Source organism: Cydia pomonella, chromosome 18, assembly GCF_033807575.1.
Source record: "Cydia pomonella isolate Wapato2018A chromosome 18, ilCydPomo1, whole genome shotgun sequence".
NCBI lineage: Eukaryota > Metazoa > Arthropoda > Insecta > Lepidoptera > Tortricidae > Cydia > Cydia pomonella.
This window is the reverse complement of record NC_084720.1, coordinates 17053-86244: the sequence shown is the minus strand read 5'-3', so window position 1 is coordinate 86244 and position 69192 is coordinate 17053. Positions and strand designations below refer to the sequence as shown.

Sequence of the window (69192 nt, the reverse complement as noted above, 5' to 3'; positions counted from 1 at the left end):
CAAGGTACGCACACACACTCACACATACCGTCGCTGCCGCCCAAGCGGCACAAGACGCCGCCGCCGCGCCCCGCGCCGCCCAGACCCAACCCGCCCGGCAAGGTACGCACACACACTCACACATACCGTCGCTGCCGCCCAAGCGGCACAAGACGCCGCCGCCGCGCCCCGCGCCGCCCAGACCCAACCCGCCCGGCAAGGTACGCACACACACTCACACATACCGTCGCTGCCGCCCAAGCGGCACAAGACGCCGCCGCCGCGCCCCGCGCCGCCCAGACCCAACCCGCCCGGCAAGGTACGCACACACACTCACACATACCGTCGCTGCCGCCCAAGCGGCACAAGACGCCGCCGCCGCGCCCCGCGCCGCCCAGACCCAACCCGCCCGGCAAGGTACGCACACACACTCACACATACCGTCGCTGCCGCCCAAGCGGCACAAGACGCCGCCGCCGCGCCCCGCGCCGCCCAGACCCAACCCGCCCGGCAAGGTACGCACACACACTCACACATACCGTCGCTGCCGCCCAAGCGGCACAAGACGCCGCCGCCGCGCCCCGCGCCGCCCAGACCCAACCCGCCCGGCAAGGTACGCACACACACTCACACATACCGTCGCTGCCGCCCAAGCGGCACAAGACGCCGCCGCCGCGCCCCGCGCCGCCCAGACCCAACCCGCCCGGCAAGGTACGCACACACACTCACACATACCGTCGCTGCCGCCCAAGCGGCACAAGACGCCGCCGCCGCGCCCCGCGCCGCCCAGACCCAACCCGCCCGGCAAGGTACGCACACACACTCACACATACCGTCGCTGCCGCCCAAGCGGCACAAGACGCCGCCGCCGCGCCCCGCGCCGCCCAGACCCAACCCGCCCGGCAAGGTACGCACACACACTCACACATACCGTCGCTGCCGCCCAAGCGGCACAAGACGCCGCCGCCGCGCCCCGCGCCGCCCAGACCCAACCCGCCCGGCAAGGTACGCACACACACTCACACATACCGTCGCTGCCGCCCAAGCGGCACAAGACGCCGCCGCCGCGCCCCGCGCCGCCCAGACCCAACCCGCCCGGCAAGGTACGCACACACACTCACACATACCGTCGCTGCCGCCCAAGCGGCACAAGACGCCGCCGCCGCGCCCCGCGCCGCCCAGACCCAACCCGCCCGGCAAGGTACGCACACACACTCACACATACCGTCGCTGCCGCCCAAGCGGCACAAGACGCCGCCGCCGCGCCCCGCGCCGCCCAGACCCAACCCGCCCGGCAAGGTACGCACACACACTCACACATACCGTCGCTGCCGCCCAAGCGGCACAAGACGCCGCCGGCCGCGCCCCGCGCCGCCCAGACCCAACCCGCCCGGCAAGGTACGCACACACACACACATACCGTCGCTGCCGCCCAAGCGGCACAAGACGCCGCCGCCGCGCCCCGCGCCGCCCAGACCCAACCCGCCCGGCAAGGTACGCACAACACACTCACACATACCGTCGCTGCCGCCCAAGCGGCACAAGACGCCGCCGCCGCGCCCCGCGCCGCCCAGACCCAACCCGCCCGGCAAGGTACGCACACACACTCACACATACCGTCGCTGCCGCCCAAGCGGCACAAGACGCCGCCGCCGCGCCCCGCGCCGCCCAGACCCAACCCGCCCGGCAAGGTACGCACACACACTCACACATACCGTCGCTGCCGCCCAAGCGGCACAAGACGCCGCCGCCGCGCCCCGCGCCGCCCAGACCCAACCCGCCCGGCAAGGTACGCACACACACTCACACATACCGTCGCTGCCGCCCAAGCGGCACAAGACGCCGCCGCCGCGCCCCGCGCCGCCCAGACCCAACCCGCCCGGCAAGGTACGCACACACACTCACACATACCGTCGCTGCCGCCCAAGCGGCACAAGACGCCGCCGCCGCGCCCCGCGCCGCCCAGACCCAACCCGCCCGGCAAGGTACGCACACACACTCACACATACCGTCGCTGCCGCCCAAGCGGCACAAGACGCCGCCGCCGCGCCCCGCGCCGCCCAGACCCAACCCGCCCGGCAAGGTACGCACACACACTCACACATACCGTCGCTGCCGCCCAAGCGGCACAAGACGCCGCCGCCGCGCCCCGCGCCGCCCAGACCCAACCCGCCCGGCAAGGTACGCACACACACTCACACATACCGTCGCTGCCGCCCAAGCGGCACAAGACGCCGCCGCCGCGCCCCGCGCCGCCCAGACCCAACCCGCCCGGCAAGGTACGCACACACACTCACACATACCGTCGCTGCCGCCCAAGCGGCACAAGACGCCGCCGCCGCGCCCCGCGCCGCCCAGACCCAACCCGCCCGGCAAGGTACGCACACACACTCACACATACCGTCGCTGCCGCCCAAGCGGCACAAGACGCCGCCGCCGCGCCCCGCGCCGCCCAGACCCAACCCGCCCGGCAAGGTACGCACACACACTCACACATACCGTCGCTGCCGCCCAAGCGGCACAAGACGCCGCCGCCGCGCCCCGCGCCGCCCAGACCCAACCCGCCCGGCAAGGTACGCACACACACTCACACATACCGTCGCTGCCGCCCAAGCGGCACAAGACGCCGCCGCCGCGCCCCGCGCCGCCCAGACCCAACCCGCCCGGCAAGGTACGCACACACACTCACACATACCGTCGCTGCCGCCCAAGCGGCACAAGACGCCGCCGCCGCGCCCCGCGCCGCCCAGACCCAACCCGCCCGGCAAGGTACGCACACACACTCACACATACCGTCGCTGCCGCCCAAGCGGCACAAGACGCCGCCGCCGCGCCCCGCGCCGCCCAGACCCAACCCGCCCGGCAAGGTACGCACACACACTCACACATACCGTCGCTGCCGCCCAAGCGGCACAAGACGCCGCCGCCGCGCCCCCGCGCCGCCCAGACCCAACCCGCCCGGCAAGGTACGCACACACACACACTAACCAGCACACACACACACACACCAGCACACAACCTCACACGACTACAGTCAGCATCACGAGTGGCAAATGACACTACGCGGCATGATTGTTCTCCTTCCTACTATTCTCTAATCATTTTATTCAGACCGCTGACGTTCGCACGGAGTTTAGTATATTGTGCGAAGGTTTGCAGTTTGCACGCATGTGAATAGCGGTCGGACATTCAGTAACAATGTTGAACAAAATGTATGCAGCTGTACAGGGCCATGTCGTCTACCTGTCAAATTCAAAGCACGAAATTGTCACAGACTCCACACATCCTACTCAGTCAGTGTGTAACACAGCTGTGTTTACCAACTTTTTGAGAGTTACAACGTGGACAAGTCGTTTTAAACACCGCGCACTTGTCGCTTGTGTTGCTGACTGTACACAGACCGATCTCACACCAATTCAGGTACTCATACTCATAGCTATTTACGTTTCAAATCATTATTTAACTTGTTTTTATAATCTTTCAACAATATACACTCGTATTTTATTTTCTAAAGAAAACATTAACTTTGATTATTAATGCAAATTGTATTTTTTGATAAATTACTGTAATGTGTGTAATGTTCGAAATCGGATAAACCCAGTTTCTGTTTCCTTATTTAGAAAATAAGCCCCGAAGTCAATATATGACTTAAAGTATTATCATTTCGAATGATCCTATTTCGAATATTGTTTATAATTTGATGCTAATGGTTGTTTCCAGAGTTTATTTTGTTATGTTTCCCCCCCCCCCCCCCCTCCTGTCTAGAGTAGCGGTAGCGGCACGCGGGCGGCGGCTCATTTTGTTATTATTTCATCATTATGGTTTTCTATTGTTTGTGCGGCAGAGAAAGTAAAATGTACGTAACTATACTTACAAGTATGCGCACTGACATTAACACAGATCATTAGTAAGCCTTGATTAAATGCAATAAGGTGTACAAATGTTTTCGATGATAGCATTGCGTTATGTTCACGTGCAAACTTTATGTAGTTAAAGCTGCTGAGTTTTCGAAAGTTATACAGCACGGCACGAATATCTTAGTTATCATCGTAATTATGATGTTTCGTTTTTCTTTGTGTCCCATACATTTAACGGCGTACTTAATTAAACAAATCAATAATATTTAACAAGGTATCTACAATAGTAAGGTTTAATGCACAACACGGTAATGAACCACGCAGTGGACAGTCGTTACAATCATCTTGAAGGTCCAACGGATTATCAACTTTATCTGTATCAATAATAGATTAAAAGTCCATGATAAATAAAAGACCTTTACTATAAATGACCATTCTCACGTAGTCAGGTATCTACCTGCACCACCTATCTATCTATGTAGGCGGTCAGATTCACACCAGTGGTCCGGTATCTATTATTGAACTAGTAATCTATTGTTTATAGAGATAGAGTCGATAATCCGTTGGACCCTCAAGTTAGTTCTAACATTGTACGACCCCGTTTTGCGGTAAACAGTTACCGGTAAACAATTGATTTGTTTCCTTAGAGAGATCCCCCAGAGCGTCTAGCGTTTCCCGAGCGTCGGCGTCTAGTCAACTCTATGGCTGCTGCTCGACACACGTTGGCGCAACTGCGCAGCGACGCCATTTTCCATAGCGCTGACTGGACGCGGACGCTCAAAAGACGCTAGTGTGGGGTGGCCGTTAAGAACACCGTTACATAAGTGGATGGGATAGAAAGAAAAACGAAACACTATAACTATAATAATATAATAATAGCTGACTGTACTGTTAGTGCTTTAAATGTGTTTGTGGCTCTCGATCGTGCCAGTCTGATGCACTTGGCTATTGTACATTTTACTTTCTCTGTTTGGATGCATTTTGAGCTTAATTAGCACACGGGGCAGTGGGTTAAGGTGCGAGCTAACAAATATACAAAAAAAATATTATAATCCGTTTTTACAATATAATAATTATTATACTGTTAGTTGAAGCAGTCGTCGCCGGGCTCCAAAACACTCATTGTCGTAAAACAAGACACAGGCCAATTCGGATGTGAACTGAAATCAAACCGATATTAGAATGCACTAGTACTCGCTCGCACTAGTACTTGTGCGGACAAGTCTGAGCGAAAAGAACGCGCGTATGACAGCTAACTGATATGATTCCCATATGTTTTTAATATTGGTTAGATCTCAGTGCACAATCGAAATGGCCTGACAGTCTAAAATAGCTCCATCAACTCGCTTTGAGTTATTTTTTACGAGTTGAGAATGTAATTTACCGTTGTTAAGAGGCTGTCAATACCTAAAGCGCGCACACTGTCTATTTGTATCGGAGTAAATGAGATAGCACTGTCGCATGTTACTGGGCCTGGGCAAGGGAATAATAAGAAAAATATCTAAATAAAAAAAAGTGGATTATTAGTGTAATATTTAACTCGACCACGGTTTAGATATAAATGTTTTGAAATTGTGATTTTAATTGCAGACCCATAAGTCAAAACAATAAAGACATAAAACCGTTTAATTGTGATTTTAAGACCAATCTTTGCAATTATTTTCTAGCGAGCCGATTTCGTTCAATCGTGTATCGAGTACAACCACGGTCTTTGAAATATAATTAATATGAACATATCTTTTTCTTGCTTGACTAAAACAAATAGTCTTTCTTAAAAAACTGTTTAAGTAACATCAATTTCAAGGACATTGGGTGTTGACAGCCTCTTAAGCTAAGATGTGTTAATGCATGTAATGATCAACGTCGAAATGACCGCTGTCGTTGATTATTTCGTTATTTGCCTCAGTGTCTTTAAATCGCTGGATGTGGAGATGACAGGAAAAGGCAACATAAAAACCACCCACTTATAATTTATTCTCTTCGACGGAAACCGCGGTTATCTTTTTCCAGTGACTTTCTTTCTCATTGAACATTAAACATCCGCCTTTGTGTTCAGCCTCTTTGATCAGTTGCTCGCTTGTTGTTTGTCTAAAGCACTAATGTGTATGTTCATTGTTATTTCGAGTATCATTTTAAACTTATTTGCCGGCCCTCATTTGCAATATAAGTACTTATGTTTGTTTGCCCTCTCTTGAGTATGTAATTAATTGTATTTCACTTCATGATCATTTTATAACCAGCATAGTAGCAGTGCCCATTAAAAAAAAATATTTTGCTATAATTCAACTTACACCAATAATTTTACAATTAAATCTAACGTTTGATGACACGAACTTTTTTTAAAAATTTATTTAGGTAAACAAACAGTCACTACAAGAAAGGCTTAAATCTAAAGTATTTTAAACACTGTTTACAGTATGTGTGACCAACACCGTTCACCACTTATTAATTAGGTACAATTAGTTAGATTATTCGGAGCACTTTTTTTTACAAGTTTTGCAACACTGGAGCTTAAGGGAGGGAGGCATTGACATTGATAAATTCATGAAGAAGATAAAATAATCTTTAACGCTTAACAGTTAACAGTGCATGCAGTGTTACGTTAATATTGAATAGTTACTATTTTTTTTCGCTTCATATCAGTAGATGTTATATTTAGTTATTGTCTCTAAGTACATCTATTACAATTTTTTTATATACACCTTATATCCATATAGAACTTGTGGAACACTTTCGATTAGCGTGTCAAAAACAGTACGCATGTAAATTCTGCGCTAACACCATAATAGCCGTAACACCCACTTAGGGATTGCAAACCGGATTGATTTTCAATCCGGCCGGATTCGGCCGGATTTTGGCGATGATCCGGCCGGATCCGGCCGGACCGGATCCGGATTGGTATAGGGATATTAAAGTTAATTAAATGACATGGTTTTCTAGTTTTTTGCGTAATACGTATTCCTAACTCTATAATTTGAAGTTATTATTAACTTCTTAACAATAACATAGAACTTAGTAGTAAAAAGTGTTACAATGTCAATGTTCGGTGCATTGCACCTTCAACACGTTTATAGCCTCGTGCGGCGCGTGCATGCGCTGTCAGCAAAACACGCGTAAAGCAACAATTTACTTTAACCCATTTTTAGTTTACCTTTAGGTTCCATCGCGGCCGGGGGCATTCATTTAACATTCATAACATTAACATTCATATAATAACAATTAATAAACATTTTCGCTACTTTCTTTCTGACTTTTAACACTCAACGCGAACCCGAACCCGCATAAGGTCCTTCGAACCGGATCTCGCGCGTTTTGATACTGTGGTTGATAGTCGTGTGAGGTGAACGAACTTTTTAAAACAACGAGTGAGGGTTGCAGCGTTTGAAGGAGAGGAGTAGCAGAGTCTCAACAGCAACAGTGGTGGTATTGGCAGTAACAGAGCAGCGCTAAGAGATATTCAAGTAAGATCTTTCCTTATTTTACTTAACCTTCGTCGATCAAGATGGCTTACATTCAACGTCAAGGAGAGATTCAGCGGCTTATTGAGGCGTCTTTCTCTAACTTTAAAAAAGATAGTTCGGATAGGAAGACGAAGCTTGAATATTTTAAAACGCGTTTAGATACGTTAAACGAATTATGGAACGAGTTCCAGTTTAACCATGAACAGATAAGTATGGTAGAGAGTCGGTCTAATTCGTACTTTACTAACAGGATTTATGAGAGCGCTAAGGAAACATATTCTACTTTCCACAAGAAGCTAACAGCAGGGTATCAAGCATTGTTGGAAAAGAGCATTGAATCTAAGATCGACCTCAACCCATCAGAAGCAAACACGTCTACAACTCTCAACAAGGACCGGCCTGAAACATCAGCAAAGGATGATCAACCAGCATCCGTCACCGAAGTTGGAGGTAACAAACAGCAGAGGGGGACAGAAAGTAAGATGGACGAATTGATGCGAAAGCAACAAGCTAACTTAAAAGCCTTTGCGCGGACCGTGAATAACATTCAGATTGACCAATTAACAGAGAAGTGGGAGCTCGAGGACGCTCTCAAAACATTGGAGGCTCGTTGGTCAGTTATCGATACATTGCATTGGGAAATGGAAAGCGAGGACTCCCAAAGTGATACAGCGTATGAAGATACGTTCAACAAGCATGAAAAAACCTACAACATGATGAAGAAAAACATTAATAAAAAAGTGTGGTCTGTAAAACATAAAGTTAAATCTACACCAGTTTTAGACATCCCTACGTTTTACGGAAATTATAATTCATGGGTGTCTTTCAAAGATTTATTCAGTGAAGCAATTCACAATAATTCGGCCTTATCGAACGCTCAAAAAATGCAATTTTTGAAGTCAAAAGTGAAGGGAGAAGCAGAGCGTCTAATTCAACATCTTCAGATAAGTTCGGATAATTATGTAGTTTGCTGGGAGATTCTTAACAATCGATACAATAACACTAAATTAATATTTAACTCTCACATGAACATACTATTTGGGCTCCCTAGCATGCAACAGCAAACATTAGCCCAAATAAAGAAACTGCATGACACGGCGACAGAGTGCCTGCATGCAGTTAAAAATTTAGGGGTAAACATTAGTACGTGGGATCCATTGATAGTTTATATTTTAACTCAAAAGCTCGACTCTGAAACACATAAAGACTACATAGAGTCATTGAAAAACTCAAGGGAATTACCGGTACTGAAAGACTTCTTTGATTTCTTAGAAGGAAAGTTTACAAGTCTCGAAACATCTCGGCGAAAGCAAGAACCCCCAATCAACAGAGTGAACTCTCAACAGTCATCGACTTCTAACAACATGAAGAAACCTATTCAATCATACAATAATCGTCCGTATTACAACAGCAATAGTGGAGCCAGCAAAAGCAATGTAACTATTGCCAAAACGATGCACGTTTCAAGTATCAAATGTCCGTTGTGCAAGTTTCCACACGGAATATACAGTTGTCGACAATTTTTGCAAATGCCAATGGAAAAAACGATTCCAAACGGTCAATAAACTCGCGTTATGCATAAATTGCTTATTTAGTCATAATGGAAATGCTTGCAATTCCAATAAAACATGTCAGAAATGCTCAGGTCAACATAACACATTATTACACGAGGCGTGTGTAAAAAGTGCAACTACAGCGACTCAGTCATCGACCTCAACATATGCAACGAATGCAATTACTTCGAATAAACAGATGGAATACGTAACAAACATTTCACAGACTTCATTCTGTGAAACTTTACTAGCTACCGCCATACTGAAAGTGCAGGCAGCGGATGGCACATATCACACATTTCGGGCCCTGGTAGACCCAGGAAGCCAAATTTCACTTATAACAGAACGGGCCGCTCAGATACTTAACTTAAAACGAGATAAGTGTTCTGGCGTCATCTATGGATTAGGAGAGAAAGAAAACGACTGTAAGGGCAAACTGAAAATACAATGTAAGTCGATGTACAATGATTTCACATTTAATGCGAAAGTTTTTATCATGAACAAAGTTGTGAAATGCCTACCGGGCGAAACATTCTCAAAGCCTTCGTGGTCCATGATACGGAATCTTAACTTGGCCGACCCAGACTTCAACGTTAGTCGTCCAGTAGATCTGCTTCTAGGATCAGTTATAAACGCTCAGATAATCTTAGATGGTAAAATAAGGGGTGAAAATGAGTTGCAGCCTCTCGCGCAAGAGAGCCAACTCGGATGGCTTTTAAGCGGAAACGACGAAGAAGAACTAGAAACCTACCATTGTAACATAATCATAAACAACTTAGAAGAGATACAACAGTTTTGGGAAGTGGAAGACATAACAGAAGAAGGCAATCTGTCACAGGAAGATTTGGAATGCATAAAACACTTTGAAGAAAACACAAAGAGAACAGTGGACGGCAGATACGAAGTGCGCATTCCCATGAAACCAAACTTTCAAGAAAAGTTAGGCGACTCTAAAACAAAAGCGATAGCTCAATTCAAGCACATGGAAAAGAAGCTCCAGAACCAAAGCAAGCTAGCTGAAGCATACAAAGCCTTCATGAAGGAATACAGCGACTTAGGGCATATGAAACCTGCCGTAAGCAACAACAAGGTGGAGTGTTACTATCCTCATCACATTGTGGAACGCGCAGAATCACTTTCTACCAAGTATAGAGTCGTGTATAATGCTTCCAGCAAAACATCAACAGGATACTCACTAAACGACTTAATGTACAGGGGCCCAAATTTACAAAAAGATTTACAAACACTATTATTAAAATGGAGGCAATACGAGTTTGTGTTTTGCGCTGACCTAGAAAAAATGTTCCGTCAGATCCTAGTGCATGAAGACGACCAACCCCTTCAAAAAATCATTTGGAGAGACGAAGATGGGACACTACGATCATTTCAACTTACAACAGTTACATACGGAACAAAAAGTGCAAGCTTTTTGGCCATGATGACGCTAAAGAGCCTAGCACGTGACGAGCGGGAAAACTACCCAGAAGCGTCGAAAGTCTTGGAAGAATCATTCTACATGGATGACCTGGTACATGGTGCGCACTCCATAGAACAATCTATAAAAATAATTAACAACATAACAGATCTATTAAAAACAGCAGGATTTAATTTGCGAAAATGGTCTTCAAACAAACAAGAAGTATTGCAACATATACAAAACAACCAAGAAAACCAAAACCTGCTAATAAATTTTAAACAAGATGACATATCGAAAACACTCGGTTTATGTTGGAATCCAGCAGAAGACATTTTTACATTTCAATGTAAAATTGAGAAACAGAAAAACAAACCAACAAAAAGAATTCTCCTATCAGACATTTCCAAGCTATTTGACCCACTAGGCTGGCTTGCACCGCTTAGCACCAAACTCAAAATTTTATTCCAAAAAGTGTGGAAACAAAACGTTCAATGGGATCAAACTATACCAGAAGAGATATACATGGAATGGTCCAAAATACAGGAAGACATTCACCTAATTAATGAATGTAAAATACCCAGATGGCTATTATGTAAACAGAATGACATAATTCAACTGCACGGGTACTGTGACGCATCACTGGAAGCCTACGCCTGTGTAGTATATGCACGGATTAAAGATCAAACAAAACCAATTCTCGTCGCAGCGAAAACAAAAATCGTTTCACACAAGAAACAATTAACACTTCCAAAGCTCGAATTAAGTGGAGCACATCTTCTTTCGAAGCTAATGGCAAAAATAAAAACATCTTTACAACAACATACAGTGGAGACATTTGGCTGGTGTGATTATAAAATCGTCCTTGGATGGTTGCAAGGTCAACCAAGCCGTTGGAAGCCATTTGTCGCAAATCGCGTACAACAAATAAAGCAGGTGATGCCCGAAGAACAATGGCGCTATGTAAAATCACAAGAGAATCCCGCGGATGCTGCAAGCAGAGGACAAACAGCATCTCAATTAAAAGACAACTCTCTATGGTGGTCAGGGCCGACTTGGTTAGCTGATTTCCAGCCAGAACTTGAACGTTCTCAAAAACCAACATATACTACAACAGAAGAGGAGAAAAAATCATATGCGTCGAATATAGCTCAAAACAATAACAAACATGATATCATATACAATTTATTAGAAAAATATAATTCTTTTACAAAAGTAACACGAATCGTAGCCTACATATTGAGGGCATTTACTTTAAAGCGACAACGCTTACCAAGCTATCTCACATTACAGGAGTTGAGAAAAGCTAAATTGGCTATAATAAAATGTGTACAAAACAACGAATTAGGAGAGGACATTGAACACTTACGTACGCACAATAAAGTTGAAACAAGAAGCAAACTTTTCACATTGTACCCTTTCATAGACAGCAACGATATCCTTCGAGTTGGAGGTCGCCTCGAAGAAGCGCATTTACCTTACGAGATGAAACATCCAAAAATCATTCCCAAGGAATCACGTCTTGCTACATTACTCATAGAACACGCCCACCTGATGACACTTCACGGAGGTGCCAAGCTCACTTCAAGCAAGCTGCGAGAAGAGTACTGGGTGATGGGCGGAAACAATAGAGTCAAACAACAAGTTCGAAAATGCGTCAAGTGCCAAAAAATTGATGGGAAAAAACAATATCAACTGATGGGCGATCTTCCTGCCGCCCGTGTTAACGAAGCAAAACCATTTTTTCACACCGGAGTCGATTACACAGGATTTGTTGACATAAAAACAAGCAAGGCGCGTGGAAGCAGAACGTTGAAAGGTTACGTTGCCGTTTTCATCTGCATGGTCACAAAAGCAGTACACTTAGAGCTTGTAACAGAACTAACAAGCTCAGCATTCCTGGCAGCTCTAAGGAGGATGGCCGCCAGAAAAGGAGCCCCAAAGCATCTATACTCTGATCAAGGAACCAACTTCGTAGGCGCGAACAACATTTTGAAACAACAGTGGAATGAAATTCAAAACACATTCGACGATAACTTCTTAGCAAAAATCGCCGAAATGGAAATCGAGTGGCATTTTAATGCCCCGTCCTGGCCCAGCGCTGGCGGGCTCTGGGAAAGAGCAGTCAGAAGCCTCAAACACCATTTAAAACGGGTAGTGGGTGAACAAAAACTTACTTACGAACAGTACGCAACAGTTTTGGCCCAACTGGAAGCTTGTCTAAATTCCCGCCCACTATGCCCCCTAACCGAAAACATTGATGACCTAAATACACTGACCCCAGCTCACTTCTTACAAGGTAGAGCAGGAGTCACTATAATGGAAACATACGAGGACGCACGCACGAAATGGAATTTGACACAAAAAATATTCAGTGATATTTGGAAAAGGTGGAGGTCTGAGTACTTAAGCCTACTTACAGCAAGACAGAAATGGTGCGATCCTCAGAAAAACCTAGAAATAGGAGATATAGTGGTCATACACGAAGATAATTTGCCGGCAGGAAAATGGGCGCTAGGGCGAGTAATCGACGTGCACGTGGGTCAAGACGGATATGTGAGAGTCGTAACATTAAAAACAGAAAAGGGAATACTCAAAAGACCCATAGTAAAACTATCTCTCTTGCCCCTGGAAAAGTCTAAACCAGAGAATCAACCAGCCGAACAAAATTCCCTGAAGCGATCAAAAACAAAAAAAACAGCCAAACGGGGGTACATGGCAACCATGTTGATGATGCTATTTTATTTCCTCACATTTTTGACAGCTGGAAATTGTGTCAGAATGACACCTATTAACGAGGGTCAAGGGTTGTACTTCGATAAACTAGGAACAATGCAGCTAATTAGAGACGACTGGAAGCTAATTGCGTACTACGACATGAGCCCTTTCTGGGAAGGAGTATCCGCATACAAAAAGTACAACGAACAATTGGAAACTATTTGTAAACAAGTAAGAAGCCTTTCACACTGTGACGTCATCCTTCTACAACTACGGCATTCATACAATGAGCTGCAACATTACAATAAAGTATTATCCAGACATCAGCTGAAACAGCAGACACGCAAGAGACGGGGATTTGTCAACGGTGTCGGGAACCTGGCGAATACTTTATTCGGAGTCTTAGATGACAGATTCGCTCAACAATACCATAAAGATATAAGTCTTATCAGAACAAACGAAAAACACCTCGTCACAATGTGGAAAAATCAAACATCAATCGTAGAAGCCGAATATAACATGCTACTGAGAACGAAAGATACAATACAAAAGCAACACAAATTAATACACCAACATTTACTTTCTTTAGAAAACCACACCACTGCAATAGAGAAAGAAATTACAGCCGCAGAGAGCATATCTCAATTTACAGTCGTGGCCATGGCTGCAAATAATTTATTAAACCACCTTAAAACAATTCAAGACATGTTATTAGAGACCATAACTAACATTTACAATGATAAAATGAACATACATATTATTAGCCCCGAGCAACTACAAAAAGAATTAAACATTATATCCGGTCAGCTTCTAAGCGACCTTACCCTACCAATCGACAATACACAAACAAACCTTCAAAAAATCTACCAAGTATTAAAAGTTAAAGCAAGAATGACTGACCAATATATGATATTTGAGATTCGCATTCCATTAATAACTCGTGATCGTTACGATCTTTATGACATTATTCCGGTCCCGCATAGCTCAGACAGAAATATGATATCCATTATCCCCATAGAAAAATACGTAGCAATGAACCTTCAAAAAGACACATACATGCCATTACAGGAAAAAGATCTCGAAGTTTGTAACATACGAGACACGTTTACCTATATGTGCCCGCTAAAGGTCCCTATATACAAAATGAACACCGACCAGGATTTGTGTATAAAGGACGAAAAGGAGAATTTAAAATGCAAAACAAGCATAGCCGCGTGCCAGAACAAGTGGATTAGTTTAACCAAGCCAAATTATTACTTATATTTTTGTTGCGATCGGTGTCATTTTCGAACAATATGCACAGATCGAGTTACGGCACAAACATTGACACGCGCTAACATTATTTATATCGAAGAGAATTGCATTGTAAAAACAGATAACTTTGCAATTCACACGCATATGAATATGCAAAGTAAAGCAGATTTAAAATACAACATACCTACACCAGAAATCGACCCAATAAACCACATATTAAACATTACAGTCGAAAAATTCGAAAACAACAGCTTGAACTTTATGGAAAGAAACGAAGATAAAAACATACAAGAAAAAATAAAAGCGCTAAAAGAAAGTCAACTACCTGACGAAAACAACTATTCTATACATGATGTACACCACTACACTGCCATATACTGCCTTTGGATCACAATGGTCATCATGGCAATTATACTAATTTGGCGGAAAAAACGGTGCCAACGGAGGCTTCTAAGAGCTCCGCCAAACCCAACAAATCCAGAGGAAGCAGCAGCATCGGATAACATTTTCGAGAGACGCCGACCGAATCAGCCGCCGCCGCCGCCGCCCCGAGCGAGCGCGAGCGCGAGTGCAGCCTCCACGCCGTGCAGTGCACGTCGCACCAGCACCGGTGACACAACCTTTAGGGATGATAAGTGTAGTGTGAGTGCGCGAAATCGCGCGAAAAGTGTCAGTGAAGGAGAAATAAATAGTGCGCGAGTGCTAACATGTTATACACGCGAGATGAGTGGAACGAAACATATGGACAGGGGAAGCTCCCCAATTTTAAGGAACATATCATTTAATGAATAACATTCTAGTTTTAAGTCGATTGTACAATCACCTTGTATCATTATTTTAACATTCTCATCTCATCTTATCGTTTGCCCCCCGCAAGATGTTCGGTGCATTGCACCTTCAACACGTTTATAGCCTCGTGCGGCGCGTGCATGCGCTGTCAGCAAAACACGCGTAAAGCAACAATTTACTTTAACCCATTTTTAGTGTACCTTTAGGTTCCATCGCGGCCGGGGGCATTCATTTAACATTCATAACATTAACATTCATATAATAACAATTAATAAACATTTTCGCTACTTTCTTTCTGACTTTTAACACTCAACGCGAACCCGAACCCGCACAGTCAATATCACTTTAAAAACAAAATATGAAATCGGTTTTTTATTATATTTAACCATTCACAAGTGCTCAAATTATCGATTATAATTATGAATTTGATTAGTTTCCAAAGCCTGATGATGGGATGTGGGGTGAGAAATGGATCTCCTTGAAAGGACAAGTTTTCGTAACTGTTCTTTGATTGAATTCTTTGTAACGTAACAAACAAGTACACGTAAACGTAATTCTAGTAACAAAAGAAGATATTTTACTTTTACCAAAATTATATTAAATGCGCTCCAATATTATCTTGCTCTCATTTTTTTGTACGAGAAAGTAGTAGACTGTATGATTTAAAAAAATATTTTTAGGGATAGAAGGGCAAATTATAGGGAACGAAACGCGACACGGCGATCTCGTGCAAAAATAACAGAGTGTAGGATTAAAAGTATTAAAATAAAACCATCGCGGAAAGGGACTCTCTAAGAAAAGTTACATGCATGAAATAAAGTATTGGCTAGACGTAGAGTAGAATGGTTTTCACAGATCAAAAATACATTTTTATAAAAATTGTCTGATTCATAACATTGATATATTTTGACCTATTCAATACATACCAGAAGATGAAGGAAATTGCATAAAATTGGATGAAATTGTGAAGACAAACGATACTCTCTTAAATTTGAATAGAAAAGAATCTATATTTTATCACATATATGTAATCGGAGTAAACTAAAGATTATCAATATTATCATATATTTATTCACACATATTGATGAGCTCAACTCAAGTCGGTTGAGTACAGCCGACTTAATCCTGTTCATTTCTTTAGTTTTAATGTCCCTACACAACATTAACCTTCTCTCTAGCATAAATTACAAATGCCTTCCATGGCATCTCCAGCCTTTAATTTTTCCTTCTATTACAATATTTATGTAATCGTCATATCATGCCACAAACATGAAAGAAAAAGAAATTCTCTCCTGTTCCCAGTTATCATCATAATAAATATATTTTTATCTCACTAAATTTAAACTTGTTCATTCGTTTTTTGTTTTATTAAACTTCATACTCATCCGTCGCTTTTTCCTCATCTAAAACGCACAGCGCGTGCTGTATTTAGGCGTTTTTTTTATTTTACCGGATCCGGCCCGGATCCGGTGATTTTTACCGGATCCGGTAGCTCCTGAAAAGTGCCGGATCCGGCCGGATTACCGGATCCGCCGGACCGGATTGCAATCCCTACACCCACTGAATTGAGCGCTCCGATGGCTTGTATAGTCGTTATGTGTGGTGGGAGAGAATTTATACAAGTTTAATCATCATGCCACCTAGGTGTCAGTATCACTGCTAGTTAAAATCTAGTTCCACGGTATGTTTACGTATAAATATTGTAATAAAACGTTGTTGAATGTATATATTTAATCCTCATCCCATTTTATTTATTTAAATATTTTCTCTAATTTTCATTTGTGCGTCGACCTCTTGTATGTAAATATCTGAGCGTACCGACAAAACCCTCGACCACTGTGGACCTTCCTCCGATGAGATAAGGTCGACGAGTGGTCGCTGTGTTTGTTTGTACTGCGCACGCGCCTTCGCTCCTGGAGACTAACCCACTAAACTTTTAATATAACTAATAATTTGATCGGTCACCTCGATACCCCATAGAAAAACGACCAAGATTGAAATAGTTCAACTAAGTTCTTTTTTTAATATTTTTTTTTAATCGAAAGGGTCTCGATCCAATAGGGAGTATTACTGCAATGTTATTGTTTCACGGTGGACCCTCAGATTGTGATGGATACGCAGAGTTTCGTGTAATATTCCCTATTTGATATAAGTTACTGAATTATTTTCTTGCTAGGTTTAATTTTGTTGCCATCACCCTTTGTCGAGGGTATATAGGTGGCTATCATTATATTCGGCGGGTATCGAGGCCGCCGGTCCCTCTGAACCAGGAGCGGCGTGATCATTAACACTGTGCACTAACATGCTAACTCGGCTCGTGCTTGTCCCCACTTGCAGCGCTAAGCGGACGCAGCCCGGAGCGGACACGTGCGTACACTTCCCCTCCCCACCCTCACCCTTCCCTCACCCCCCCTCCCGACATCACCACAACACTCGCTCACCCGCTTGTTTCGTCCAGACTGTGGACTTCGCCGAGGACCCCTTCAAGGACTACCGCTACGAGGACCCCTTCAACATCGAGGACCCCTTCAAGGACACCGCCGACAGCAACGACCCGTTTGCGCGCAGCAGCTCCGCCGCCATCTTCCAGCCCGACGACTTGTTCGGCGGCGACCTCAACGGCTTCCCCGGGCCCGAGCGGGGCGGCCGCGTGTCCGCGCCGCCCGCCCCCGGCGTGTCCGCGCCGCCCGCCCCCGGCGACCCCTTCTCCCGGGCGGAGCCCCGGCCCGACGACGGCTGGGGCTGGAAGGACGACTGGGCCACCGACGACGCCTGGGCCAAACCCGCCACCTCCGACGACGCGTGGAACGACAACACGAGAACCGATTCCAGCCGGAAAACGGACAACTGGGCCGGCAAGACCGACACCTGGGCCAATGAAACGGACAACTGGGCCAACAAAACGGACAACTGGGCCAAAAACGACTGGGCGGCCGATTTCGGCGACCAGAATAAAAACCTCAACGAGACGTGGCCGAACACGCTACCCAAGAAGGAAAAGTCGCCCAAGCCGGTCAAGTACGCCAAGAGTCTCGTTCACACTATAGGCGGGATCGGGCGCAGCAAGCAGAAGAAACGAGGTAAGGAGGAGACGGCGCAGCAGCAGCAGCAGCAGCAGCAGCAGCAGCAGCAGGGCGGGACGCCGAGCGAGGAGCAGCAGTGGGCGTGGGCGGCGGCCGAGTCGGCGCGCCTGGCCGAGGAGGCGGAGCGGCGCCGCCGCCGCGAGGACGCCGAGCTGCAGCGCGTGCTGGCCATCTCGCGCCGGGACAAGTGACGCCGCCACCGGCATCCGTGGCTCCCGCTCCCGCCGGGGAACCACTGCGCGCGACACTTGGCTAACGAGAATATCATCCACGCGATTAAATTCAGCCCTGTCGAAAACCATCCTTCGTACTTATTAACCAACAATATGTAAATCTTATTGCAGTGGTATAAAGAGACGGATCGCGGTCTTTCGTCGAACTGCCAAACGATATACTAGCCGTATCTTATCCAACCTCGACATTGGCATCGTCGAGGCTTTGATGGAGACGGAACAAAGTATAAAGATCGATTCTAAATACGACCTTCAGTTTTAAGTTCAGAATCGAATTTTGATTGTCATTGAAACCGCGGCCGCGGGACTGCTGGGGCTAAGTGTTGGATGACATTGTTTGATTTAATCGCATGAATGATATTCCTGGAACATGTTAACGGTCGCCGTACCAGTTCCGTGCATTTGAAATATTCGTCCTATCGTCATTCATCCACTGTACAACCATCACGCGGCTTGAAAAGCTTGCCGGTAACCAAATTGCCGTCAACCTCGATTCGAAAGTAATGTTTATAATATCGAGGACAATGAATTACGAAGGAGCAATAACAATTGATATATGAGGACTTTACATGTCCTACAATTATGCTCTTTTTTTACCTACTTAGACTCGTATTATAACCGCTCATGATACGCTCGAATAGGATTTTAAGTAAAAACATCAAAAGTACATTTGGGAGAAGTATCGAACGTACTAAACTGTGGTCGCCACTTGTCCTCTGCTGCAAAATGCCAACTGAACGAGGAATTCCGCGCGCTAGTCATGTATCATTTAGTTATATTAGGGGTCCCACGCGAAGCTGTTTGGACAAATTGGCCAGAGCGAAAGCAACCTTAATGCTGGCGTATTAGAGTTGATTTCGCCTCGGCTCTCGAGCACTTATTTATCGTAAGTTTCCTTGCACTTGAAACCAGTTATTCGTATTTACTTGTTTAGGACTATGGTGTTTTGTTTCTATGAACGTAACTGTCATTTAGAAAGTACATTGATCAAAGGTATTCCATTTTATGAATATTTTGCTTGTAAAGACTAACAAAACAATCATAAAATGGATTTTAATGAACATAGAAATAAAAGCGCATAGTCTGTTCCAAATGTATCTGAAATGTCTGTACGTGGAACAAAGCTAGATACAGTCTGCACTGGCAATACTAGCGAGCGAGATTCTAAATGATTTACACATGCTTTTTTTGTTAACAATAAAATCATGCCAAGATCATTTAGAACATCTCGTCACATCTGGCTATAGCTAGTTTCAAAATTCTGCCAAACAGGTATTGTTCTGAAGTACAGTCTGTTCAGATAATATGTTGTATGTTTGTGTATAGTTAAGGCCTAAACTTCTCCACTTGTATCATTGTGTATAACAATGTTTTACCCGCAGCATATATCTAAGCTTTGTTCAAGTGTCATGTTGACACCATAAATATGTGTACAATATTATATGAAGAGTGTGTACATATTTATGAGAATGATGCCTGTGTATGATGTGCTCGCGGGCGTCGCCGGATTTGGTTTTTGTATAAAAGAGCAAGCTTAACTAATTTATAAATAAACTTATTGTAAATGTGTCTCGTTGTAAAAATATATTGTTTTATATGCGTTTTCTTGTATGCCGTTTACATAGTACTATATCATGTATTGTTACGATTTATTCGCTTGTATGTTTGTTGGCATGTTCCGACGGATGTGGCCATGAGGGCATGTTGTCTTGTTTTATGACTGCGTCATATTTCCTCTTGAGACTTCTTATCTCGAGTGGAAATGTTGCGAAAGTACCAGTGTAATACACATTCAAGAGCAATAAAAATAGGACACTTTGCATAGAATGAAAATATGAAGTGACCTATTTTCATTGTTTTTGAGAGTAATTAATTTTAACCTTGTAACATTATACTCTGTAAGTATTTAGGTAGTTGTACATTATTATATTTTATTTAATTATGAGAATATTACTTGTGAAATAATTTGGATTTTGTTAAAAGTACAGACTTGGTTGCATTTGAAGTTATGAAGCGAGTAATTGTTTTCCCTGTAAAGTGGAGAGGCGCCTGGTTTAATTATTAGTTCCTCGTACTGTTCGCAGTACTCGTATCGTACTCGGCATCCAAAGATCGCTGGACTCGGGTCTCGCACCGAATGCTCAATAAATTGTTAACGGTGGATTTCTCGTTTTTCTCGGTTAGGACGCTAGCACAGTACTGCAGTGCCTTTCCGACTTGGTCAGGGAGGAGTCATTCAACAAAGTGTTACAATCTTCATACTGTTCATATCGTAAACCTTATTGCACAGGCATAAGGTCCGTTCAGCAGCTCTGTAGCTGGCGCTGCTTAAGCTCGGTTTTCCAATTCGGAAACTGATAAAACGATTGACGTTGTGTTTGTAATTTTTAGGTTTGAAGGCGTCATCTACAATGAAATCGAAGCTTATAACACTGCATTGAATCCTCCCTGCTGTTGTATTCATCTCCGTGGTGCGCTTGAGTGAGCGAGAGGGTGTTGCAATAATTGAGGTTGTCCCGCTTCTGATCACATATCGGCTGAGTTCACCGGCGCGCCGCCGACCGCCACACATACACGCCCCGCCGCGTTTGAGCAGAGGTTTTTGACAAATCGGGGACCCTATTCAAGGAGTTTTAACGAGATGTTCTAGCCTTCTAGCTACTGTCAAAAGGCAGCTACTGCAGACAGATATCGTTAGAACGTGTTGATTAGGGCCTCCGGGGGCCTAACCATGTGACAATTTGCGCCACCCCTAACATAAATAATATAAGTGCCCCTGTGGCCTATTTGCTGAATAAATGTTTGATATTTGATATAAGGAAATGATCACGTTACTTCGTCGCATCTGTCATCCGGATACATGTTTTATTTTAGATTATCGCTTGTTCAATGTTATCTTGGTTAGGCGGGGGCTTAGTCAAGATGACAGTCGTTCATCGACAAACGCATAAGAAAATAAAAAATGTATTGGGATGACAGATGATGATGCCTATTTCCATACATAATTTGCGATATCAACGATTGTCATATTGGCTGGCCCCCTTCTCGTCGCGCGATCAGCATGACAAGGGGCGTGTGTGTGTGGCAGCGGGCGGCGGCGCCCTCTAGTTTAATCGTTACGCTTACTGTAGCTTTAACGCTTGCGCACGGCCGCTCCGCAGCGGGCCGTGTCCCTCGACACCGCGTACGAGGTGTATCCTACCGTTGTTATCTCTTCTTTAGGCGCTGTTGTTCGGTCGCGGCCGCGTGGACGCCGGCTCCTTCATATTCTTGATATTCCAAAGTTTATTTATAAATAGTTGTAGAGCGATATTTTCAAAACGTTTATTGTATGTTGTGAAGTTAGAGCGTATATTTTGTGACGCCTTCATAGTCAATTGCTTCTCTAGTATTAACTACGTACACGCGCCGCCGACCCGTCTGTTATCTAGTATACAATGTACCTTTCATTTATAGCGAACAGAACTTTAATTCTTGACGTTGACGTGTATATGTGTATTTAAAGCTAAAAGGATATAGTAAATTTGATAAATACAGGTAAATGTAAGCTTGAGTCGGTCGGGCGTAGTCCAAGGTTCAGTATTACCGTATCACTGCGCTCGGTGGCTAGCGGCGCGAGCGCGACGGCCGGGCGGAGGATAGTTGTTGACACTAGATGGGTTATTAGAGTAGAAGGAATGTAAAGTAAGCACCTATATCGACCCCAATACCGACATGTTCACGTGGACACATAGGGCTGGCACTTGCATGTGCGTGTTTTCACGTGAACTCTCACTCTGTAAAGTACACAGTTGATTCCCTCGTTGTTGTAATGTTATCGTCCTAGGTTAAATGCAGAACGCACCGAGGAACTGAGGCGGTCTCGAACTAGGCAGCGCTTATATAACGTATTCTATCCCTCTTTTTAACTCTCTTCAACTGAAACAGTTAGGCATCATTAAAATAGAATTGGTGTACAAATCTAATGAAACTGCTACGTATTTCCAGTAGCAATTATATTGAATAGTAAATGAAAAAAAATCACAATCGTATCGTATCAGGATTGTCTTGTTAATACTGTAGCATCGAGTAGATGACAACCCTGTCCCTTGGTCTCGTTGTCCTTGAGCCCGCTCATTGTCAGATTGGTCGTCAGTGACGCTGCTATGACTCCTGCCGTCTCAGTTCCAGGGGCGCCGAACCTTCTTTTGCAATGTCGATGTTTATTATACTTACTACATTATAAATATGTCGTTTCTTATTCGCAGCTTTTTATATATGCAACGAAATATATATCGTAAGTTCGTGCTTCTGTGAAGCGAAGTTTCTTGCAATACGTTTACTGATTATTGTGAAAGGCCCACAGCCGAGTACCTACTATATTGTCCGCAGCCATTTCTAAACTTTATTGTAAAAACATACGGTTTACCGATGGGCAGTTAGAAGTTTGCACTTATTTCATTGATTCTGTAGACTTCTTTAATAAGATAAAGTCTACTTGAACTCGAGGTTTATTTATATATCCTCCGATTAAATAACTTTAATAACTCTATCTACTTCTACTTAAACAGTATAGTATTTTTTTTTAATCTTTCATTATTTTTGTTTATATATGAAAGAATCCTAAAGGGACCCAAAGGAAGGAAAGCTCTTGTGAAGAAGGCGGTAATTTGTTTTAAGCCTTAAGCAACGCCGATAAGGCTAATAATAATTGAATGTTAGGAAAAGCGCTTCTGCCGCCGCGCCGTGTCGGTTTATCTTTCTTACTTTATTCTACTGTAGGTCTCTAGCAATTAAATCCACAAAGAGGCGTAATACTCTGTGAAGTTACAAAAAGGAATAACGTTATTATTTCGATAACTAACCAAAAACGGCAGAATCTCGTGGATTGAAGCTAAATAGGAGAGGTGTAGCTTTATTTGAAGTTCATAAGCGCATTGTAATATGCCTACTTGGAAAATAACTATCTTTATCTTATCTTCAATAGTATAGGTACGGGTTAGAGGCAGTTATTATTAACACCGAACACAAACTATGGATATACATAACACCGGACCGGCGCGTTAGCGTCGCTATCAACACAGCATCCGTTCTATTGAAAACGTTTCATTGTTAGTAAACGAGAGCTAATGTGTAGGAACTGCTCCATGATGTGGCTATTCAACTGTCATTCTGGTCCTACGTCAATTCAGTAGGTATATACCCTGGACAGTACATAAAGCGCTTCGCTAATAGAATACAAGGCTAGTTGAATTACCAAAAACAAATGGCATGTGACCTTAAACTTGATTGAGGCCCGGCGTACACGTGCGTGTTGCCACTTATGCAAGCTAGTGGAGGCCACCGACAGGCGCGGGCGGCGGCAGAAGCCAGCGTGTAAAGCTCGAGGCTAAATTATAGTACAATATATCTCATATCAACTCGGTTTGGGAGGTTCTGATGATACAATAACTATCGTATAATCTTGTGATTTAGCGTTGTATGTAGTGTAATGTTAATGTACGATATAGCGGTTCGTCGGTTATCTAGTGTCCGACTCCTGATTTGACGCGATGGCCGAAGCTGACTGATAAACTAATCGTACTCTAAAATTAGAACATCACAAGTTAATGGTTTGACTAGCATTGTTCTCATTTCATCACAATTTGTCGGCGTTAGTTCAAGTAGGAATAGAGTAGATTTCATGATAATTAAGATGGATTATGTGATTGTCGTCGGACACTAGAGGACCGCTGTCGACAGAGCTCCTGCCTTCGGCATATCGCCTAGTCTTGTTTGCGTATTGGTACTTTGTTGGTTGTATAACGACTGTCTTTAACATTGCATCATACATGCTGCATGGGTTCTGTCGGGCCGTTCCCAGCACGGACTAAAGAAACCGAACCAGGCTAATGGTAATGAAAAGTATGTCCTTTCTGACTAGTGACGGTAGTCTCAGCATTTGAATAATGTTTAGTTTTCAGTTCAAACTGGGAACGGCTTGCATATATTATATATCTTCAGATGACAAATCGTTTCTTTTCGCTACAAAAGGATCGATATGCATCGATGCCAATAATACGCTGTTTATAATTGAACCTGCTCTACCTGCATCCTCGTCGCCGGCCGTACTAGACGCCGCGACAAACTATCAATACTTTATAACGGTTCATTGTTTATGCACTGTCGTTCTAGAGGCAACTTAGAGGAGATGTACTACATACCTATTTATGATATTGACTATGATAAATTAATGTTTATATATGTATACATAATGTGTACGTTAGTGTGTGCGACCAATTGTTGGATGCGGGTGTATGGCCGCGGGCCGGACGATCTGTGCACGAGGCCTGTAGAACAAGTTACGGAGCGTGGTGTAGGATGTAGTTGCACCAATGACGACCTAATTACAATAATGTTACGTATCAATTTTGTTTGAAGGCTGTGTTTTTGTTAAAATTGTCATTGCATCGCATTGTATTCATGCTCTGTTGGCGCTGGCCGGTCGATGGTAGGAGGGCCGCTGAGGTCAGACGCTTTTCCTCTGATTGTTGCGGTCGGAATGTAATGTTTTCATTTTGACTATGTAAATTGTATTGATTATTTATTACGTGTTATTTATTGTTTTTATTTTACTCTTTTTTTGATGATAATTATTTTAATGAATTGTGATTTAACTGACATACTTATTATTCATCCCCCAAGGGTGTGCAATGGGGGTCTCATTTTAGTACGAGAATATTAAGGAGGAGGGGATGGGATCCACGGGGTCAGTGTAACGACTTTTACTCGGATGAAATCTACGAAGTGGCATTCGCAGACTAGAGATGGGTACCGGTTTGGCTGTATTGTCAGATTGTCTGTGTTTGGATAAATACCTATTAATTACCCAGTTAATACAAGTATACGTTGTCTCCTTAAAGTATTTAATCTCATTAATTTTTTTAAACATATTGGTATTTCTTCTTCTTTCCCTGTTCCCTTTATTTGGGGTCGGGTCTCCTCACTCTTCTGCGCCAAGTTACTCTGTTTTGGGTTGTCTCTTTTGACATCTGGGATCGATTGAGGTCTCTTTCTATGTTTGACCACCAGGTCAATGGACGGCGGCCTGGGCCTCTCTTACGTTCCGGAATTTTTAATGCGACCCTGACGACATGATTATCACTACGCCTGTTCACGTGGCCGTACTACCTAAGACGTTTTTCGGTGATTGGTGCGACTTTATCCATTCGAGTCACACCCCCCGCCCATCTCAACATTTTCATCTCGTTTACATGGCACTTTTGCTCGTGTGACTTTTTGACTGTCCAACACTCGGAGCCGTACATTAGTGCTGGACGGACAGCCGTCTTATAAACTTTGCCCTTAGTTTTTATGGGCATGCGTGGATCACAAAGAACTCCCGTCAACGATCTCCATTTTTGCCAAGCGACGTTCACTCTGTGATTGACGTCTAAGTCTATATTGGCATCTGTTGACAATACGGAGCCCAAGTATTTAAATTTTTGCACTTCTGTTATTGGCGTCGATCCCATGTAAATAGGTTCAGGTGTTGATTGCCCGCTAAATGGGCATTTTAAATACTCGGTTTTACTTCGGCTAACTCTAAGACCTTGTGTTTCCAATGAACATGTCCACGTTTTCAGCATTTCCTGCAGGTGTTGTGCGGTATCGGCTACTAGTACTATATCGTCGGCGTACAATATAGCCCAGGGCAGAGGTGACTGTATATCCTTTGTCAAATAGTCCATCACTAGATTGAATAAAAACGGGCTTAGTGCGGAACCCTGATGCACCCCTACTTTAACTTCAAACGATTTGCTTAACCCAGCCAGACTTCTGACCTTCGTGGAAACATTGTGGTACATGTCCTGCACCAGGTTGACATAGTGTTCGGGTATATTCTGGGCTCGAAGGGCCTGCCAAACAAGTTCGCGAGGCACCCGATCAAAAGCCTTTTCTAAGTCTAAAAAAAATAGGTGCAGGTCTTTTTTATTCAGTTTATACTTCTCCATCAGGATTCTTACGCCCTGTATTGCATCAGTGGTTGATTTGGATGCTCTGAAGCCAAACTGATTTTCGGATATATTAGATAGAGCGGAGAGTCTTCTATTAAGAATGCGTTCCCAAACTTTCAGTGTATGTGATGTTAATTTTATTCCCCTGTAGTTTTCACATTGTGCCACATCCCCCTTATTTTTATAGAAGGGAACTAGATAACTCTGGCGCCATGACTCGGGTATGCGTTTCGTCGCTGGGACAATATTGAATAACTTAGTGAGCCAGATGATAGCCGTGTTCCCTAGTCTCTTCCACAGGTCTGCTGGCACCTCGTCTGGACCAATGGCTTTGTGGTTTTTCATTTTTGATACTGCGAGATTTGTTTCATCGAAGCTTATTTCGGGTATTGGTCCTACCACTAGTTCTAGAGGGGTGATATCCTCACTTGGGAACTCCTCATTTAGAAGTTGTTGGTAGTAATCAAACCATCTTTTATTAATTTCTTCATTGTTCGTTAGTAAATTAAGATCCTTATCTTTGATGTATTTATTAGTTTTTATATCCATAGTGTTTCTGTTTTTATATCTTGCTAGTTTAAATATCTCGTGTACAGTTTTCGCATTTTCTAAATTCTCGTAAAATGTTTGGTTTGATTTACTTCTTTCCTGCGCTACGCTTATTCTTGCACTTTTCTTTGCCTCTCTGTAGGTTTCTTTATCTGCATCTAGTTGAGAACACTGCCATATCTTAAAGTGAGTTTTCTTGCTTGCCAACGCTTCTTTGACAGTATCATTCCACCATGTTGGGTCTTTCCCAGTGCTGACTGCACCTTTGGAAGAACCGAGAATGTTGGTTGCTTTCAGACGGCAGATCTCCTCAAACTTAGACCACATTCCTTCGGCTGATAGATGTTCTGCCGATAAATCAACTTGGAGATGTTCGTCAATGGCTTTCAGTAACTGTTCTCCTTTGGGTCCATCCAGGTATTTCCACTTTGTTCGTGGTGTTCTATTGACAGTGCTTTTTATAGGTTTGGGCAAATCGTACACGGCCACTATTATGCGATGCTGAGATGTTAGTGCTTCTCCCGGTCTTACTTTCCGGTCTTGCAGTCCTTAATTTCCGTTTCAAAGCCACATCCGATAGTATAAAATCGATTTGTGAGGTTCTACCTGCAAATTTATAGGTGATAATGTGCTCAGGCTTTTTTTGAAAGTTAGTGTTTACAATAGTTAAGGAGTGTCTCTCTGCGAAGTCCAATATTTGTTCACCCTCTTTGTTTACCTGGCCATATCCAAAACCACCATGCGTTTGTAGAACCAACGTGGCCATTGAGATCTCCACATAGGATCTTACACTCGTTTATTGGTATTTCATGTATCAACTAATGCACCTTTTATGTAAGATTTTACTTAATTCCTGGCTCCTTCCAGTAAGAGACCCCAGATTCCACGATGCAAGTCTTATCCTACTTAAAATAGCCGAATGCTTTTGCGAACTTTTGTTCTTGTTCAAATTTTCGTCGCTTGTCAATGTCGCATTCCTTGCACTCGCGTCGCTTCCGGGGTACGCCCTAGTAGTATTGCCCTTTCTCATTTTACTTTGCGTTTTCATGTGAGGAGAAGATATTTGGCTTTAGGTTTTACGACCGGCTGCCGCCTGACGTCAAGACTGTCACCTGCCTGGCAGGTGTGGGCGCCACCGTTGACCCGCAAGGGGCTCCTCCGCTGCCGTCCCTTCTGTGATTCCTGGCCTAGAACCACAGCACTGTCGTCGACCTCTACTCTGTACATGTTCGAGAAGCTCGACTAAGGGGTTTGATAACGGAGTTTACCTTTTCCGGCCTGTTTGGTCCGCGAGGGTTATTTTATTTCGCCCTTACCCTCAGGATGTCTCTTGCGTGACATCCCTCGAGCATGCCCCTATCCGCCACCTTGGGGACGCGTTCTCTAGGGTACAGGCTCCCCCGAGAAAAACATACTGGTATTTATTAAAAAAAAAAAATGTTTTTATCAATTCACCTTACCCTTTACATATGTTCCTAATTGCAGATGAAAAAGATTTGACTTAGATTGATCAATGACAATACTTCTGGTGTTCTGTTGTAAAAAGGTCAACTATTCAAATTTAACATGATAAGTAAAAAAACTTGAAACAATTAAATTAAATTGGGGTTATAGTTGATAAGTCAGATTAAGCGAGTACATATAATTAATATTATTTACAGATAAGCACATTATTTATAATTGGGTGAAACAAACAATGTCTTTCTTGCTCGCCAAGTGTCTTCGCTTGACAATCAGAGGAAAACTTCCGTTGCTCTTACGGGCCGGGCGTTGCGTAACTTTACGAGTAAAAGCGTCTACGTGTTTGGCAGCGAATGGTACAAATTAATGAGTTGTCCGGCCCCTTCACACTGGAGTTTGCTGGCCAATGATTTGTCAGCGTAAAAACGGTGTGCAGAGGCCCTTACAATTCATCGAGAAAGGATATACCTCTGTAACCTCCCGTGTCGACAGGTCATGGCTGGACTAGTACAGTATGTATAGTAACCTGGACTGTATAATGTGTGTGTCTGTTGTACAACGCGCAGCCGCGGCGAGCCCGAACCCGCCGACACTGTACTCACTGTAACTTATGATATTATTATATGAAAACAAAACAATTCCTGAGATAATAAAAGGGACAAAATATTACCAATACTGTGTTTTACTTACAAAAAGTTGTCTATTTATACGACACGCACTAAACACCTATAAAAATAGGCACAGGGAATAGAATACCTACAACCAGCGACGTAGCGTGAACTAATAGCCGTGGGCGAAACCACATCTGCGAGACCCTTTTCAATAGCCTCAAACCAAACCCCAAGGTAATAAAAGGGTTGGTTTTGCGAGGCCCTCCTAAGTGCGAGACCGTGCGGAGGGCCCCATTCGCCCACGCCTAGCTACGCCACTGCCTACAACCTACGAAATGGATCTTTGTGCTCCTGTGGAAGATTCAAACTTAAAATTATATATACTTTACTGTTTGTCAGTGGGCATGGTTTCATGGTAGGCCAGAATTATATTTGGCAGAATATCTAATAACGCCACCTCAGTCATGAGCACTCGTATTTTGAGGCACCCAATAGCTAACTAGGTATCGGCTTTACGTAAGTAGGACAAGTATATCTTGTACTAGTATGAATTGATTACACAGACCTAATGACAAGGGCAGACATCGGGACAGGTAGGAGCAACTAAATAAAGCTTATAAAACGTAATAATGTAAACCATAATGTAATAACTTAAATTAATCTCTGAACATCACATTAATTAATACCCATACAATTGGACCCATATTTTGTGCACGTTGTTTAACGGGCGATGGCTTCAACGCTCTGGGTGCTTAGCCAACGTGACAATCGACGCTCCGCGTAGCGTAGTCGTCTCTCCATCGCTCGTCCATATTAGTGCGACAGTGACAGTTGCGTTTCGTTCACTACGGATCGTTAACGATTGGCACGTTGGCTACGCACCCTGTGCCAGGAGCGAATATCGCAAAACTAGTGTAGCTAGGTATACCTGGTAGAAGGCTTAAGTTAAAACCCCTCTCGCATGTAATTGTGTACAGTGTAGAAAAACTCTTTAAATAAATTACATTCACAACTATTCCTGTTGAATATTCATGAAAAATAAATATGGCTTTCCATCAGAGAAGGGTCTCTAAGCTTTTTGTGCAATAAGGACTATTATATCAGATTTTCTGTTGGAATTTCAGATGGCAAAGTCCTTATTGCACATGAAGCTTAAGGCCCCTTCTGTGATTAAAAGCCACAAATTATAAAAGGGCAGAGGATTAGAATTTAGTCTGCAGATCTAGTCATCACAAATTTCAAATATGTAATGTCTGATCCGAACTCCGACCACTTCACTATAGGTAAAGTAGTGGTACTACACACAACACGGGTTTTGTAAAGTTATTTACCTATACTACTCTACTTGTATAGCGGTGTCAACATGTGTGAACCGCCTTAGATCACAGTATCGTGACTTGGGCTCCGACGCCGCCGTCGAGTGGCCGCTAGCGCACGCCCCAGGCTACGTAGCCGTCCACCATGGCGTTGAGGCCGTCGCTGAACAGCGAGCTGGTCTTGCCCCGCCACGCGTCGAGGCCCATGTCGTCCAGGCGCGGCAGGCTGTCGGCCTCCACCGACCGGTAGTCCGCGAGTGGCCGCTAGAGCACGCCCCAAGCCACGTAGTCATCCACGATGCCGTTGAGGCGGTCGCTAAACAGCGAGCTGGTCTTGACCTGCCACATGTCCAGGCCCATGTCGTCCAGGCGCGGCGCGTTGGCCGCCTCTACCGTCACCAGCGGCAGCACGAACACCGCCATCAGCAGCCCGTACGGCAGGCTCTGAAATCAAACGTAACAATCAGTAACCGACTTCAAAACGGTTTTCAATTGTATCGGTATTTTTTTTTGTAGCCAAGTACAAGCACAAGCTCTAGACACACATAGGTATAATTGAACCGTGCTACCTCTGCAAGAAGAAGACAGAAAAAGGAGACATTTGACATTGATGCTGACACTTTCACAAGTTCCATACTTTGCATCGCTAAAATCTGTTCAGAGCTAACTAGGCCCGACTCTACAATACGATACGAGGGCCTAGACATTGGTCCTTTGATTGATTTACTATTTCGTCCTATTATCATCAGTTTAGTCTCATGACTTGGCTAAATGATGTGGGCACCTATGTAAGATTTTATAATCCATTACAAAATCATACATTGTTGACATTTATTTATCTTAAACTTATTCATTTTTAATTATTATTTAAAAAAAATATTTTGCTTTTATTTTAATGTATATACATAGATTGCCATTATGTCGTTATGTGTTTGTCTGATTGTGGTATGGGCTAGAAGCCTGCAATAAATGATATTTAGGCTCTACATAATGAACGGATCGAAATGGACGGAGAAGGAAACTCTATGCTGTATTACGAGTACAGATGTGCAAGTTGCGGAAAAGTATCGAAAAACTTTGAAAAGTTTTCGAAAATTTCAGAAAAAATCAAGAAAACAGGATTTTTTATTTTGGAAATTGAAGATTTCGATTCTGATGCAAACATAATCATGAGAAGTTTCCGAAATATTTCAATGCGGGAAAGGTCCCACTTTGAAATATTTCGGAAACAAAATTGCAAAGGTGCAATTTTGGAAATTTAGCGACGGCACATCAGTTCAGTAGCTATAATGGTACTTACCTACATACTCAACACAGCAGTGCGCGTAGACAACATGCCAATCGTTAATGGTCCGTAGCGAACGAAACGCGACTGTCTCTGACGTCTCTGTCGCACTAATATGGAAGACTGATAGAGCGTGAACGATTGGCACCTTGTCTACGCACCCAGAACAGTTTTGTTTTAGATTACAGACACGAGTATCATCACAAGCAAGTTATTTAAGCAGTCATCGCGTTTAAACGTCACTCGTGGCCATGACCATGTCACGTGAGGTCACACCGGCTGGGAGGTTGTCCTCGTAGACATTCATACTTTACCCGAATCAGATATCCGGCTCTAGGCAATTTAAAAACTGTTTCATGTACCTAGAAGAAAACGATCCGTAGAAACCAATTGTGTTACAGGTTATATGTATTGTTTAGGTGCGGGTCAATTAGCACCATCAGTTGGAATCTAGTCTGGTAATAAAGTCTAAAGTAAACAAAGCTTTGCTTTAGATAGATAAAGCGTTAATTAGTCAACTTAATATTGAGTGGGAAGGTAATAGCTAATTAATACTCTTCAGGTGTTAAACCGACAACTTTCAAGAACACGTGTATCAGTGTGATATTCCAACCAGTCCAATTTCTTGGTCCAATGTGCATTGCGTCTCACTCTCTCATTAATCAAAATGTGAGACTCAAATACACATTGGACCAAGAAATTGGACTGGTGGAATACCACCCTCATGTATAAATCTGTCCTACTTCATTAAATAGATTGGGAGTGCTCTATTGTTGAAAATGTCTGTAGCGCTGACAAAAAATATTACCTTGCTAGTCCATGTTGCAAGCAAATGTTTCCTCAAAGCACCTATAGGTATTCTTACCTGTTTGCAAGCATAATCTTTGGTTGCGTATTCAATCGGCGTTCTGAAGTAACAAGAGCATAGACATACAATAACAAGAGCAATATTTGCTTAACGTGTAAATCGTCTAGTATTTATTAGTTAACTGCCTATTTGTAAGCCTTATTGCAGCGTGTTATGGTCCATAATGATCTGATCACTGGCCGGCGTGTGTTGTTGTAGGACGCAGGCTTGTAATCTGTTTGCGTGTTGGCAATGACTAACGCACTCATTCGAATGTCATTAAACACAGCTTAGGATGTGACGCGGAAGTCATCTAATCGACACTTTTAAGAGATACTCATGCTTAACGACATGCTCACCTAATGAACAGGTAATGATGCTTTAAGACTGTTGCTGCTGTTTACTTTACTAATAACTATTCTTGGAAATGTAATTTACTTGTTATAGGTACACATTATCTTTTAAGTCCAACTTCTGTTTCTATTCTAATTTGACTTGAATGTATCATAGGGCCAGTTGCACCAAACACAATTAGTGGACTGATCAATATAGCACAATCGGATTAAGACCAACCTCGAAATCTCTGGAACAGTCATGAAATTTGGTATGTATATAAATTAAAGGCCCCTTCATGCCCACGCCATTTGACATTTGGGGACTTTGAGGAATCGCAGCCATCTTGGAAAATGTGTGCCATCCAGGAGAAATTCGCGTTTTACTCAAAATCTACGTTCTTTACGAAAATATCGTGTAAGGCAAAGAAGTAAAAATTTTAGGGCTAAATAATGCGATTGCAAAAACAGATTTTAGGTCTTAAATAGGGTTCAAACAATAGTGTCAGTAATCAAATTTGACACCTACAATTTCTGGGATCCCTGTTTACGTGTTTTAAAATTTTAATAGTTTCGGGGACCACTGGGATCAGACCGCATAGGAAAAAGTATGCGACTTTTTTGTTTTTTTCTCTGTAGCTATGGAATTAATATGAATATTGTGTAAGACGAAGTGAAAGCTTATTAAATTTCACACAATAAATATTTATAACACTACTTATGTCCCTAAACGAAGTCATCTCAAAGAAATATGGCTCCGAAGTCAAAAAGTTGTACTACTGACGTTTTATTCAAATAAAATTCGTAAAAATGAATATTTGTACTTTTTATTTCGCGGCGGGTTCTCTGTTCATAGTAGCTTTCCTCTACAAAGCGTGAAAACGTTGGGATTGGCTACGAGCGTAGCGCTACGAAAACGTTGGTAGCGAATGTTGGCATTGTGTAAGCAGAAGGCACGCCATTACAAATAATTCAATGGAGCCGTCGGCGTCGGCCCAGATTCGCGGAGTTGTCGAATCGAGGGCGAGAGGAAAAGGGAGATTGCTCGTGACCGCGCGTCACGTTTATTGGATAGTTGCTCTCACCACGCGATCCAATCACTGCGATGATGCTGGATATAGCGACGTAATATACAGATAAAGAGTGAGCAGCTCTCTTGTTGGTTTTGTCCTAGTTACATCCTCAGCTACTGCTTCGGAGCGCAGAAACCGCTTACAGAAACGGTCATCTAGATGACACAGACCAACCACGCGGTTTTATGTATCTAGATAGGCACAATCAATATGAACCTATTCGTGGCTCTATAATACTCCAGATAATGCTTTCTGCTGAGGCTGGCTCTTCTAATAATATCTAAACTCAGTAAGTAAAACTTAGGAACTCTGTGGCCGGGCAGGGCTGTATCTAAGCCGGTAGTTGAAGTATCTACCTGTTGAAGTTCATAATTAAAGTCCGCTTGGGCTCAACTCTGGTAAGACCAGGTCGGGGTCGAGCTTCAGCCGCCGTACTTCTCGCCGAGGGCGGTGTAGTAACTGTAGTGGCGCACACGGAAGGCCGCGTCGGAGCCCGAGCCGGCGGACACCAGGTACAGCAGGTCGGTGGCCTCGTGTAGTACTAGACTAGACAGTACCTTCTGCAGCTCGTAATCGAAGTCCTCTCTGGGGTATGTCACGGCAGGGTCGAGTCCCAGCCGCCGCAGCGCCGCGCACAGCTGCGCGTAGTACTCCTCGACGAGCGCGGTGTAGTGGCGCGCGCGGAAGGCCGCGTCCGAGCCGGCGAACACCAGGTACAGCAGGTCCGTGGCCGCGCAGCCCGCGCGCACCGTCTGCCAGTCCACCGGCAGCACCTCCACCGCGCCGTCCTGCACGAACATATCACGAGTCTTCACTAACTATTTTTAAGTAATAACTAAATATTCTTTACAGGACATATGGTGGTACTTTACCGTACTAGTGCGAAAATCAGCATATTACGTTACTGTGTCGAACATTTAAAGGGCCATAGTACTGTAAAACGTTGTACGATACATGTGCGAATAGGTAATTCGCAACTCGTGTCGATTTAAAACACTCCCTTCGGTCGTGTTTTAATTTATCGCCACTCGTTTCGAATTTCCTATTTTTCGCACTTGTATCGTAATGTACTATTTCACCACATGAGAAAGTTGCATTTTATCCACATGTAGGACAAAGTAATTAAATGCAAAATTTGAGTTGTTTCCTTATGTTAGTTGGTAGAATGACTTTTAAATTATGATTTTGAGTGATAAATTTACTACGATTTTTCAATTTTGGAATCTTTCGCTTACTCGGGTATCAATATTAGCACGAGCGGTTAAACAACAACTTTGTCCCCTGTAAAACAATTATTGTGCACCATGCAATTAAAATTACACAGAAAATATATGAAATACACTTAAAAGCTAGGTAACAACAGGCTGTCTTATCGCTAATGGGGGCTAACGCGTTTATAATGTCGCCGCTAGGGGAGCTAGTGTAGACGAAGGTCTTTCAAAGTGTCAAATGCATAGTATTTTTGGGGCTTCAAGTTATAAGCTCTTTGGGGTTTCCGCCATGTCCGGTAAAATAAAAACAAAAAAAAAATACGGTCCTCCCATACAAAATGTTTTTAGGGTTCCGTACCAAAAAGGTAAGTACAAAAGGAGCCCTTATGATGAGACTTTGTCCGTCCGTCTGTCTGTCACATCGCTAAATATCTCGAGAACCATCTTAAGCTATTGATTTGAAATTTGGAATATTTATGAACAACGCTAACCCAGACACATTGAAAGTTTTTTTTTTTAATAACTATGAAAAATGCCCAATATGAAGAGGAGACAAAATTTCAAAGCCTAGTGGGGTATTATTTAAAAAAGCGGCTAAGTGCGAGTCGGAGTCGCCCATGAAATGGTTCCGTATCATTTATGACGTATTAAAAAAAGCGGCCAAGTGCGAGTCGGACTCGCCCATGAAGGGTTTCGTATTATTGATGACGTATTAAAAAAAAAACTACTTACTAGATCTCGTTCAAACCAATTTTCGGTGGAAGTTTGCATAGTAATGTATATCATATATTTTTTTTAGATTTTTCATTCTGTTATTTTAGAAGTTACGGGGGGGGGGGACACATTTTACCACTTTGGAAGTGTCTCTCGCGCAAACTATTCAGTTTAGAAAAAAATGATATTAGCAACCTAAATATCATTTTTGAAGACCTATCCATAGATACCCCACACGTATGGGTTTGATGAAAAAAAAAAATTTTTTTTTAAATTTTATGACGTATTAAAAAAAAACTACTTACTAGATCTCGTTCAAACCAATTTTCGGTGGAAGTTTGCATGGTAATGTACATCATATATTTTTTTAGGTTTATCATTCTCTTATCTTAGAAGTTACAGGGGGGGGGCACACATTTTACCACATTGGAAGTGTCTCCAAACTCCTAAAATTTATTGTTTTTTTTTTTTCAATTTTTGTGTGAAAATCTTAATGCAGCTCATAGAATACATCTACTTACCAACTTTGAACAGTATAGCTCTTATAGTTTCGGAAAAAAGTGGCTGTGACATAATCGGACAGACAGACGGACATGACGAATCTATAAGGGTTCCGTTTTTTGCCATTTGGCTACGGAACCCTAAAAAGCTCAATTTGTATATTCCAAAACAATTTTTTATCATCTTCACCAGATTAAATGATTTATGAAAGAAAACCTGAAAAAATACCATTCCTTTATCCCTTTATGAAAATTATGAAATTTTTACATAATATTACTATAAATTTTACAGGAAAAAAATAATCTGACCTCTATCTTGATAAATCTTTATTAATTAATTAACAACAAACCTTTCCGAAATTTGTTTGAAATTTAACCAACTTTACGTGTGTTTATTACAATTTCTATGAGATATTACATTAAAGACACCTTTTTTTCCAAATAAAGTTCACATGAGAATTATCCTCGAAAAACCAACATACATCGGGCAAAAGACAGTTTGCCGATAGATGGCGTTGTACACAATTATACTTAGTATAGGTATTTCTGATCAAAAATGTTTCGCCTCTATAGTTACACGAGATAACCCAAAGTTTTTACGGAACCGTCGGTGCGCGAGTAAAACGAACTCTCACTTGTCCGGTTTTTTTTTTGCTTCGACCCAACAGTGTAGGATGTCGTTGGATCAGTCTTTCAAAACGATAATGTTAATATTTTCGGAAATAAATCGGTACGAAAGAAAAAAAACTTTTTTATTGGGAATTTTCACTTTTATTCATAATTCTGGTAAAAAAAAAAATATTTTTGATTATTCATGGTAAACATTAGGTATAGTAGTTCTATAAATGTTGGTGGTTTAAAAAAAGTGCCAACCAAAATATATGTAAAATTAAACAGGTTTAAAAAACGGCAAATTTAGACGTTAAAATACTTTTGTGGATTTTTAAATAAGCATACCTAGTAGAATTTTAAGAGCAGTTTTTTCAGGACCACACTCTACAGTGGCGCCACCTGGTGAGCACAAAAAACGGTAGCCCTCATTACATACAATATACAACATCGACGTCTACATACAGTACAGTATGTGCGCAGGATCGAGTTAGCCCGACACAGATTGTTTAATGGCGTTACACGTGGAATGGAAACACTTGTGTTATCTCTCCGAGTGCGACCAGCCGCGCCCGCGTGGCAACAACATACCCTAAATTAGACTAATAATTACTATACTAGTATAACACAGTCTGTCCGCAGAGAAGTCGTACAACAACTGCCATCTTGCCATAAAATTAAACTAAACAAAGTTGTGAGAAATAGATAAATTTCGAATTCTCATTTTTATTATAAAGTAAGTTTAATTCGTTACCCTGGTGTGGTGAAATTGTTATTTTAACCACACCAACTGGTAAAGGCCATCTTGATTATCCAAAAACTAATGAGAAAATTGCATTTTATCCACATGTGGGGCAAAGTAATCAGATGCAAATTTTGAGTTGTTTCCTTGTGTTAGCTGGTAGAATTGACTTTTAAATGATGGTGTTCAATGATAATTTTTTGATTACAATCACACATTTGATCATGATTTTTTGGTATTTCATACTTAGTATTTTCTTCGTGTTGGTGTGGTGAAAATTTTTGTGTTTCACTCGGAGGCAAAGTTTGTTTAACCTTCGTACCTTGACACCCTCGCAACGCTCAAGATTCCACTTCTCGAAGCACTCGCTACGGTCGTAGAATCTTTCGCTTGCTCGGGTATCAGTTTTACGAGCGGTACCGTTAAACAACAACAACATAAACTTTGTCCCCTGTAAAACAAATAGTTATTTGTTTTACAAGGGGCAAAGTTTTTGTTTAACCCCTCGTGGTAATATTAATAACCAAGCAAAGGCAAGATTTCAAAAATTGAACCGCATGCGTAGCGAGTGGAGTTAAAATGGAATTTTGAGCGTTGCGAGGGTTTCAAGTTACAAGGGTTAAAGTATGCACCTCTTGTAGATAAAATGCAATTTTCTCACCAGTTTTTGAACTATCAAGAGAGCCTTTATCAGCTGGTGTGGTGAAACAATAATGAACATATCGGCATAAACATTCACATTCAGTACATTCACACATAGGTACTCGTCAATATTTAGTATATTAGTAGGTATAGATATATTACAGTAATTATTCAAAACTCTTATTGTTTTATTTGATCTGGAACGATGTACCTAAGTACCAAGTATTAATTACCTAATTAAGATTAATTATAGTTATTTGTAATTGATTATTGCTGTGTTAAGTGTATGTGACAACATAACAACATAGTTTTTTGACGACCGGTTTGGCCTAGTGGGTAGTGACCCTGCCTACGAAGCTGATGGTCCCGGGTTTAAATCCTGGTAAAGGCATGTATTTGTGTGATGAGCATGGGTATTTGTTCCTGAGTCATGGGTGTTTTCTATGTATTTAAGTATTTATAAATATTTATATATTATATATATCGTTGTCTAAGTACCCTCAACACAAGCCTTATTGAGCTTTCTGTGGGACTTAGTCAATTTGTGTAATTATGTCCTATAATATTTATTATTTATTTTATTATTATTAATTTACATTTGTTGAGAATACGTTTGTTTATTCCTGATTCAAGGGGGGTTTTACTTAAATACATAGGTATTTAAGTATTCATAAATATTTATATATTATATTTATTGTCGTCTAAGAACCCACAACACAAGCCTTATTGAGCTTACTGTGGGACTTAGTCAATGTGCGTAATAATGTCCTATAATGATTATTATTTATCATCATCATCATCATTATCATTCGCTTGCCCTTATCCCATTCATTTGGGGTTGGCGCAGCATGTCTTTTTCTTCCATATCTTTCTGTCACCCGTCATCTCATCATTCACTCGCGTTCGTTTCATGTGGATTGTATATTAGTTAGGGTTAGTAGCACGGGCTCTAAAAAGCAATTCGTGTGTACTGCTGGTGCAGTCTCAATCCACCTTAAAAATATTATTAAATTAAAATATTATAAAATAATAATAAATTTTGTATGTAAATGTAATATGTATTTCCTTTTTTTCATAAATTCTTTTTAATTTTATTTGGGACCTCCACATCTGCACATCACTACTGCCAAATTGTAGGCGTGTTTAAAAATGTTTGGAATAAATCATGACCAATAATATCAGGCACTATTTATCCTTGCTTCGATCTCCGTTGTCTACGCGTATTTTTAGATGAATAATTATGTCGGTATTTGAAGTATAGTACAAATAAAATAAAACTAAAATAACTCACGAAAAAGGAAATATTACATTTTATAAAACTTATACCTTTAAACGAGCAATTCTTGTATATATATATATATATATATTTCTGTGATCTCGGAAACGGCTCTAACGATTTCGCTGAAATTTGGTATATGGGGGTTTTTGGGGGTATACAATCGATCTAGATTAGTCTTATGTTTAGGAAAACGCGTGTTTTCGAGTTTTCATGCGTTTGGTCCAGCGGGTTAAGACGCGGACGGCTAGAAAAGAGTGTTACGGGTTCGAATCTCGCCCGGTGGCTAACTTTTTTTTTATATGTTCAAGTTTATATATAATTTTTATTGTTTTAGACAAGTTTAATTTAGTAAAAAAATGTAGTTAAGATTATCACCCATACACCACTATATTACAATAAATAGGGGGGGCGTCCACAAATTACGTAACGCAAATTGGAGGGAGGGGGGTGGTCAGGCCAAGCGTTACGGTCCTGTTACGTTGGGGAGGGGGGGGGGGGTCAAGGTTTGCGTTACATCACGCATGATTTTATAATAATACATAAAAAAAAATTGTTTTGTTTTTTTTATTGTTATAAAATATTAGCCACAGAAGATGGGATCGCCGCCGAAGCCGATGCCGATGCCGATTGTGAGAGCGATTCTGATTTACCTTTAATAGAATGTATTAAGAAATGGAACCAAAACTTTTATTTTTATTTATTTATTGTATTTTCTGATTTAGGTATTATATTACTTAACTCTTAGTATAAGGAAGTAGATATAAAAAAGAATATAACTAAAGTAAAGAAACATATCTAAATACATATATTTACAAATAAAAAATGGGGGCTAGCTCGTCGCCCGATGGTAGGGTGCCCAGAAGGCTGGTGGCATTACCGCGCTGTATGGCGATGCCAATTCGCTGGGCAAGGAAAGAACCAGCCCTCTGGTCACCCGTAGCATCAATGAGACGCTTCGCCAGCTCTCTGAAAATACAATGGGCTCCGGGTCCCCAGGGTCCGAGGGTCTCCACCCCAAACGGCTCAAACATACAACCGGAATCAATGGATGCATATTTGCGCCGTTTGAGACGCTCGGCTGCTTCGGCGGCCGTTCCGGCCTTGGTCGAGGTCCCTGGGAGGTGGGACGGCGCAAGGGTATCCACACATGTGGCGTCCCAAACTAAAGGCCGTCCCAGCTTCCAAGGAACCAGAGTCATGCCGTCCGGCCGCTTGCCATCGTCCCTGTCTAAGCCTGTGGGCTCTAGGACGGCTGGTGCCCCGGCACTGGTAAACGCCCGGCGCAGAATGTCATTGATACTGGCATGGCGTGGGATGCGGCCTGCGCTCCTGCTGCAGGACAGACCATGAAGGCCCCTACCAGTAACATTGGCACCACAATGACATTTGTGCGGGGCAACACAGACCGCACCGAGTCGCAGTGCCATCGAGAGTCTAAATGTTTCGTTGCTAAGAAGAGTGCCTAGATTTTATTTTATTTTTTACTAATACTAACCAAAACCCGTTCATAGATGATTAAATTTCTTGATTCCTTGAAACCACAGTTTAATGATTTATTAAAACAGACAGATTTTTGATTAAAAAGTATCTATACTACCACCTGTCTTTCTTTTCTGAATATTAACCTAAAGATTTTTACAAAGCACTTGTTACGTATGTTACATGAGGGGAGGGGGGGTCAAAAAATTAGGAATTTTGCGTTACGTAATTTGTGGACGCCCCCTAGTTATAACCGAGCAAAGCTCGGTCGCCCAGGTACTACTATAATTAATGATCCCAACTCGAGATTGTAGATTATAGGCGTTTGCCTATAGCAGTGAGCAGTTTTGCTATTAAGTCAAGTTACTACTACTAGACTATAGTTGCTTAGTAGTCCACCTGCTACTTAGACAAGTTGATTCTTGAAAAAAGTACTTAGACCAATTGATTTTTAGACGAAATGCAATATAGAGCATTTGCAAATTAGACGGGCAGCTCCATAGACGAATTGCTAATTAGACCCCGTGCTACTAACCCAACGTTTGTTTACGACGCCTTGGTTACGCGGTGACATAATGTTTGGGCGATACAGTCGTATTATTCGCTGGTAAAGGTACTTTTGGAGGTCGGCGCTTACGCTGTTACTAATGCGACTTAAGCGCCAACCACCATAAGGTACCTTTTCCCGTAGAACGTTACCTTTTAATTTAACAGGTACTTTGTAGTTATATAGAACTAAGTACGTAATACGGTATATATTGTAGTGAAATGAAACTCACCGGTTTGAGCCTGTGCATAAGGTTACTGGGGCGGTAGTCGCCGTGCACGAGCACGGGCCGCCGCAGCGGCTCGTAGTAGTCGCGCACGCGCTTGGCGTTCTCGGCCAGGTACTGGCTCAGCCGCGCGCGGTGCCGCTCGCCGCACGCGCCCACCGCGCCGCGCACCATGCCCTCCCACACGCCCTTCATCTTCTCGTCCGAACCGAAATCGAACCTCCGCTCCTTCAGCACCCGCGCGAACTCCTCCGGGTTGTCGTGCCCGTACGCGAAGGACAGCGCGTGGAACTTGGCCAGCTCGGCCACGGCGGCGGCCGCGTACGGCCAGTCGATCGACTCGAGCCGGTCGTGCGTGCCGAACCCGCGCGCGCCCAGGTCCTCCAGTACGATCGTCTCCTCGAACACTTTCGGATTGCAGCCGTAGTATTTCGGGAAGTACAGCCGGTGCTCGGCTGGCACCGAATTCTTCTCCTCCAGTTTGCGGTAGACGTCCACCAGCGTCCCGTAGACGAATCTCTCGGTCTCATAGAACTGGGTGATGGGCGCGTCGTCACGCATTTTTCCGTTGATATTGGCGACTTTGGCGAAGAGGCGCAGGTCGTCGCGGTCGGGCGCGGTGATGGTGATGAGGAAGAGCTCGGAGGTGTAGTTGCCGCCGCCGGTGGAGAGCGGGGTGACGGCGACGCGGTGGTGGCGGTAGTCCTGGAGGCGGGCGACGTCGTCGAGCAGCGCGCGCAGCGCCCGCGGCGCCGCGTCTGCGTCCACGTCCGCCATGTCTCGAGGAGCGCGTGCGACTGACCGAGTGACCGTCTCGGCCGCACCACTAATACTAATCTGTAGAGAGTTCAGAGTAAACTGAACGCGTATTTGTACAAATGACCTATGTTTTTGGGTTGTGCTACATCCGGTGTTGATCCACTTTGTGTGCCTGATACAGCCACCAGACTCGCATGGTGAGAACGCTAGAATTTTGTACTTATTTATTTCATAAAATTAAATGTAGGTATAAGTTTACATATACCAAGTCTAGCCAAGGATTGTCGCTTATAGTTTCCGAGTTCCGGGCAGCTTAGTGGAATCTTGGAAAGTGGCAAAATTTACCGAAAATCGGTTTTTAACAAAACCTAATACAATACGAGTATAGTCTAAAGAACATCTGATTTTAGAACCTCAAAGTTTAGTGATTAGGATCCCACTTTGTCGCTTCCTGATAAAACTACGATATCTGGGGGCACGGCCGTGCCCTCGCCAAGACGTGACATAGGGCAAAAGGCAGTGCATAAATTTTCTCTGCACGTTTCGTCGTATTTTCGAACCCTTGTAGTTTCGGTTTGGATAATGCTAGAGGGCTGAAATTTTGAGGGTACCATGTAGTCAGTAAACTTATCTTAAACATCAAATTTTATTAGGCTACCATTTATACTTTTGATTTTATAGATACCTTAATTTCCACTGTCCGAGCCATATGAAGTCCGTGTCATAGAAAAGATAGATTACTTCCTGAAGTCTTAGAAGGCTGAAATTTGGCATGTAGAGACGGGTCTAAACACATCTGGTCACCAGAAATCTGCAACTTTCACCCTGCAACTCCTTAAAACGGGGGTACCTAAAAATACCTACAAACCAGAAAACATCGGTTCCTGAAGTCCTAGAATCGTGAAATTTTTTGTTGTAGCAGTGATTGGAATGCTAATAAAAAATAAAAGAAAAACAAAGTGGTGATTTGAACCGTGTTGTGAAAGCAGCCAAGTAGCGCCCTCTACAGTATTGTGTCTGTCTCTTGTCGTAAACTTTTCAAACTTTACTTACAACTTAAACACAAGCAATAGAGGTGGATTGTCAAAGAAAACTTTGTAGCCACAATACATTTACTGCCATCTTTCGAAACATAATTAAAACTTTTAGAATGCCATTTGACTTTTTGATCTTAATTCTTTCACTGATATTTGTGAAATATCAAAAAGTGGCACCATCTAATAGATCAAAGGCCACAGGTAGATATAGGGACATCGTTTCGAGCGATGCCGCCATAACCTTCAGGTTGTGCCTTTGACAACACACCTCTATTTCAAATTCTCTTTAAGGGACAACTGGTTTTGTGAGCTATAATAGACCTCGATGCACACGAGCTTAATACTAAATAAGTTTATGGCTCCGCCTTTTAGAAAAAAAAAACATAAAAACTGTCCTATTGTCAAAAAAACCTTTTATCGAACCTGCTCAGTAGTTAAATTGTCTGAATGCAAAAGCCGATACGGCGAGCACTTTATAGGTATTTGTGTAAGTTGCAGGAACCATGCATGCAATTAGACACTTGTCTTGTACTAATGTTTTGTGTTTGAACACTACTGAAGCACCTCTCTCGGACGCTTCCGACCTTCATGTATTCGCGCAGCTGGACCTTCGGCCAAACCCTCCGCCATGAAGATATTTGGACAAGTTTCGGGAAGTTTAAGACCTAAAATGTGTTTTACAATCACATTATTTAGCCCTAAAAAGTTTTCCTCTGTTAATTTTAGTAACTTTGTATTGCGTAGCACTCGTGTAATAATTATGGATCTACTGATGTCTATTTTATTGAAATCTGCTAAACAGTTTAGGCGCTAGAAGAAAAAATATGATTGAATATTCGGAGTCCTCTCAAGGCGGTTTGTTTAATTTTTCTGTAATAAAACAAGTGTAAATAAACAAGTTGTGAAGGGTAAGAGGAATCTACCGATACGACATTTAAAAAAATCCGTCCAGTATCCTAAGCTATACAGGATGTACTGAATCATCAGTACTTAAACCCATAACCCAACTTACTGGTTAAGTCGCAGTCGAGTAAAATGTTAATATTGGGGTAGATCACGTACAAATGTATAGTTAAAAGTGGAATTCATATTCCTCCGAGTTTCCTATTAAGAGAATGTCCCCTGAAAGTGTATAAGCGTTAAACTTAGATTCAGCAAGTATTTTCTATAACAAGATGTGTTTTTTCCGCAAAGATATGCAGGACTTTTTGTGTAGAATTTAATAAGCTTTAATGTTGTCTTACAACAAAACCTAGTCCAACGCCATTATAATTCAGCTACTCAAAACGGAATGGCGCTGTAATTGATTGTTAATATCGCTTACTAATCATATGCGAGTCGAGAAACCAGTATGAGTAAGTTCTCCGATCACGCATAGGTTGTTACGATCTCACGATCACGTTACACTGGGGTTTCGAGATGTCTATACGCTTGCGAGTAGCCAACCGTTATGAATTGTTTGACGGAATCGTGACGTTCGAAAACAAAAAGTCGTATGTGACTGTAAACTTCCTATTATGATATGACTATTTGCCAGTCACCGTAGAATCAGAGTAGCGAAGGTTCTTTGACATTTAGAATATCGAATATTCTAGACTAGTGGATCTGTGAGCTGTAGACCTCGCGAGCATAGCTTATAACTATTTACTTTGGTCCGTGTTATAACTGAATAAATGTATGGCTCCACTGTTTAGAAGTATTTATAAAAATTAAATTATCGAATAGGGTGGTCCAACTTTGTATGTAGAAAAAAAGTGGAATATATTTTATCTTCACAAGGCTCCCTTTATTATATTATGGAATGGTAATTTATGTGCCACATTTGAACTTATTTGTAAATTATTTGATTTATACAAAAAAAATATGGATACTTTTTACGTATATTGGAATAAAAAAAATCCGCATGAAAAAGGAATTTTCATAACTTTATATTTTTGGACCACCCTATTATCGAACCTAACCAGGACTATGGAACCCTCCGCGCGAGCTCGTATATACCTACGAATCTCGTCCCGTTCACGGTACAAAAGCAAGCTGGTTGGTTGTCACGGTTGTCAATGGCAACCCTTTACATGAAATGTTTTTGGTGGGATTAGGTTGTTCGTGATTAGGTGTTGCTTACTTGAGAAACCCCAGTTTCTTGGATGGCGAAATAAAAAATCCGAAATTTAACGTGCTTATTCTTGTAATTCTAATTGCTTAATCTATGTGTACATGATTCGAGGATATTAGGGTAGAGGGGGACAATATGTCGTGACTTCCCTACTAGGACATATATCGAGCTCCGTATTGACAAAGAGAATTTGAAATAGAGGTGGATTGTCAAAGAAAAAGTTGTAGCCACAGTAAGTACATTTATTACCATCTTTCGACACATGATTAAAACTTTTAGAACGGCATTTGACTTTGATCTATTAGATGGCGCCACTTTTTGGTATCTAACAAATTTAACACATATCAGTGAAAAAATAAGGATCAAAGTCAAATGGCGTTCTAAAAGTTTTAATCATGTGTCGAAAGATGATGGTATTAAATTTACTGTGGCTACAAATTTTTCTTTGACAATCCACCTCTATTTCAAATTCTCTTCGGTATTGGCCGCCATATGTATGACGCGACATACGCAACTGCGTCGCTTCGACCAGAGATGTCGCTGTGAGTCTCGTACGGAACAAGGTGGTTTACTAATGTATCATATTTATTATATTTCGTAAAACTAGTTAATAAGATTGTTAAACAAAGGCTTATGAAATGGAATGGAATATAATTTTATAAATGTCTTATTGTAACTAAACAATCTGTGTACGAGTATCTATAGAATATAAAAATAAATATTTTATTTATATAGTACATTTTAGTTCCGACATAAAAACGTTCAAGGTGAGTTTTTAATAAGGCAGGTAGGTACTATTTTTATATTTTATTCACAGGGGAAATGTTTGTAGCCTTCTCTCTTGCCGTGATGTTTTTTAATAAGATCTGCTGCCCTTTCAGCCATCGCGATGGTGACGACACCAGTCTTGGCGGTCGGCAGCGAGGGCATGGCGCTGTCGTCCACCACGCGGAGCCGCGACACGTGTCTCACCCTCAGGCTTCCATCGACCACTCTGCCCATCGCGCAGGTGCCGCCCGGGTGCAACCCGGCCGTGGAGAGTACCCTCCCGTAGCACTGCCAATACTCATCACTTTGATACTTTAACGCATCACATTCCGGTAGAGGAGGTCTGATGAATCTGCCGCCGATTTGCGAAAAATATTTGGAATCTTGTATCTGAATAAGTCGCTGCACTGATGCCGATATTGTTTCTAAATCATCAGGATTAGTGAAGTACCCGGTCTTAATGATCGGTGGCTCTGCAATATCCGGGCTTCGTAACGTCACTGAGCCAGTTGATTTTTGATTGTCCAGGATTATTAAAATCACCAGTTTCTCTCTTGTAGGCTGGTTCAGAACGTAGGTTAATGTAACAGGTATATACCAGTTAAAGTTAATTAGGAGGATATATAGAAAAAGTGGTGATAAGGCACCAAATAATCCGGTGTAATGTTGAACATTTTGTTGATTTTCTTTAAATGAACCGGCAACAGGAGGTAATGGAAAGCTATTCAACTCAGTTAACGATAAAACAGTGTCCAAAGCAGACGCAATATTATGCTTTCCGCTTATGACCAGGGGAACTATTAATTGATCTGTCAATCCTTGGCCAACAGGTAGGTCTGCAATGACTCTCCAGGTGTTCTTTAGGGCCGACTCCGGACACCATCAGCAATTGCGGGGAGTTGAACGCTCCGGCGGAGACGATCACCTCAACGTCAGCGTAAACGTTTATCTCCTCACCAGAGGTTTTTACTCTTACTCCTATGGCTTCCTTATTTTCATTAAATAATATTTTTGTACATAAGCTATTTTTAAGCAAATAGAAATTGTTTCTTTTTCTAATAGGGATCAAGTACTCCACAGCAGTGCTAGCTCTCTTTGAATCTTTAGTGATTTTGAAATGCACTTCGTAAGTTCCAAAAATGTCTGACGTCAGAGGATCCCTTATGGTTTTCATGCCGATGTCTTCATATGCCTCAAGCATTATTTTATTTTTTTCTAAGAACAGACTGTTAACAGTCTGATTCTTGACGCTTAACGGCCCCTTACCGCAGTGGAACTCAGCTGTAGGTCCGTGAAGGAGGGACTCGTCTAGCATGTTCTCAGCTTTCTTGCAGTATTTCAGCATGTTTTCCCAGCGCCAGCCTTCATCTTTTCCAGCTTCAACCCACTCCTTGAAGTCTGCATTTGTGCCCCTGATGAAATCCAAAGTTTAATTTAATATTAAAAACCTTTCTTTTATAAATAGACTTAGACCAAGACAATTCTGCAGCGATTTTGTTAGCACAGACTGTGTAAGTGTTATTTATTCAATTCAATTTAATTACTTTATTTATTTCGAATCTAGGGAGATCAATATAGTGTTAATACAGTACAACAAATCTTAAAATTAATTTAGGTTAGTGACATAATTTCATACACACATGACACATTAAAATAGACAACACAAAAAGTCGTAGTAAATTAGTAGTGTAGTGAGGGTTACGCTCCGCAGACGAAAACAACGTAATTATCTGAGTCGGTTTAATTACAAGAACTACTAATATTACTGATTTAACTTAAGACTGACGAAACTCCCGTGACGTCAGCAGGCGTTTCGACCGAGACACCGCGCTGCTATCAGAATCGTTCGCAAGATTAATGTTGGAAGGTGTTCAATAGCTTGAATGCAGCCAACCAAGCACTAATCCGCTCCTAGCTTTTGACATCGATCGGTAATTTGCATCTCGGAGGTCATGTTTCTACGTCGACACATCGTTAGCGCGTTCTATCTCGGAGGTGGCGCCATCTCTTGACAAATTCGTGCACTACATTAGTATAATAAATGATATAATAAAATAAAGTAAAATGTAGGCAATCTAGATGCACCATTTCTCAACATCTGTTGCTGCCACATTCAGACGTTTTCAGGATACTATTGTTACTGCTACCTAGTCTCCGCATAAGTCCCTGGTCCCTGTGGACCAGATATACGCAGAAATCGTACAGTGTTCTCCTGGTCCAGTATAACAATGCCTTCAGGGTGCTGATGGGGCTGAAGAAATGTTGTAGTGCATCGGGAATGTTTGCGGAAGCTCGAACGGATTGTTTTTATACAATAATCCGTAAACGAGTCACCTCCCTGATGCACATGGTATGGAACAGCACCAACAGCAACCTGAAAGCCATTGCCGAGAGGTGGGACAATCCCATCTTATTTTTCTGGGTGAGAAAACACGCTGTCGAATTTTATCACCCGGAAAATATTGTTATAGTATAATTTTTGTTTATTAATTCAAATTTTAAATTTATTAATTTATTGATAGTCATCATTGTTTACTAACCATTTTTCAAAATGTGTAACTACTAACAAAAATATGGATTTGAAAAAGTCTGAAATAAAAACAATCATTTCATTTTCATTTCATAAGTGACGCCGATCTGCTGCGTATAATCGCAAAAAAGTCGTCCGTGTGCGCCTCCGCGAACATTCCAGATGCACTACTGTGACGTGGCAGTCCCATCAGCATCCTGAAAACGTTGTTGTACTATATTCGTAGCGCATTGCACGCTTGCCTACAGGCTGCAGGTTAGGGCTTCCAAATACCGGACCTTTTGCAATACCGGTATTAATAAAGAACAATAAGGCTTGTGTTGAGGGTACTTAGACAACGATATATATAATATATAAATATTTATAAATACTTAAATACATAGAAAACACCCATGACTCAGGAACAAATATCCATGCGCATCACACGAATAAATGCCCTTACCAGGATTTGAACCCGGGACCATCGGCTTCGTAGGCAGGGTCACTACCCACTAGGCCAAACACGTAAAAACACGTAAGTTAGGAATAAAAATACCAAATTTTAATATTTTTTTTATATATTTTGCATGCGTGTTACAATAGTATTTTGAACAATCATACCACTTAATAATAAGCCTTTTTTTCTCTCAATTGACTAGCTGCTGCATTTGCAGCTTAATCGACTACATAATCTTTTTTTAGTATAAAAGGTACAATTATATTCTAACATAAATAAAGTAGCACTTACAGTGCATTGTATTTGGCTAAATAATTGTACTAAAATTTATTAATCAATAAATTATTTGCAATTTCCCCGCTTGTAATTTAATAAAAATCAGTCTACATTTTACAACCAAGCTACAATTAGTACTTAGTACCTAAGCTTCATCTCTAATATAAAGAAGAAAAAGAAAAATTATGCTAATTTTTAATCACAGATTAGATGATAAGAGACCACAGATAAGTCAGATAACATTAAGTAACATAATAATAATAAAAACAATTCTTAAGTCTGTCATATAAAATCTAAAATCGTAACAACCTTTGGTTGAGAAACAATCAAAACTTAAGCACAAACACAAACTGCACATAAGTTTAGTAATAATTATGAATCTGTAAATTAGTCCAATCAGTACTAGAGTCAGACCAAGCTAAGTTGACAGTAATTTTGATAGCCCAGAGGGTATAAGTGTTATTTAAACGTTAAACTTGTATGAAATTATGACGTTTACTTAACACTTGCACCGCCTGGGCTATCAACATTGCTGCCAGCTTGGTCTGACTCTAGTTTTCTATTTCTAGCTTAAAGTTCTAATGATCTTCCTTTTGTTAATTTTGAAAATGAGACTTTAAAAAGGATAGAGCATTCAGAGTATTATCTGATAGTGAACTTGTAAGTTTATTGCATAGATAACCAACGGACAAGAATACACGCTCCGATTCCACACTAGTTGGCACAACTGATAATAAGTACTCGTCAGCTGCCGTCAGAAAAACTTCACGGCCGAAATATAATCACACACTGGAACCTTAACGAGTGGGGCATGGTTATTTTTACAGACGAATGCAAAGTGAAGTTTTTTAATGGCGATCGGCGTGTTAGAGTTTGGAGACGACGTTGCGAACGCTTTTCTGAAGCTTGCATCCATGAAGTTGACCGTTTCGGAGGGCCCAATGTTATGGTTTGGGCCGGCATAAGCCTACACGGGAAAACGGAGCTGATCATTTTAAATGAAGGTACCGTAACTGGCATAGTGGTACATCGAAAGCGTCATTAGACCCCACGTGATCCCTTTTCCCAGCGAGTGGGCCCTGGCTTCATCCTGATGCAGGACAATGCCCGTGGTCATACAGCTCGAGCGACTAAAGCTGTACTTGATGAAGCGCACATTGATGTCTTACCATATGGCCTGCCAACAGCCCTGATTTAAATCCGATAGAATACTTGTGGGACCAGTTAAATTAAAACGACCTGTTACGAAGAGTCAACAAGAGGTTAACAACCAGCAGCAACTCATAATCGTTTTTAAAAGGGCTATTTAAAATATCAGAATGTTCAAAATATTGTTAATAATATTATTACAGATTTAAATTTTATTATAAGTTTGTTATTTATTTAGGCAATTTATTTGCCAGCGAGAACTGCTTTAGTTTTTTTTAAAGGTTTGCTTTGGCGCCAATTTCGATGTTTTAAAAAAGTAGCGCTGATGATATTCATTATTGATTGTCGAATTTTCATGTTTAATGTATCGATACATATTGGATGAGAAATAAATTATTTTAAGTAATACAAACTGAAGTCTTTCAATGAAATTTGTTTCACTTTTGAGGAGTATATATTGTTATCTCAAATATTAACTAAATTTTTTTTTTTTTTTTAAACTTGTCTAAAAACAATAAAAATTAAAAAATTATATATAAACTTGAACATAAAAAAAAAAAAAGTTAGTTCACTGGGCGGGATTCGAACCCGTAACACTGACTGTTTCTTGCCGCCCGCGTCTTAACCCGTTGGACTAGACGGTCAGTTACCAGCAAAACGAAATTAGCGACCATATTTTGCGTCTAAAGAAAAACGCATGAAAACTCGAAAACACGTGTTTTCCCAAACATAAGACTAATCTAGATCGATTGTTTACCCCCAAAAACCCCCATATACCAAATTTCAGCAAAATCGTTAGAGCCGTTTCCGAGATCCCGGAAATATCTTATACCTTTAAACGAGCAATTTAAGACGCGGACTGCTAAATGAGTGTTACGGGTTCGAATCTCGCTCGGTGACTAACGTTTGTTTTTTTATTTTATATGTTCAAGTTTATATATAATTTTTTAATTTTTATGGTTTTAGACAAGTTTAATTTAGTAAAAAAAAAGTAGTTAAGATTATCACCTATACACCACCATATTACAGTAAATAGTTATAACCGAGCAAAGCTCGGCCGCCCAGGTACTATATATATATACAAGAATTGCTCGTTTAAAGGTATAAGATATCTACAAGCCAGAAACTTACCAACAGCGTTGAATTACATTCCCGGTAGATGGCATTTGACACTGAACATCAACAAAGATAAATCGCGCTGTTAAGATTTTTCTGGGACTGACCGGATCGTTTGAACAAAACATAGGTTAGGTAAGGTTTTGAGTTAGGTTAGGTTTTGAGTTAGGTTAGGTTTTGAGTTAGGTTAGGTTTTGAGTTAGGTTAGGTTTTGAGTTAGGTTAGGTTTTGAGTTAGGTTAGGTTTTGAGTTAGGTTAGGTTTTGAGTTAGGTTAGGTTTTGAGTTAGGTTAGGTTTTGAGTTAGGTTAGGTTTTGAGTTGGGGTGCGGGATTGGTAGACCTCCTCGTGGTGCACCCTGGGAGGGGGAGGATAGCCGCTCAGTTGCGCGTTCGCTATTCTCCCTCTGCGAACTACCAGTCACAGTGTGGTCATGGCAGTCGAGTCTTCTCCTGCGTTGGCTTAGTGCCGTGTTTGTTGTGGCTGGCTGCTCCCGACATGCCTCAGCTAATCTGAGGTGTCAGGGGATGCAGCCGTCTTAGAGGTGGTGCGATTGCATCGTTGGATGTCGGGGCCCTATTTAGGGCCAGCGGCCGCATTGGCGGCGTGGGATGGCGAGCCTTCAAGGCTTGCGGCGCGGCGGGTCTGGCGGTCACGGTCATGTGGCTGCTGGGTGGGTTTCGGCCTCCCGTCGGGCAACCCGTAACCCGCACTGAGCGGGCCGGGGGCGCTGCTCACTGAGAGTAGCGCTGCGTGGAGAAAACCACTATAATAAATCCCCAATCCCAAGGTGAGCGGATCGTGCCGATGGGATGCATGGCTGGAGGGAGTCCAGTGCCTAGCGTGCGGGGGAGCTCACCCCCGAAAAAAGAGACAACGATGTGGAGCATTGGTATTATAATGAAGGCTGATTGCGAAAATATTCCCCTGGCGGGTCTCCAAGAGGAGGAAGCCCGTCCGCTCACTTCGGTGGGCGGCTGCCCTCCGTATGCAGGGGTGGGCAACAATCGCCTCGTAGGCCGGCACGGTGCCGGTCTCCGTGAACACAACCTTGGCGCAACGAAAACGGACTCTGATACAATTTGGAATCAGGACCTTGACGAATGGAAGGTGAAGGACTGCGACCCGATGTCGCACTCCAACACCAATGACCTTTGCGTGGACGCGGGAGAGTGCTCAAATGATAATTTGGGCACTCTAAGACTGAGAGGTGGCGGTTCGCCTTCGCGAAATTCCAGGGGACGGTTCACTCGTGGATCGGTCCCTAATGGATCTAAAGAAGGTACGACGGGGCCGACGGGGCCTCCATCAGACGCGGAGGTTTCAGAAACCTCAACAAACACAAGGAGCCGGAGTCGACCTAGTACTAGGCAAAATAGAGGGATAAAAAGAGATAAAAAGAAGGATAAAGGGGAGGGTACTGGTACAGAGGAACAAAATAGTGAAAAATCGAATGACGAATCTGAAAAGGAGGAGGGAAGGGGATACATGGGGGGAGGAGGGGGGGATTCACGCTCACCATCCCCGACTGCATCCTCAGGGTTCAGACTCCGATTCTGGTTGGCAGACGGTGGCGATAAGCGCTTGTCAGGGGCCTCCTCAAACGAGGGAGATGGCTCGGAGGTGGATAACTCACTGATGGAGATACAGGAGGCTAACCTGAAAAGGCCGAAGCGCAACAGCGACGAAGATGCTCCAGAGCGCAAGAAGAACGCCGCTCAAAGAGGCCAGGCAATGGGGGCTTACGTTGGCCTTCAAGCAGCAAAAGCCAGGCTGCAGGAGACACAGTTTGACGACCTTGAGAGGGACGCCAATAGAGATCCCTCGTATGCCCCAAGGAAGAAGCGCGGTGCTGCGCAACGTCCGGCGCCGACTAACACAACGTCACTGGCAGACGAAAATAGCTGTGGTGGAGATCCTGTGGAACGGGTGCGGCGATGTGCCCAAACGATTATGGGGGAGGCTGCGAAAAGCCACAACCTAAAGGGAGATGTCTGGGGTCGCATGAATAGGGCATGCAAGGAACTGCTGGAAGTAGCGGACTCCCTGGGCGAGACGGAAATTGTCCGCTCTTTAAGGGCGGACAATAAAAGGATGAAGGAGCAATTAGCGCAGCTGCAGACCGAGACCAAAGCGTTGCGCAGAGCGTTCTCTGAACGGGAACCCCCGGCTGCTAGTCTACCTGCAACGGAGATAAACATGACCACGCTGTTGCAGGAAATGACTACTCGAATGGAAGCAAGCCTGGGTGAGTTCAGGAGAGAGATGGTCATCTCGTTGGGCGAGAAAATCAACGCCCGCATTGAAGGTATTGAGCACCGCCTTCTGCCCGAACCCACCCTGCGGCCTCCTCTAGCGGCGGATCGGAAAGCAGCAGAGGCAGCGAGGCGGACGCTGTCGCAACCTGCTAGGGCAAATGTGGTTCCTAAGCCATCGGCTAGAGCTACTAAGAGCAATCAGCCCACGACGAAAGCCGCAAATGTGTCACGCCCAGCACAGTCCCAGCCGGTGCCAATGCCGCGTGCCCTGGCACGGAAGCAACCGGATGCAGCACCACAACAACAGGAGGTCCAGCCCATAGCCATCGCCCCTGCTCCAACCGCCTGGACGCAGGTGGTGAAGAAGAAGAAGAAAAAGAAGAAGGCTAAGAAAAAGGCTCCAACCCAAGGGAAGACTGCCCCGAAGACGTCTCCTGCCTCACCTCCCAAGCTGAAGCGGTTTAACGCCCCGAAATCAGCGGCGGTTGTGGTTACCCTCAAACCGGGGGTTGAGACCGACTACAAGGCAGTAATGAAGGTGGCCACAACAATTAAGTTGGCGGAATTGGGCCTAGAAGCCGTTAAAGTGAGGAGCACTGCGGGTGGCGCCCGCCTTATTGAAGTCCCTGGAACAGACAGTGGACCCATGGCGGATAACCTAGCTGACAAGCTTCGGAGCCTTGTCGGGGAAGTGGCCGAGGTCCACAGGCCGTTCAAGACGGCCGAAATTCGAGTATCTGGCTTCGATGAATCGGTCACGTCGGAAGCCGTCCAAACGGCCGTGGCGGAGAAGGGAGGATGTCCACCCGGTCAGATCCGTATGGGCAGGATGCGTATGGCAACCAACCAAACAGGGTCCGTTATTGCAGTCTGCCCGGTAACGGCGGCTAATACGGTCATCGCTGCTGGCCGGCTATTGGTTGGATGGACATCGGCAAAAGTGGAGGCTCTAAGCCCGCTACCTATGAGGTGCTACAGGTGCATGGGAACGGGGCATACCCGAGCGCTCTGCCCCTCACCAGTTGACAGGAGTGGGTTGTGCTACAGATGTGGTAAAACTGGCCACACAACGAGGGAGTGCGAGGCGGACAAACCGTGGTGCGCGGTATGCCACCACGCCAAACTACCGGCGGGGCATGTAATGGGGGGACCGTCGTGCACCCCCCCACACACAAGAGGAAGGTTGGCTACAACAAAAACTGCGGCAGCCAGACCCCGCCAGGAGCTCCCAATGGAGAATGAGGCACAGAACCAAGGCGAGGAACAAAATATGGAACTTTAATGCCAGCACAACCGACACAGCAAGCCTACGAAGTGTTGCAGTGTAACCTGAACCGCCATGCAAGAGCTCAGGACCTTCTGATGCACCACATGGCGGAGTGGGGTATTAGCGTGGCGGCGGTGGCAGAACCATATTTTGTTTCTCCCCAGCCTAACTGGGTTGGGGCGACGGATGGATTAGTGGCAGTGGTTGTTCCACCACTCGGCAACCATCCTCCACTCACCAAATTTGAGAGTGGCCCTGGGTACGCAGCGGCCAAATGGGGAGACATAGTACTGGTAGCTGTGTACTTCTCCCCCAACAGGCCGCTGTTCGAGTTCGAGCAGTACCTTGTCAGGCTCGGGGGGGTGGTTGGGAGAGCGGCACCGTCGCCAGTGATAGTTCTGGGGGACCTCAACGCCAAGTACAGAGCGTGGGGGTCTCCTGTAACTAACTCGAAGGGGGAGGCCCTCTGGGAGTGGATGGTGCAGATTGGACTCGAGGTCTTGAACCAAGGCACCGAATTCACTTGTGTGCGTCGGCAGGGGGGGTCCATAGTGGACATCACTTTTGCAACCCCTACCGCCGCGAGGCGAACGACAGATTGGCGAGTCTTGGGGGACACAGTGACGCTCTCCGACCACAACTACATTCGGATGAGGGTCGCCAAGTTACTCTCGCCCACGGCGTCTGACCCAGGTGGGCCAAGAGGTCGACAACGTTTCCCCAGGTGGAGCCTCGCCACCCTGGATAGGGAGATGGCTGATGAGGCGGCGATGGTGGAGGTGTGGCGGGCCCCCCCACCGGATCGGGCCCAGGACGTGGAGGAAAGGGCGTTGCTGTTCCGTGCATCCCTCACCTCAGTCTGCGACGCGGCCATGCGCAGGGCGGGACGGCCACCTACTAAAACGCGGGTGTACTGGTGGACGGAAGAGGTTGCGGTCCTTCGTCTCGCCTGCAACAGTGCGCGCCGAGCGTACACCCGGTGCAGGCGGCGACGAAGACACACTGAGGAGGAAGAGGAGCTCCTGTACAGAGCCCTCAAACAGGCCAAGGAGGCACTTTGCAAAGCAATAGCCAAAGCCAAAGAGTCGGCACACGAGGAGTTCCTGGCTACATTGGATCGGGATCCATGGGGGCGACCGTACAAAGTTGTCCGTAACAAGTTACGCCATGCCCCTGGTATAGATTCCCTGGAACCAGGACTCCTTAATAGAATAGTGACAGGCCTATTCCCAACGGCGCCGGATTTCATCCCGCCCCGCATGGCGCCCCCCCTGGATGAGCCAATGGAGCCGGTTGCGGCGCCTCCTGTTACGGAGGGGGAAATGAGTCGTGCGATCTACCAACTGCAGGGCTCCAAAAAGGCTCCAGGCCCCGATGGCATACCAGGCCGTATAATGCCGGTGGCACTAACGCACCTTGGAGACCGTCTCAAAGACCTCTTTGACGACTGTCTCGGAGCGGGGCGGTTCCCAGGGTGCTGGAAGCAGGGGAGACTTTGCCTCCTCCGGAAGGACAGCCGTCCGGCAGACTCTCCCTCGGGATGGAGGCCGATAGTGCTGCTGGATGAAACCGGGAAAATGCTTGAACGTATCATCGCTTCCCGGATCATCCAGCACCTGGACGAGACAGGGCCCAACGTGTCTGACCGTCAGTTCGGCTTCCGGGCTGGGCGATCGACGATGGATGCCCTAGGCGCCCTACGGGCTTTTCATGAGTACGCGGAGAGGCGAAAGGAAGGAGTGGTGGCGGTGTCTCTCGACATCGCCAATGCGTTTGGTTCCCTCCCGTACTCGGTGATTGTTGAGGCACTCCGCTATCACGGAGTGCCTCATTATCTGAGGCGGATAGTGGAGCACTACCTCACACAAAGAGTAGTGCTCTACGAAGAACAAGGCGGGAGACGGCGTGAGCGAGCGATGGCATGCGGAGTCCCCCAGGGATCCGTGTTAGGACCCCTCCTATGGAACATTGGGTTCGACTGGGCCATAAGAGGGGTCCTGCTCCCCCGGATGACAGTTATCTGCTATGCAGATGACACGATGGTGGCTGTCCGGGGAGCAGAACTGGAGGAAGCCCTGCGAAGAGCGGCAGTCGCAGTGGACCTGATGGTCTACCGCATAGGACTACTGGGGCTGAGAGTCGCCCTACTGAAGACGGACGCCATCATCTTCGCACGGAGGGGCTGGCAGCCGCCCGCTGCTACCGTCATCCCTGTGGGTGGAGAAATGGTCCAGGTGAAGGCCCACATTAAGTATCTGGGCATACATCTGGACCGCAGGTGGGATTTCGGGGAGCACTTCCGCCAGCTTGCTCCCCGAATTACGGCAGCAGCGTCAGCGCTGAGCAGGCTGCTGCCCAATGTGGGAGGCCCAAATGCCACGTGCCGCCGCTTGTACGCGGGGGTGGCTCGGAGCATGGCCCTATACGGTGCGCCGATCTGGGCCGACCGGCTCAATGCAGAAAATAGGGCCCGCCTCCGGGCCCCGCAAAGAGTGGTGGCCATTCGGGTAGTGAGGGCCTACTGCACGGTAGCATGGGCGGCAGCATGCGCCTTAGCCGGCACAATGCCTTGGGAGCTGGATGCCCAGGTGCTCGCGGAAGCGCACAGGGAGCGGGTAAGGCGCAGGGCCCTTAATGTATTCCCCGCTCCAGAAGAGCTAAGAGAGGAGCGCCGCCAAGCGCAAATGAGGATGAGGGACCGGTGGAAGAACGACCTGGAGGACTCCCCCTATGGAGTCCATACTATAGGGGCGCTCCTCCCGTCGTTCGACCAATGGCTGGAGAGGGCGCATGGCAAAATCGGGTTTAGGCTGACGCAGGTAATGACCGGGCATGGATGCTTCGGTCATTACCTGCATAGAATCAGGAGGGAGGGCAGCACGGTCTGCCATGAGTGCGGTGACCCCGATGACACTGCCCAGCACACCCTAGAGGTGTGCAGTCGCTGGGCGCAAGAACGACGCGACCTGATCGGCGCCATCGGAGTGGACGATTTCTCGCTCCACAGCGTCGTGGCGGCCATGCTGAGGAGCGAGAGACTGTGGGAGGCTGTGGCCTCCTTTTGCGAAACAGTCGTTTCACAGAAGGAGGCCTTGGAGCGGGAGCGCGAAGAAAGGGCTGATGCGCTCCCGATCCGGCGCAGACGTAGAGGGAGGAGGCGGGCGCATTTTGCTGCCCGTCAATACCCCTAGTAGAGTCCGTGGGTAAGGGGCCCACAATTGAAGACTCTACACGTCTGGGGGAGGGATTGTAGCGTATTCCAATCCCTCCCTCCTTGGCGCGGGAGCTCTGGCTCAAACCAGAGCAGCCGGGGGGCGTCGTGGTAGAACGTTTGCGACCCCATGGCGGCCCCCATAAACGGCAGTGCGGAGAATCGCCGCAGGGGATGTTAGTGGGTATTCTCCTCTCCTCCCTCTGAATAACAGAGGGAGTCGCAGCAGGAGCGAGTCCCACATACCACCCCCCTATGGGCTTCCCTGGCCCGGGGGTGAGATACGTAAATGTATTTACCCCTGCGTGAAAAAAAAAAAAAAAAAAAAAAAAAAAAAAAAAAAAAAAAAAAAGGTTAGGTTTTGAGTTAGGTTAGGTTTTGAGTTAGGTTAGGTTTTGAGTTAGGTTAGGTTTTGAGTTAGGTTAGGTTTTGAGTTAGGTTAGGTTTTGAGTTAGGTTAGGTTTTGAGTTAGGTTAGGTTTTGAGTTAGGTTAGGTTAGGTTAGGTTAGGTTAGGTTAGGTTAGGTTAGGTTAGGTTAGGTTAGGTTAGGTTAGGTTAGGTTAGGTTAGGTTAGGTTTTTTTTTTTTTTTTTTTTTTTTTTTTTTTTTTTTTTTTTTTTTTTTTTTTTTTTAGTTAAAACTATAAATAGTTCCAACGGCCCTCGCGAGGGATACGGGCGACCGTTGGACGTAGAGCTGTGGAGGTTCCCGCTGGTGATACGGGTAACCCATTATTAAAGCTGTGTAAGTGTTACAATTATTTGTTTTATCCTAGTTTTGTACTAATACTGAATTAATTATATTCTTTTTCTGTTTATTACAATCTTCATGTGATGTTATTTGCACTATGTATTATTGAACTTTTTCAAAGTATTGATGATGTAATTAATATGATTAATAAATGTGTCCTTAGTTGCTTCTTTTTGAATTATTTCTGCTAAATTATATGGATCTATTTTGTTTATTTCACATAATATTTCATGATTCAGCCTTGTGTTTGCATATCGTGGGCAGCTTTCCAGGAGGTGTTTCATTGTTTGTGGTGAATCATCGTCACAAGGGCACGTGTTATTGTCTACGATGTGATGTCTTTTGAGATACGTTTTATTGTACCCATGTCCCGTGATAATTTGGGTTATTTGGAACGTGAGCTCAAAGTTCTTCCTGAAAGTTGTAATGTGCTCTAACGTAGGTAACCATTGTTTTAAGTGTGCTCCTGTTGTGCAACTTTGGTATGCATCATCCTGTGTTCTGATTGTTTCCGCACGCAAATTTCTTTTATGATAAGACATTGGAAATCTGTCGTAATCCGGGGATTTGTGTTGTGACGCAGCTGACTTGGCTGCCATGTCAGCCGCCTCGTTGCCAAGGAGGCCGGCATGCGCCTTAATCCAACAGAATTGGATGTTTTGTCCGCGCTCTCTCATAAGGACGATAGTTCTATGGGTCCTATTTATAATGGCATTTGTGCTATTCCGATTAGTTAGCTCAAAGAGCGCGGCCTTTGAGTCAGAGAATATGGTTGCCTGTTCCAGTCTGAGCGTCTGACATAAATTACACGCCTTCTCAATTGCCAGACACTCAGCCTGGAAAACAGTGCAACTGCTATGCAGCTTGAGCTTGTTAGTTGTGCTGCGGCCGTCCGGGTGGTGTATGACCACTGCTGCCCCCACCACTTCATCATGCTTACTGCCATCAGTATATATTCTGTGCATGTCGGTGGAGTAGTATGGTTCCAGATCATCACGGTTATTTATGTCTTTTAGTTCGATCTGTGGTCGCAGGACAGGGTGCAATAATTCTGTGATAGGGACTCTCTTATCATAAAGGATGTCATTGGGTAAGAATTTAGTAACTTTAGATCTCTTAACCTTCTCAATTGATGCAACTTCCTGGACTTTCTCAGGTAGAGGTGTCAGTCCCGCCAGCGCGATAGATGGTATAGTGGGCAAAGTTCTGAAACCATGAAGGATTTTTATTGCAAAACCGCGCTGGAGGCTGAGTAAGGAAGTGCGTACTTTTTTAAAAACGGTTGCATGTCCCCAAATTTCAGCTGCGTAAGTTATAATAGGTTCTATAACTTGCCTATATATTGTATTTATATTTGCGGCATGTACTCCCCATGTGGGCTTGACGAAAATACACAGTCTCTTGTAAATAGCTTGCGCCTTTTTAATAATGTAATCAGTGTGACGGATGAAATTTAAATGTTGGTCGACAATAACACCCAGCAATTTGAAGTGTGTGTCGAATGGTATCAGTATATTATTCATATAAATTTTGGCGGCTTTAGCTTTTGGGGTGTAGGCGATCATTTTAGTCTTTAGCGGACCAAACTTCAGCTTATTGTTTTCACCCCACCGATATGCAGCATTTAATAAATTATTAGCATTAGTTTCTAATTCTTGTTTGTCCTTTCCAGAGCAGATAAGCAAAACGTCATCAGCATAGGCCTGAACGAAGTTGCCGTCTGCGAGGTCTTGCTCCAGTAAAGTGTCAACAATAGCATTCCAGAAGATGGGCCCAAGTACTGAACCTTGGACACATCCTCTGGTTTGCTCCTTTGTTATCGTAATATCAGAATAACTCAAGGTGATTTTTCGGTCAGTGAGGTAGCTGCAAATTATTTTCAGAAGGTTGTGTGGACAGTTTATATCTGAGAGCCTCTTAATAAGTGCAGGCCACCAGGCATTATCAAAAGCCCCTGCAATATCAAGCGATATGGCCACAGCAAGCCTGTTGTTGCTTTTGCACATTTTCAGCTTACTGATTGCATTATTTAGGGCATCAGTAGTGGAGCACTGCTCCTTGAAGCCATATTGCCTGGTACTGCAGGCACTGTTGATCTGCATGAAATACGTTAATCTGGTGGCAATTAGTTTTTCCAATATCTTTCCAAAAACATTAATCAAACCAATAGGTCGGTAGGCGGATATATCTTTGTAGTTTGTTTTGCTTGGTTTTGGTATTGTTCTAATGTATGCGATTTTCCAGCACGCAGGAAAGTATTTGAGCGTTAGACATCTGTTGTATAATTTAGTTATAGTTTCAGGGTAACATTCTATATAGTGCTTGCAGATGTCTGCAGTAAGATGGTCAATCCCTGGTGCCCTTTTAGGGCTCATATTTTTAATGATTTCTAGAACTTCCTGTGTGGTAAATTGCGGTTCATTATTTTCTATTGCAGGTTCATGGTTTATTATATTATTAACAACTGTTTCTCTTATTTGCAGGTGGTGTGGAGTATCATCGGCAGCAGCATCTACGGGAAAGAACTTTGCAGCGAGCTTCTCTGCGGTATCCAGGATAGATGTCGTGTAAGTACCATTATCTGTTTTTAATGTTGCAGGTGGTTGCGGCTGCGGCGTGCTCTTCAAAAGGCGATTCGTCACGGACCAAACATCATCCTTTCCTTGGCGGCTGCAGAAATCCCTGAAGTGATCTGTCGAAGTTGTTCTTATTTTGCTGGAGTATTCTGCTCTTGCTTCATGGAGTTCTTTTAGTATGTTGGTGATGTCTTTTTTGCTCCGTTTCAGGTCTTGTAAACGGTGATGCAGCGATATAACCTTTTTCTTCATTTCTGTCAGTTCTTGTGTCCACCACGGAATCTTTTGGTATGGTTTTTTAAGAGTGAGTGTTGCGTCACAGGTTTTCAGAATAACATTGGTCATATCTTTTATATACTTATCAAGTCCATTATTGTCAAGTTCGTCTATGTCAGTCGTAAGTATAGTGCTAGCCTCAATATTTTGTTTAAGTTTAGTTTTGAAATTGTCCCAATTTGTTCTATCAGTCTGGTATTTGTATGTTGATGTAGATTTTTTCCTATTAGTCCGCATGTTGTCCGATTTGATTTTAAATTCAATTCCGTGGTGGTCAGAAGATGGAGTAATTTCGTTGTTAACTTTCCAGTCCAAAATATTGTTTGCTGTGCGTGGAGTAGCAAAGGTGAGATCAACTATGGATTGCCTAATTTGGCCGTGTGATACTGATTCAAATGTAGGCTCATTGCCTATATTGCAGCTAATCAAGTCGTAGTTGATGGCCAGGTCATGTATTTCTTTACCCCGATCGTTATTTCTTGCAGATCCCCATGTGGTGTGCCACCCGTTAAAATCCCCGCACACGATGTGTTCTCTATTGGCATACTGTTGGAGATATTGTTCCAGGTGCATCATCGTGCGTGAGGGGTCCTCACCCGGTTCAATGTAGACAGAGGAGATCAGTAATTTCCTGTTACTATTAAGTGTAAATTCAGCAGCAATGAAGTTGGTGGTATCAAATTGAGTTAGCCCGATGTAATTTCCAAGCTTCTTCCTTACAGCAATGCATGCTTTATTTCTATAATTGAAATCACTGTGTTGGTACAGATCATAGCCGTCGATGTCCTTAACTGATGTTTTATTCTTGCTGATGAAAGGTTCGGTTATGCAAATGATGTCATACTCTTTATCTCTAGCACATTGTACCAATTCTTGGAAGGCATTATTTCCCCGTCCTAAATTGCATTGGACAACAGTGATGCTGTGTTTACTGATGGTATTTACTGTTGGGAGGCCCTTAGGAATAACGGACATTGATCCTTGCAATGCGATCCCATTTTATCCAATCTGGACATGTTTGACTGTACGCAGGGTGATTATGTTCTTTGTCTTGGCCTTGGCAATTGGTGCAGCACGGGACTTTCGAGCTTCTTGGGCAGTTGCGGGTATCATGTGCATCTGCACAGAAACCGCATTTGCTGTTGGATGTACAATTTGCCGCTTGGTGCCCGAAGCCCATGCACTTGAAGCACTGCGTGATTGGCGATTGGTCTACCGCAAGGACTGACTGATATCCGACTTTGATTTTTTGTAAAAGCATTTGCTGGTACAATTGGGGACTGACCTCAACCACTACGTTTTTCGTCGAGTCGTTACGTCCTTTGACGCTGCGAATGTATTTAATGTGTTTATGGTCTGCGTCAACGCTGTCCATTATTCTGTGGTTCTGTTTTGTAATTGCATCAACTATTCGCTCATTTGCATTTTCTTTCATCACGCCCAAGAGTCTTATACAGGGGTTGCGTAATTGCGGTACTCCGACTGTGACGCCTGTGGTATTATGCTTAATAGCTGTGCTGAGAGTGGTTCGGTCATTTTCTGTTTCACAATGAATGACTATTTTATTGTTTTTAGTGTGGCGTACACTCTTTATGCCCACACCCAACTCTACCAGGTCTACCTTTTCCTGTACCTCATTCAACGCATCCTTGCTCTCTTTGCGTGGATCCAGAGGTTCCAGGATAACAGCATAACTGGTGTCCTGGGTAGTTCTGTCATTGGTCCTGTTTTTAGGTATGTAGGGTGTCCTGCGAGCCGCATCAGCGTACGTTGGCCCCGAAACCCTTGCTCCAGCTTCTACGCTTGTTTCTGCACGAGCTCTCCTCTTCGCTTTTCTGCTGAGGACCTCGGTAAAGCCATCGTTGTTTTCTTCCTCATTCTCATTGTCTAGCGGTCGTGTTAGGCAGAATACTACTAGCTCGTTGACTTTTTGTTGTTCATCTACAAGCCTGTCAATATTAGCCTGGACCCCATCTATTATTTTTGTTTTCAGCTTCTCCATGTGAATCTGTGGCGCATCGGTGGTGATGCCCTCATCTTCTGTTTGGGTAGCAAAATTTCTGTGAGTAGTTGATGTCAGATGGTCTGACGATCTGGACTGGTTACGCATGGGTGGCGGGCTCTTGGCATCCTCTATCACCTGCCGGATCTCCCTTATTTTTGCCGGTTGAATATCGTACTTTGTGATATGTTTCATTTGATCTAAGGCCTTTAGAATTTCCTGTGACGCTTTCGTTATGGTTTTCTTGTTTGTTCTGTTCACGCTCTTATCTTCGTTAACAGCCCTGTCAATGAGTTTTGCCAAATGGCCGACTACTGAAAGGAAGGTCTCATTGTTTGTGACGTCTGATGCGTAGGCACCGAGCTCAACCTGTTCTTCAGTCTTGGGTTTTTTGGTGCTTTTCCCTTTTGGTTTGCCAGTTTGTATCTGTGCTGATATCTGTGCCTGTAATTCCTGCAGCGACTGTTGTGACTGTGGCAGTGAAAGTGTTTGTGACTGCGGCTGTTGTTGCGATTGTGACTGCAGTCGCTGCAAGAATGCAGCTAAATTATTGATGTCGGTTTCGGTGTTGGTGTCGGTGTCAGGTTGACCGTCCCGCACTCCAGTCATGTTTGCCACGTTCGATGCGATTGCAGTTGCATTTGGCAAGTCTTGACTGAGGCGAAGCGGCTCCATATCGCCAGAGCTGTCGATGTTGAAAGCGACCGCTGGCCTGCGAGTGTCGGAGGGTTCATTTGTGTCTTCTGCCTCTCCGGTACGTCCAAGTGAAAAGGTCGCGTTCGAAATATGGCCATCCAGGTCCTGCGGGTCCAAGTCGATAAGGCTTGCCTCGCTGAGATTTGTAGCAGCGGTATTTATGTCATCGCCTTGAGACCGGGCAGTCCCTAACTGATCCGGAGGAGCGTCATCCTGCTCCTGACGAGCATGCTGCGGCCCCTCATGGTCAGTCTGCTGGTCCTGCGCAGTGGATCGCAGGCGCTTTTTCACAGGTGAGCGAAACACCATTTTGTAAAACTGTGTTAAGTGAAAATTTTTTGGGGGGGGGGAGGTAAGGAAAAATTGGACTGTAAAACGAAAGAGTTAATTTTTTAACACACAAAACTGAAAAATGGTGAGAATCGACTGGTGAGATAAAAATTTATGAAGATTTATTTGAAAATTTATAAGCGAAACAAAGAAAAATAGAGGAAAATTGAAAGTTTTGTTAAGGAAAAGTGATCAGAAAATTATAAATTATATATCAATAGATGCACTTTAGCAAAGGGATTGTTATGGAGAAAAAACGACGTTGATATCTAGAACAAAAGAGAAGTTATGAATTTTTAAAGAAGTGAAATTTTGAGAAAAATAGAAAAAATTGAATATCTCGAGAACGGAAGGGGGGGGGAAAGTGGGGATAGTACCAAAAGATGGGGAAAAATTTCCTCTATCTATGTTCAAAATTTGAAAATTCTAGGTGGAAGTATAGTCACTTTTAAAAAGCTTTTTTTTTTTTTTTTTTTTGAAAGGTTTGATAGTGTCAGTTGAAGACACAGGGCCCTCGCTAATGATACGGGCGACCCTGTGTCCGTGGTGACATATGCGAAAAGCTGGTTTGTTTTATGCGATGCCGGGTCCGGCATCACCATCAGTCAGAAGCGATGATGATGCTCGAGTTGAAGACCCGGCTTTATTGTTGTGATTTAGATGGACCCATGGTCCCCGCGTCAAAAACGGGCGGCCATGGTTCCTGGTTGAATTTTGTGAAGAGTTAGGTTAGCAATGTTTGAGATTAGAGAATAGTTGTTTATAATTGGTTTGAAGTATGGTTAGTAGTTGATTTTTGTTTGTTTGGTTTGGTTTGCGTGGAATTTTTTGGATTAGTTTGGTTGTTGATTTTTGATTGTTGAAATTGGTTGTGGTTGGAGGGACCGCAGTAGAGATAGATGGATAAAGGCACTCAACGGACGCTGCTGCCCGTCCGCCGGTTTTCCCTTAGTCGCCTTTTACGACACCCACGGGACGAGATGGGGTGGTGCTATTCTAACGCCGGCACCACACGGCGGGTTAGGCTTTTAAAAAGCTTAGGTTAGGTTAGGTTAGGTTAGGTTAGGTTAGGTTAGGTTTTTTTTTTTTTTTTTTTTTTTTTTTTTTTTTTTTTTTTTTTTTTTTTTTTTTTTTCTCTGCCTCCGACATAATCGGAGTTTGTTTTAAGCTAGCTGTTCTCTTACATACCAGTTCTCGCTTGTCATGCCTCTCGTACTTTCATTCAACATACTTTATCTTTCTTACATTCATCTCTTTCGTTCCTATTGTGGGTAGAGTCCCACCTATTGCCTATATTCCTGTTTAGGAGAAATAAAGGGATACGACGGGGGTTTTCTTTATTTGTTTTCTTTCTCTTCATTTCACTATTACATTTATCATATCTGTATTTATTCCTATTTACATTTTTCTTATGATTACTTCACTTTCATCTTATGTTAACATTACAGACTATCACTTTTTTCATATAGTTAGTTTACATTTTTTATCTTATATTTAACATAACAGTTCGCCTTAATTTATACTCACACTTTGTGTTTAGGTTAATTTAACATTTTGTTCCAGTTTCTTAAAGTTTGTATATCTATTTTACATATGTTTTTCTTAAATATACTTAATATATTTTAAAAACATATATTTCTATCTAGTTTTGTTTCGTTCCACAACCCTTCCCACAATCTGTAGGCAGAATTGTAAGAAGTTTTCCATCTCTGTACTGTTCATGATATTCTGCAGGTTGGCGGCAGTTATGTCAAATTTTGTTTTCTGCTCTATTTCGAACCTTTCCTTGCCAAATACTGGGCACTCAAACAGTATATGCGGCACCGTTTCTTGTTTGCTACTATCGCAGATGCACGATGGGCTCTCCTTGCACTTGAATCGGTTCAAGTATTCGGAGAACCCACCGTGCCCCGTCATCAATTGGGTTTTCAAGTTTGTTGGCTTAAATTTCTTCGTCATTCTATACGCCTTCACTGCATCTGGGAAGAAGAGTTTTGTGATGGATGCCGTTTCGCCAGACTTGTACCTCCGGTTCCACTCGTCAAGCGTTGACATGCGAATGCTACGCTTGACGAACGAGACCGGACACTGGTCGTAGTCCGGCTTTCGTTTGGAGCCTACAGCTGCTCCCTTCGCCAGCTCGTCTGCCCGTTCGTTGCCTTCTAACCCTGCATGGGCTTTAATCCAGTGTAGAGTAACTACTTTACCCTGGAGAGACATGGATTTTAAATTCTCTCTGGCCTCCACTGCAAGGGGGTGAAGGCAACTGTGGTTTTGTAATGTTTGAAGGGCCGCCATGGAGTCGCTGTAGATTCCAAACGATTTTTCGGCATATTTCTTCACTTCCCTTGTGGCTATACAGAGAGCGAGTAGTTCTGCCTGGTAAACTGTGCAGTATCTCGACAGGGCAAACTTGTGGGCTTTGGTTTCGGTTTCTCCCTTCCATATAGAAAGTGAGGCCCCGACACCGCCCCCACTTTTACTACCGTCGGTGAAAATTCGTATGTCGAATTCGCTATTCGAGTTCACATCGTCTAGGTTCACCAGGCGAGTCACTTCTAACTCTTCACGCTCTGCGGGATGGGGCATTTCTGTTGCCGGTGCCATCCGTTCAATCTCCCTGTCGTCCGGCACGGAGTCCGGCAGATACTCGCCTCGCTTGGCTTCATACAATAGAGCCGCCTCGTGTACTCGGAGGTCTAGAGGGAGTATCCCTGCCAGAATCAGCGCGGAGTTCAGGGAGACAGTACGGTAGGCTTTGCAGATTTTCTGTGCCACTCCACGTTGTACTACTGCCAACTGCTTTTGTATACCCAGTTTATTTGCAGCGTGCGCCCATACACTAGCGGCATACAGCACTATCGGTTCTACAGTTGCCACATATATTGTCTTGACCACTTCGGGATGGAGCCCCCATTCCGTCTTTGCAGCCCTCGACAGTTGCTTGTGTACCGCTATTGCCTTTCTGCAGACATTCGAGACGTGGCTGTTGAACGTCAGCTTGTCGTCGATGGTTACCCCTAGTATTTTTAATTCTTTTGTCATGGCAATGCTGGTCCCACCCATGCACAGTCGAGGGGTGTCATATTTAAGCTTCCGCGTGATTACCATAGCGTTTGTTTTATGCGGTGCAAATCTAAGCTTATTTCTGACACCCCACTCCTGAGCATGGCCTAGAGCAGCGTTTGCATGCATTTCTATTTCTAGGGCGGTGTCCCCATCAACGACAAGCACGACGTCGTCCGCAAATGCCTGACAGTAGTATCCCTTTTGCTCGTAGCTTTTTAGCAGTGGGTCCAGAAGCAGGTTCCAAAGGATGGGGCCCGCTATCGACCCCTGTACGCATCCTTTGGTGGTGTCCAGGCTGTACTGCTCCCCCGCATATCTGACAGTCACCCTTCGGTTTGTGAGGTAACTATCAATTACGCGTCTTAGTTCGACTGGACAGTTTTCTTCCGCCAGACGGGTCCTTATGGCCGGCCACCAGGCACCATCGAAGGCTCCCTCTATGTCGAGTGATATTAGTGTAATTATCTTCTTTTGATGTAGTTTGCTTCTTATATATTTCATTAATACATAAAGAGAGTCCTCGGTGCTGCGCTGTGGCATGAACCCGTACTGGTGGTTACTCATTCGAGGTAGTAGGTGGAATTTAAGCCTGGCCACCACCATCTTTTCGAAGACTTTGCCCAGGATCGGCAGCAATCCTATTGGCCTGTATGCTTTAGGCGTCGCGTAATCTCCTTTGCCGGGTTTACGGAGGACGACTACTGTTGCAGTTTTCCAAGCTTCTGGGAAATATCCTTGTTTAAGGCATTTGTTAAGTAGTGCCTTGAAGGCGTGCGGGTCGACTTCTATGGCATGACGGCAAATGTCTGCAGTAAAACCATCCTCCCCAGGGGCTT

The 69192-nt window shown here is 43.9% G+C and overlaps 2 protein-coding genes across 2 annotated transcripts; one reads left to right on the top strand and one right to left on the bottom strand.

The window, feature by feature from the left end:
• Positions 1–8858: 8858 nt before the first annotated feature.
• Positions 8859–15317, top strand: LOC133527624 (uncharacterized). The gene has a single exon (XM_061864705.1). The coding sequence runs from the start codon at positions 9050–9052 to the stop codon at positions 15026–15028; it is 5979 nt and encodes a 1992-aa protein (XP_061720689.1). The 5' UTR covers positions 8859–9049; the 3' UTR covers positions 15029–15317.
• Positions 15318–29565: 14248 nt separating this feature from the next.
• Positions 29566–42590, bottom strand: LOC133527628 (uncharacterized). The gene is made up of 3 exons (XM_061864712.1): positions 41747–42590; positions 34349–34579; positions 29566–30698 (listed from the first exon to the last, which is right to left on the bottom strand). The coding sequence occupies exons 1-3, from the start codon at positions 42515–42517 to the stop codon at positions 30519–30521; spliced, it is 1182 nt and encodes a 393-aa protein (XP_061720696.1). The 5' UTR covers positions 42518–42590; the 3' UTR covers positions 29566–30518.
• Between the last annotated feature and the right edge of the window lie 26602 nt (positions 42591–69192).

What these genes read in the sequence shown, in the direction of transcription:
- LOC133527624 (XM_061864705.1), top strand. Translation starts at nt 9,050, where the DNA reads ATGGAATACGTAACAAACATTTCACAGACTTCATTCTGTGAAACTTTA.
- LOC133527628 (XM_061864712.1), bottom strand. Translation starts at nt 42,517, where the DNA reads ATGGCGGACGTGGACGCAGACGCGGCGCCGCGGGCGCTGCGCGCGCTG. An exon ending in TTATGCACAGGCTCAAACCG is followed by an intron (nt 34,580 to 41,746) that starts GTGAGTTTCATT and finishes ATGTTCGTGCAG; the next exon opens with GACGGCGCGGTGGAGGTGCT. An exon ending in TCGATTACGAGCTGCAGAAG is followed by an intron (nt 30,699 to 34,348) that starts GTACTGTCTAGT and finishes GTTTGATTTCAG; the next exon opens with AGCCTGCCGTACGGGCTGCT.